Here is a 72,089-nt window from a genome sequence, read left to right on the forward strand (position 1 = left end):
GTCGTGCTACCATATATTATTAATTTTCAAACCGTGTTAAATCAAAACCTTGTAAATTAAGACCGTGGAAAAACAGAATTAGGTGTATACACAAGTAGAAGAGCTAATAGTTGAGCGAAATATTGCCTAATAACCAAACTGGCAAATCATTTAATTGAAGTGTAAATCTTAATAAATATTAAAATCAAATTCTAGCTCCTAAAAGGAGAAAACGGGCAAGAAAAATCTTAATTTTTTAAGTGACAAGCTTCCAAGTTAGCCTGTTTACTCTAAAAAGGAATACAAAATAAACTTCATTCGTTGTTTTTCGACATGTAGTTGGGGCCTGTTTTTCTATAGGAAAATTGGAAAGGAAAGGTGAGGAAAATGTGAACCTTATTATCTATTACAGACAGTTAAGACAGTTGTTGCAATATTTTCAATACATTGCCAGACTTCCATTATAATCTTTTTGTAGGCCTGCAAAAGTTGTTGCTTTTCGACAGTGGAATAGAAAGTAATACCAAAATTATCAACTAGGTGATTTTTGCATTTTAAAATGCATTTGACAGAAAACTATTTCGAATATATTCTGCTATGCAATAATACTGTTCGTTTTTAAGGTTTAACTTATTTTTTAGAAAATATACTAACATTCGATTTTTTGGAAAGAGAGCTAATTATAGAGAGGCATATATGGTGCGGAAAGGATAACTGATTTTCTTTACTGGATGACATTTTCAAAGCCTTTCGAAAGCATTCTTTCTCTCTTCGTTCTTCTTTGGGATTGAATAAAGAGTATGTGTATAACAAAAATTGATAAATTCTATATCGGGTGAGGGTGGTTCTATTAGATCAGCTTATAGATTAGAAGCGGAATTCGACAAAATTAGAAAAACCACAATTTTTTGAGTAAGTTAGCTATTATTTGTATCTTTCTAATCTTTTCCAATTGAACCCATCTTTCCCATATTGCATACCCAATGTAACACCTGACACCGCTCATAAAAGTCAGTGCCCTTTTCCCTATACTCATATACTATGCATTTGTATATAACCCCCTTCCCGCACTCCAAACTGCCACTGGACTTAACCCCCACACAAGCAACCGCCATGACCAAGCAGTCTGGCAACCCAAGCGCTTCGGTCTACCCTCAAAACAGTAAGCAGTCGGTAAACAGGTAGCGCTCTAACTGACAATAACTCGTCGTACGTATGCACGTTCCGTATATCCGTCCGATTGTCCATTCCGTCCGACCAAGCGTGCGACTGGCGTTCGGTTAGTTGGTTGGTTGGTTGGTTGTTGGCTGGCTGGTTGGTTTGTTGGCAGAGGTTGGCTGATTGACGAGCGAGGAGAAGTGCGGTGCACTGCGGACTGCAGAGGAGAGGTTTCTTACTTGGCTGGTTTCGCTCCTCGTCGTCGTTGTTGTTGTCGTTGTCGCTACCGATACTCGTCGCCGTTCATTGACGCTCACTCGCTCTCAGTTTGCGTTTCGGGCCACAACAACGTCGACGAGGCGGTCGAGACAAACGTCGTAATGCTCGGTGGATTAGTCTTCGAGAGTTGATCGTAGCTAACGCACCTGCGCGCGCAACGTTGGCCAATTTACTGCCTTCTTCAGAGTGTACGTGTAAGCGTGTGTGTGTGTGTGTATCTGTGTGTGTGTGTAAGAGTATCTTTATATATACAGAGATACAACAAAGCGAGTGCATTTGTATTTGAACTTGTTACGTTGCGTGCAACGTCGTCTCTGGACTGAAAAGCGTTTTTCAATGTGGCGCGGCGTCGTAGTCGTCTGTGTGTGGGAAGAGTTTGGGACTACTTGAGGAGCGAATTGGTAGCTGCACTGGCTTCAGCTCCTATTTCAAACAAAATGTAGAAAAACACATTTCAGCTGCCGTATCTCGTTCATTCGTTCGTTCGTTTGTGCGTTCGCTCGGTTTGTAGTTAAAGTTGTACTTGTTGTTTTTGTTGACGTCGATCGTTTGCGCTGCTTTTGGCTGGCGGCTCTGGTTTTTGTACCCTCTACCCGAAGGGTAAAAAGGGGAATTATGAGATCGTTCAGTTAGTGTAACAGCCAAAAGGAGGCGTGACAGATCGCAAAAAGTGTAGATATTTTCGATCAATAAGAAAAAGACAAGTCGTTCATTTGCCTGTCTGTATGAACGGAAATTTCTGCGAAAGTATAAAATCTAGAGTTACCAAACTTAATATGCAGGTACTTCTAAGTGCGATAAAGTACGGGTTTGTGTTTTTTGTGTGTTTTCCAATGCACCCAACCGCTAAATACGTTAATTACAACTTCTGATGTGACTTGAAATTTAGAACGATAATACTTGTAAATAAAAAAAAAAAAAGGTTACTATTGAAAACAAAATATTAATATCAAATCCGTTGGGTGTAGGGTATATAGAGGTCGGATGCGCGCGACTCTAGCATTCGACTCGTTTGTACGTGGTTTTGCTCGTCGTTTCTACGTGGTTTGTGGTAGCAACTGCTGCCGCTGCTGCCGCTGGTACTACTGCTGGTGCCGCCGCTGCAGCGAACCGTAACACCCGCGACCGCTGGCTACTGATCGTGCCGTGATTGGAGTGCCTGTATGTCTAACTATTGTATGTATGAGTGTGTGGGTTGGTTTGTTAGTGCGTGCGTGTTTTTATATTTTTCAAAATTATTACGGCTCTGCTGATAATAATAAGAAAATATGGTACAAGCTATGTACTTTGATTTACCAACCAAAATAATAATAATTTAATTATAAATTTTAGATAAACAAAATTCGTAAACATAAATGATAAACAAAATGAAAACTAAGTGTAAAAGAAGTGCCAACAAAATCTAACAAACATGCCAAGCATATCAAAGCTATAATAAAGCTTATAAATCCAGGAAAAATTTGGGAAACTTATAAAAATATATGCATATGTATATTGCCAACAAAACTCGCCAGCATTACGGATACTCGCCCAGCATTTAAAGCAACTGCCAAAACCTGCACAGCATTCAGGCCCCAGGCGCGTTTTGGCCACATCAAAAAATTGCTAGAGGTAAGGCCCTACCCCAAACATACTCTCATACACACACTTACACACACACACACACACGCCCTGCTCCAAGTCACTGGCAAACCACAAAAATTCCGCAGTAGTTTAGGGCTAGCTAATTATTTTCTTTTTCTTATATTTTGTTTCTTATTTTTGTTGTTTTTTTTGCGCTATGGCCAAAAGCAATGTTAAGAAAAATGTAACGAGTCTCTTAACCAACGAGTGTACACTCCAAGTGAGAGAATGAGAGAGAGAGAGAGAGCGACGTCAAGCGACGAGTAAGAACTTAAAGTAAATAACAAAAAAAAATTTTGCTGACTGAAAAACCTGCTCCAAGCCAGCACACACACACACAGACCAAAGTGTATATTCGTATCGATGTGGTGGTGGCGAGCAACCGCAACGTTGGAGGCTCCTCCACTGCTGGCCGCCACCGCTGCTGCTGCTGCGACGGCTGACTGCCGCTGCGGCTTCCACTACAACTGCATGTGCCACTGTCATTGCCACCGAACACAGTGTGGTGCCGCACACGGCAGACAGTCTCACCGTCCCATTGACTGACTGGCTAGCTAGCTGGATAGCTGGCTAGCTGGCAGTTCATTTGTCCAGCCGCACCGTGGGCTAAAACTCTATCAAATTGGCACACAGAAAATATTGCATTTGATTCCATTTCAATATCACTTTTAAGTCTTATGTTCGTAGTAAACAGAGAATTTTCAGAGACTCATAAGAGTCTATATGCATTTGTTTTTCTATGTACATAGATAGATTGGATCTAAGTCTCCTGGATTGTAGATCTTATCAAGAGTTGTATATTATGATCATACTTGTCTATATAAACTTCCTACATAACAAATATAGAGGTTTTTATAAGCTCAAATCTGAATCACGTGTGTTCCAACTCGTTTATAGGCTGTAAACATTATTTCTTTTATATATATACGATTTCCAGAGACTGAATCTGTAATCATCAGTGTTTATTATAGTATCTGTTATCATACTAAACTATATACAATTTCTATATATACTACAGAGCTTTTTCAGCGGCAACATCTACTTCAGTTGAGTACTAGATCGTCACATTTATCATTTTTCCGACGTACTAGCAGAGTAAAATTAGTAAAATTAGTGATTGCCTTAAACTTTTCAGATTTTAATGGTGTTTGATTACTTTTCTTTTTAATGTTACTTTTCTGTAACATCTCAGTTTCCTAAAATTATTGAGATACTATTCTCGATAAAGCACTATAGCTTCGCTGAGATGATTAAAGCTTATTATTTTAAATATTCTTAAAAAAAACTTAAAAAAAAAAAGATTGAAGACAATGAACAAATAATAAACAAACTTTGGTCGAAAATCGATGGAATCTGACCATTTAGAATTTTAAAAATCTTAATTTCTTAAAAATATAAAGCCAAACTGGAGTCGCTTTTGAATTTTTCTCCATTTTGAAGATCAGTATGGAATTTACTTGTTATACCATCAAAACCGTTTTGGTACAATATTTTTCGGCTTTGTCCCACCACACACTGGCGCTCGCTAGACTTGGAGCATAGCTTGGCTCTGTGGCTCTGTTCGCCCGCTCGCTCGCTTGTTGGTTGCGTTGCGTTGCTTTTTTTTTGGTTTAAGCTTGGAATGCTTGTGGATTGTTGTTGTTGTTGTTGCTGTTGGATTTCTTCTCTGTTGATTTTTTATCGCTTGCCAGCAGCCGTAAACCAGTTCACTTGTAGCCCAACACACAACAGCGTACCAAGCAACGGCCCCACACTCTCTCGTGCTCAATTTTAATCCGGTTTTTTTTCGGCTCTGGCCAACGCTGTGTCTTGGCCAAGTCTTGGCTTGCCGCGCGCTTTAATTGTTCAGAACGTGTGTCCAAAGAGGAAACGCAATTGCCGCAAGCTTCTGTATGGGCCGGCCGTTCGCTTCAGTTGGGTTCGTCGTCATCAGCATTCAGCATCATCGTCGTCGGCGGCGAGTGCTTCAGTTTTGGTTGGGCATCTTCCATTGCCATCTAAATCTGAGCAGCAGTGGTAGCAGCAGCGGCAGCAGCATCGTCATCATCATCTGTGTTGTTGCTTATTTTCTTCTGATTTCGTTTAAATGTTTTTTTTTTTTAGTTTTTTTTTTGCTTCAAAAAACGCCTCCCGCGCTCCCACAGTCTCGTTTTTCATTTTTATGCTTAGCTGTTGTTATTTTAGTTTTGGTTTCCCATTCGCTGTGGTTCTATGAAGCCATTGGCTCAAGCTTGGCTTGGCTTGGCTTGACCATCCAAATCCAAAATCCAAGCGATCGGGGAGCCACATTTGATTCAGTTTTGACTTTCATTGTTTGTTTATAGGCAATTATAGTCCGTCTGGCTGCATATATATGTATATATTTTGTTGGCCATTTTAGCATAAGAATAGCCACATCAAAATTTATTACGTTCCGTTTTTCTGGGTGGGTTTCATTTTATGCACCAGCCGGAGCCGCGGCATCATCATCAATTAATGCAATAAAATTAATTATTATAATACAAATTAAAAGCGTTTAAGTGTTTCTTTAAACAATAGACCAACACACTTCCAATTGTTCAAAAACAAAAAAATGACAATTGGTTACCATAAAAGACAACATTTTGAGTCGTCTGTTATGGCTGCATCCGCCGTGGCAAGTCCAGAGCTCGACGATATTGAGGCAATATACTGACACGCCCTTTTTATTTGGCACGCGTTTCTATAGCCATGCTGTGCCTTTAACGTTCAGCTAGCCATGTTTTTGTCTGAAATTCATCAGTTTTGATGGAAAAATACGTTTCTGCCTATTAAATTATTTATAAGATGCAATGATGGAGACATTTCTTGGCTCAATAGAATTCAGTTTCAACTTGTTATAAAATCATCGCGTGGGTAGATGTTAATAGAATAACAGAATAAATCCCAATTTTACAGTAAATAATATTAAGCGATCGCCATGGCTCAAAACTAAATTCAAATTCAGCCAGATTAGATCATTAGTTTAGCATTAAGTGAAGCTACCCACAGCTTCAAATATTTGTGTTTTAACTTTAGGGAAGTACGAAGTCAGTGGTATGAGCATTTACTTGCCTTATATTTATTAGTAAAAGTCTACAGTCTATTAAAGCGCAGTTAAGTTTTATCTAAACAGTAGCAGTCATATTTTCTGTTATAAAACTTATAGTGGAATTTTTTATGGATCTTTACCAGAACCTGCATGATTATTTAACATATTTCGAATAAATTCAATCGACTTGCTTTCAATTGGATTCAAATTTGATATATAGTATAGTCGAGATCTTCTCGCTTAAACAATGTCCGAGGATAAAAAAGCGAGTAATATTTTTCCATATTTTAAAGCTTTAGAATAGGGTTTTCTTTTTAGGAAAGGAAATCCATACACAATCTTGGGAAGTGCAAATTGAATAAAAAAAAATAAAATTTACCTCGGCCAAAAATTCAACCCACAATTGGCGTAAAATTAACTTCGAAATTAAAGCTAAAGAAGACAAAAAATGGGAAAATTGATATGAAAACCTAGTACAACTGTGTCCACTTTTAGTCAGAGGTAAAGGACCTACTTTGTAATGATTTCTTATAAATTCCACACATCCACCACACAAATGGGGTAATTATTTAAAAAACGAACTAATTTTCTTCAAAATAATGGAAAATACTGTTAAACCAAAATAGTTTTTATATCCCATAAAGTCGAAATTTGTAGGACAGTCTAGGCTTAAAGTATAACTTAATTAGCTGCAAATTCAGTTTCAAACAACGTAAATAAAGAATATACAATTAATTAAAAAATATATATATATATTTAATTATGAACTAGAGATATGACACTCTTGATAGTAGTGCTAATACCAATACATAAGCCAAAGACAGTAAACAGTGTCACAAAAGCTAACAATATAATTTAAAAATATTTAGTGCTCAGAACATTTTGTTTGCAAAATTTCGCTTTGGGGCTTTACCATTAATTTAAAACGGCTATAAATTATCAGAACTTAGCAATTCCAATTAAATTACATACAGCCCCAACCGACCACAAAGGCGTAACCGAGCCGAGCAGAGCCGAACGCACCTGAAGCAGCAACAGCCATAAAACTTCATTAGTGGACATTCATACCTGTCCTGTGCTGTGCAGTGCGGTGCTGTCCTTCTTGGCCATAACTAGACTGAAAAAAATGCTCTGTAAAATTAGCAAACCTTTCAGATTAATGGTGCGCACTCATTCACTCGCTTACATGCACTGTAATGTGTAAATCTCATAGATATTAATCAAGAAAATTATATACATAAATATATACAAGACGTCGCCGAGCTGGGCCGAGGTTGCGTACAATTTTGTAAGACGCTGCTGCTTTTGCTGCTGCTGATCAGCGGACGGCCGGACGGACGGACACAGGCCTGGTCTACGAAGCAAGTTTAATCTCTCGAGTGGTCGAGTGCGGCCAAGGCAGTCAGTACAAGTGATGATTATGCTAGATTTTAATAGCTACGACTATAATCTCAGATGCTGCGCAACTCACTCCTGGGTGCCCGAAAGGGTTTTGGGCTGCAGATTAACGCATGTGTGTGTGTGTGTGTGTGTAAGTATCTGTGTGTGTGTGCAGGTTACTGCAGTCGGGCGACTATAATTATAAGTTGAGTTCGAGATCGTTTTTATACTCTGTACATGAAATGTACAAGAGTATATTAGGTTTGCGGGAGCTGAAAAATGTAACAGGCAGAAGGAGGCGTGGCAGACCCCACAAAGTATATATATTCTTGATCAGCATGACGAGACGAGTCGATCTAGCCCTGTCTGTCTGTCTGTCCGTCTGTCCGTCTGTCCGTCTGTCCGTCTGTCCGTCCGTATGAACACCTGGATCTCAGAGACTATAAGAGATAGAGACACCAAATTTTGCACGAAGATGCGTTATGTGTGTATTCTATACGAGTTTGTTTTATTTTTTTGATTTTCCCCCCCACTTCCCCCCTATGGGGGTTTTCCCGATTTTCCATTCGTATAATCGCCTATATCTCGGAGACTATAAGACCTAGGAACACCAAATTTTAGTCCCAGATGCCTTATGTGAATACGCAGAAAATGTATATTTTGGAATTCCCCTCCCTCCCCCCTCTACCCCGCAAATCGTAACTCCCGTAATTCTTGGAATTTCGAACTAAAATTTTGGAAATACCCCCAGTTGGTTATTATGTGTCCGTATGCCAAATTTCATTATGATAGACCGATTTAACAAGAAGTTATAGCCATAAATATATTTGCTGATGCAGCGCTGCTGCAGCGCTGCTCAAGCGCTGCCCGCGGCTGTTGTTGATGTTGCTGTTTGGTTGACTGCGAAAATGCTTACACAGACACGAATAGATGCGCATAGGCATACATACACTCACACAGACGCAATTGCTATGTAAATGTGCAATTATACACCCTTTACGTGAGTTCGAATACCGAGAGAGGTAAAATCGATCAAATTTTTTTTTTATTTTCTTAATTTTTTTTATTTTCTATAATTATTGTAAACATATGTACAGAGTATTTCAAAGTCGGGACACCCGACTTTAGCTTTTCTACTTGTTTTTTTTCTTTCATTTCCATTCCCTGGGTTTAAAGAAAAAAAGCCTTTTTCTGTTTATTAGCTACCTTTACACAAGTCGGGGTGCACACCTTGAAGAACAGCCTGAAGGGATTAAAATGTTCATACACACACAGACACACACACACACTTGGACACACTTGCCAAGAGCGTTCCATGTTGGGTTGGACCCGAACTGCCCCTTGCCTCTGTCGTCTCTCTCTCCCTGTCCACAGTTGTTTGTTGTTTCTGTTTTTGTTGCTTTTGTAAGCAAACTGAAGTACGGTACCATGGCCAGCAGCGATCCCAGCAGTAAGCCGATATCGCAAGAATAACACAAATCTTCACATAACCGAAGGAAATATACGCTTACGTATTGTTTACGTGTGAGTTAATAACTCATTATATGGCCAATAGCTTTGGTTTTAGTTTGTTGCGAATAATCAGGGGATTACAATAATCTCTAAAGACTTTAGTACGACTTTTGTTCTTAGTAAGACTTGTTCCAGATCGAAGGGTTCAGTTCGTACAATTAGGTATAACAATAATCTCTTTAGCAGTCTTCTGTATTTACTAGATTTTGGTTTGGTAAACAATAACGAAAATACTAACTCCAAGTGGAAAATATTAACTTCAACAATTAACTACAAACTTGTTTTGTTTAATGAAATAATACAAAATACGATTTAAGTAATAACAACTTTTTAAAACACATTTATATTTTATGGTTGGGTTTAAGGAACTTTCTTTCTACCAAAAAGAATACTAAACAACAAAATATTGCATACATTTCCTCACATACACACAAAGTTTGGCCCCAATAAGCCGAATATTCTAAGAAAACTAACCGAAAAAAACAATTATAGCTATAAAAAGTACTTATATATAGTTTTTTTTTTTTACAATCAAAAGTAATGCACAAAGAAGTTTGTTTTATCTAACTATACGGTACGTTCCAAGGGAAACTGAAATGAAACCTTACAGCTAACTTCAATTACTTTTGAAAAATACACACATTAGGTTTTGTTACAGTAGTTGTTATACTCACAGAGAAAAACACGTTCATACAGTCAGACACAAAAAACAAATAAACTAATTATTACAAAAAGAGCCTGCCTAAGTTTCATTTAAATAATGCACACAAGAAGTTATTATATTCTACGATTTTTCTCTTAAGCATTCGAATGAGCAGATGAGTAAACAGGTTATTTACATGTTATTCTCAGAGGCAAAGAACTTCATACAGCCGAACAAAACACAAAAACCTAGAGATTTTAACATTTGCTGTTGTATTATAGTTATATCCCTCCACAATTTTGTTTGTTACATCCTTCTCTACAAAATATATACACCCTTTTATACCCTTCAAGTGTACATTAGTGGACATCAGCAGTTCGAGGGACAAACTTTGTCTTTCTGCTCTGTGCGCGTTTCTATACAAATATTAAATCCGTTTGCGCATGTGTGTGTGTCCGTCCGACCAACAGACAGACGGTCGGCCTCTCGCTCTGTCTGTATGTCTGTCTTTCCGTTTGTGAGTGTGACTGTTTGTATATTTTCTTACGTTATCAACTACTTTGAACCTTTTCACTGACTGTTTGTTTACACAAAGCCAAGCGCATTGGACGATGGTTCAGACGAGAAAACCAGGCAGCAAAAGTGGCAGCCAAATTGCTCCTCGATATCTTTTATTTTCTTCAGTAGTAGCTGGAATGTATTTGTGCGTGTGTGTGTGTGTGTGTGTAGTTGGCTGGCTCTGCAGCGTCGTCATCGTTGTTGTTGTAGTTACTGGGTTTTTTTTTTCGTTATATTGTATGTTAAGCCTTTGGCTTCATTTGCTGGGCAACCGTTTGCGCAAACGCAAACGTGCCATGGCAAGCTATCCATCCATCAGTATGTGTGTGTATCTGGTACGCGGGATTTTTTTTTCTCCAGTACATCGCTCTCACTCTGCGCTACGTGCTGTAGCGACTTTGCTTTTGCTGATGATGTCCATTATTTACATTAATTTTATTTGTTTTTCTTATTTGAGTTGACGTTTCAAAAGTGCCGATGTTTCAAAAGATAATGAACGCCGACCGTTCAATGTATGTACTGTACATACAATGTATAGTACACACATCGCCAATCGTCGTCAGTCATAAATGCATAAGTGAGAAACAATAAAGAAACAGAAAGAAAAAAAAAAAGCCCCAAACGGGTTAATGATATTTGAGGCTTTGGGTCGACACTTTTAGCGTCTTTGAGCAAAATTAGCCATTCAACTCAAGTTTTGATATTAGCGTGAAAAATTCAAACCTCTTTTCATGGGAATTCAAGCAAATATGGAAAGTACTCGTATCTTCAATTAGCTGCCATTTTAATCAGTTTTATGGGTCAATTTTTTTTTTCTACAGAAAGGCATGACAGTATCCAGTACCTAGGGAATATATGTATAATATTGACGTGCATTTCGAATTATACGGTGATTAAAATCATGTACACACAACTTATGTCTGTATAGTCAGAGTGATTCCAATACTAAACTAATCACCATTACCTTGCTATCTACTTGTAAAGCGATGCGTCGTAAACTCTTTCTAGATTAGGCAAAATAATATTCAGATCAGCTCGTTAGTACATGAAAAGAATGTGGGTATGAGAATCTCAATTATCTAAATATTTATTTCTGAGACCCAAATGCTTTGACGTTAGGTAATAAGATGTTAGATTATTGCCGAGATTTGTGTTATTCATAATCTAGTTTTCAATGGCGATCAAGTGTATATCACAAGTATAACATAAGCTTAGACTTCTGCAAAATTTTTAGTAACTCTATTTGTCAGTAAACTCGCCAATACTCGTAGAAATGAAACTGTCTACAATCAAAGAGTTAGGAGTTAGGAGTTTCAGCAACTAACTCCTTGAAGAGAGTTTGCGTATTGTTGAAATTGATCTATACTTATGTATTACTATTAATTTTACAGTCTGGGATCCTATGTACCTTAGATTTCTGCAAGTTTATTGCAAGACTTTTAGTAAAAAACAAACCTGAGTTTATATATAGTACATATTATTGAAAAGTAAATTCAGGAAATAAGTATTATAAAAATGTAGCTAAGACTTTAAGTAAAAAACAATACAGCTACCCAGAATACCCCTGAAACTATATACATATTATTTAAAAGTAACTTAACTTCAGGAAGTACTATAAGCACTAAAAACAATTTAGCTAATTCCCTAAAGAACGTTTGCATTTTGTTTAATTAGATCAGTCATACTTTAGTATGATAATTTATTTTGCAAAGATTCTTATTTACCTTAGACAGAGCTGGATTACAACTGCAAATATCGCGCCATGTATATACGACATACATATTTTATTTTTTTATTGTTGGCCTATTCTACGCATTACTTACTTCACAGTTCGTAAAGATAACATCTGCCCATTTATGCTTTATATGTGTGGCTACATTTCTAATGGAAATCTTTCATTTATCACAATGGAGCTTTCTATAATAACAATTTTGAACGTTAGGCCATAATAGGCGCCTCTTCTCTGCTGCTGCTGCTGATGATGATGATGACGGCGGTGATGCGGCACTTTAATTTATCAACAGACAGCACCAACAAAGCAGTTACTAGAAGAATAAAATTAAAAATAGAAACAAATACAAAAAAAAACCTACAAAGTGCAGCAACTTGTCAGGCAAAGCGAAAGAACAATTCCAGAAAATGATAAGCAAAACTGTCTGTCTGTCTGTTTGTCTATCTTTTTAAAGAGGCGGCAGACAGCGCGCAATTTTGTGGCTTTTGCGCAACTGGTTATAAATTTACAAGCAACAACAACAGCAACTACAGATATTAAGGCTTAAAGCAAAAACGCTGGCAAGGCAACAGCTACGAGCATGACAATATCAAATGCCTGCCTGGCTGTGGCTTGCCGCTGTTGTCGTCATCGTAACGATCAGCATTATTGTTATTAACGTCATGATCGCAATGATAATGAAGTAGAAGATGAAGAAGAAGCAGAAGCATTTAGAGGCGCACTCAGTCGGCAAAGTGAAGCTGAAGCTCCTGTTGCGTAAAGCCAGTAAGCAGTCAGTCGAGTCATTTACCAAAAGCGACGGCAACTTGGCTGGTTTGCTACTTTTTTTTTTGGCTTTAGCTCTACTGATGAGTGTACATATATATATATATGTATGGGTGTGTGTGTGCATCTATATCAGCTACTACCGTGCAGCGCTGCTGCCTGCCTGCCTTACTCACAACGTCAGTTTAGTCAGCCAGTCAGGTTTTTATTTTGTTTTTTCCATTTAGACACATACACACGCGACACACACAATCTTATCTAACTTGGCAGTTGGCGACGGCAGCAGCGGCAGCAGCAGCAGCAACAACAACCAACTGCCGCCGCTTCAACTTGTTTTAGTTTAGTTCCACACGGCATAGCTGATAATACAGAAGAAGAAAAAACAAATTGGTAAAAAAAACGACAGAAGAAATATATGTATATATAACTGAAAAAACTGTTTATTGCACTTGAGCTGTAATTAAGATAAACCGAACAGTCAAATAAACACACAGCTGTAGATACAAACCCACACATACAAACATTTCTGTGTACAAATACAGTTTACATTCGATATAACGAGTTCGATATAAATAAACCCAGAATGGCTGCCAGTCAACTTAAAGATCCCACTATTTAACTTTAACAAAATTTAATCATAATTTGTCCTTGTATCTAATGTTTTCCTGGGTATACCCAAAATTTTGCAATCTTTAAATGAGCGCTTAAAGTCGAGCTTTAAAACCATAAACCGAAATTTTCCAGGAAAGCATTTAGTTGAAGTCGAAATTATATAATCGAAAAATATGTTGAAATAGAAAAAGGTAATTAAAGTCGAAATATAAAATCAAAAATTTAACTGAATTCGAAGTAAAAATCTTGATATTCTATTGATAGTGAAATTTAAATCCCAGAAATCTATTTGAAACCAAAAAATTAAAGTCACAATTTCAGTTCCTGTTGTAATAATAACCCCGTATAAAGCCCGATATTAAAATCCAAAACATTTAATTGAAACCGTCAATAATTTCGGGTTATTCAATTGATAGCGAAATTTAAATCCCAAAAAATCCTATTTGAAACCAAAAAATTAAAGTCACAATTTTAGTTGCTGTCGTAATAAGAATCCAAAAATTTAAATAACCGATATTAAAATCCAAAACATTTAATTGAAACCGTCAATAATATCTCAATAATTTCGGCTAAAGCCATATTTAAAATCCAAAATTCGTTATTTTAAACTCATTAAACATTCCATATATAAACGAGTAGCTCCGATTCTGGCGCTTAAACGTCAAAGCTCAAACGAATAATTTAGTTAACACTTGGAATTAAGCAATAATATTTGATTTTTGGTTAGATTTTTGGTTTGGCAAGATCTTTGAACAGAAGAATGGTATTCAGATTTAAAATATGGTTTAAATATAGCTGCAAAATTACACACTCAATTTTTGTAATTTAAAAAATGCATTCACTTTATCGCGTTTTATAGGTAACAAACAATTCTATCTTTCGAGACTGCACTGTTCGTTTAATTAAGTGTGTGTGTCTGTTTGGATTTCCTTGCCTGGCATTTCACTAATTGTTTTTGCCTGCTCATTTACTCATTGCAGAGAGATAACGGCATGTGAGTTGCCAGTGCGGCAACTGGTAGCAAATCCCACAGCCAACATAGAGAAGCCAAGGGGCGCCTGAGTCCACAACATGCCCACGGAGAGCACACAAGGCGATGGCGGAGGAGGTGGCGCCATTCCCATGCTGCGCACCTCACGTCTGGACCAGTTCATATCTACGGTGTCTGCGGCGGCTGCGGCCGCCGGAAGCGGCGCAGGTGGCAACGATTCGTCGGGCAGCGCCTCCGAATCGCGCAACTCATCAGCTAGCAGGATCTCGGCAGCAGCAGCTGCCTACGAAACACAATTGGCGTATCAGCAGCATTTGGCAGCGGCTGGCTTGCTGCCCGGACAGGCGCCTCCCGGCCCACCCGGGCCACCACATGGACCGGCACCACCGCATGCACACCATCGAGAGATTTCCGCCTTTGTGCCGGTGCTGCCAACGCGACAGGCACTGCGTGCAGCCGCCGTCTACGGCGCTTTGGAGCCCAATGATGCATTGGCCAAGGAAGCGAAGGCACGGGCGGGCAGCAACTCGAATTATGAAATTATAGCCATGATGGCCGACAAACGCAAGGAGTTGGTTTTGAGGGAAGCCGCTGCAGCAGCGGCTATGCTAGGAAGAGGAGGACCACCGGGACCACCAGGCCCACCGCCAGGGGTGTTGTACGCACCACCGCCACCGCCATACTTGGGTGGACCGGGGCCCTCGCCCACAGCAGCGGGCACTTTCGCCTTTCCACCGGGCGCTGCAGCAGCAGCCCTCTTCCCACCTGGCCTGGCGCCGGGCATGCATGCGGGCCTGGATCGCCGATTGTTACGCGCTCCTGGACGTGCTTCGAGACCCAAAAAGCAATTCATCTGCAAATTTTGCAATCGCCAGTTCACCAAGTCCTACAATCTGCTCATACACGAGCGCACGCATACGGATGAGCGTCCCTATTCCTGTGATATTTGTGGCAAGGCATTCCGGCGACAGGATCACTTGAGGGATCACAGGTGAGTCGACTAAGTCAATGAGTGGAGTGCATGGAGTGTGGGTAATTGCTGGCATGCCCAGCATATCCAAAAGAACAGAAACAACTACAACAACAACAGCACCAAAGTTAATTAACTTTGTTGGTTTTCTTGTATATATAATGTGTACGTCGCATCGTTCAATGCCTGCCTGCCAGGCAGCCAGCCAGCTAGCCAGCTTCTTTCTTCTTCCTTTCCTGCACCACAAACGTCGCTTGCTTGGCTTAAGACTTGGGTCCAAGCGCTCTGCCTTTTGATCGTTCGGTCCATTTGTCGTTTGTTTGCTTTGCCGCGGGCCTAATTCTTCAGCGGTTATACAAAAAACAAAAAAGAAAAAACAGCCAGCGAGACAGCGGCGAAGGGAGAGGCAAAAGAAAACACAGGCAGTAAAAAATCAAGTGGGAATCTCTTAGATACAAAATTGACTTCTAGATACACTACAAAAAGCGAAGATGAAAAACTTAAAATATAGTTGGCAGAAACAGAGCTAGTTTTGGTATAAAATTTTTACTAAAAAGATAAGACAATTAGCTATATTTTTCCATGGTACGACTCTTTTCTAGACTCTGACTATATGAGGTGAAATTCTCTTTAAAGTGCCAAAATATTCAAAGAGTAAAGAGTTGGACAGTCCAAAATAATATCAGATCTCGACTAGAAAGGACCGAAAAGTACAACCAAAGAACTATATGAGGTGTAATTATATTTTAAAAGTAAAAAAGTAAACATATTCAAAGAGTAAAGAGTTGGACAGTCCGAAATAATATCAGATCTCGACTAGAAAGGACCGTAAAGTACAACAAAAGAACCAAAAATTAAAAGTTGAAAAGCTGAAAAGCATCAGAAAGATCTCATCAGACACTACAATATGAAGATCAAGTTTTGGCAATACTTTTTAAAAAGATAAAAGCAACAGTTGCATAAAAACCAAAACCAAATCGAGAAAGTGTAGTCCTTTCTTAATGCTTCACAAACTAGCCCGAAAAATGCATTAAAACTTTCTCTATAGAGTATTAAAGTGGACAGAGTCGAGGCAGCGACAACGCCGAAGAATCTCGGTGCGCCTTGAAAGCTTCGGTTTGGCCAATAACCTGTTTTTTTTTTTTTGTTTGGCCGCAGCTGCTGCCTCAGACACTGACTCTGACTTATTCTGAAGCTGGCTGGCCGGCCGTGGCTGCTGCCAAGAAGAACAAGTGGACGCCATTGCCAAGATGGCTGCCATAAAAATAATATATATCGGCGCACTTTATCTAAGCATTTTCAGCAGGCAGACGGTGGCTGAGATAATGCAGCTAACTGTCAACTGACAGCCACAATTGACTTGCTACTTACAACCAACAGCAACAACGCCCACACATTATTTAACCATTCTCTTCCTCTTCTTTGGCTACTCCATATCTTACAGATATATACACTCCAAGGAGAAGCCATTCAAATGCACCGAATGCGGCAAAGGTTTCTGTCAGTCGCGCACGCTCGCCGTACACAAAATACTGCACATGGAGGAGTCGCCGCACAAGTGTCCCGTCTGCAGTCGCTCGTTCAACCAGCGCTCCAATCTGAAGACCCATCTGCTGACACACACCGACCACAAGCCGTACGAGTGCTCGTCGTGTGGCAAAGTCTTTCGGCGCAACTGCGATCTGCGTCGTCATGCCCTGACGCATGCCGTCGGCGATGTCAGCTCTGGCGACTATGTCGACGTGGGTGAGGAGGACGAGGCACGTCATTTGAGCGGCGATGAGGAGGACTCCCTGCTCGAGGTGGACTCACCGCGTCAGTCACCGGTGCACAATTTGAGCGAACCAAACGATGAAGGTGCGGAAGGTGGTGCTGAAAACAATTTGCAACGCATGCGTCTGAAGCGCAAAGCCACAGCTCCCTATGAGCAGGACGATAGTGAGGAGGAGTTCGACGACTACGACGAGGAGGAGGAGCTGCATGAGACGGCTGGCTATGCACGTGACCGTGAACGCGAACGTGAGCGCGAGGAGCTGCATGAGGACGAAGAGCTGGCGGCAGCGGAAGAAGAAGCTGAGGCGGAGGCAGCGCTGGTTGCGCGTTTCAAGGCCAATCAGTCGGCAGCAGCTGCCACGGCCCCCAAGCCGGAGCGCCAAGGCGTCACCCACTGCCACCATGAGGGTGGCGAGACGTATACGATGCGGCCGCACGGGGAACGCGAGCAGCGGTCGCTCGAGGAGGCCACACTATCCACACCCAGTACCCCCACTACCAATGCGACACCACCTTTTGTTTTGGGCAGTCCAGGCCTGCGTTATGCACCAGCACCACCGCCACCACCACCACAGGCGGCACCACCGCATCTGCCGCACCATCATCTAGCCCCCAATATTTTGCCACCACCCAATGCAAATGGCGATCCCTACCTACCCATGTTGCATGTGCGTCGCGATCTTCATCACAAGTCGTTGCAACACAACGCCGCCGCCGTGCCTACAAATCTCACAAAACCACCGGTAGTTGCACCACCAGCTAGCACCACTGCGCCAACGATAATCACCACAGAAGTGTCAGCGAAACCGCCACCACAACCGCTGCACTCGCCGCATGAGGCGTTGCCCAGTTTCCTGGGCTCGATACCATCACGAAAGCGCATAATGCCCCCTTCCTTGGACATGGTGGATCATCCGGGCGCCCATGCGCTCAGTCAGCGTTCCTATTTGGAAAATCAAAGCATCTACGCCCTAAATATGAGTCGGCATGCGCCGAGACAGCTTTTGGGCAAGCCATTGCAACAGGCTGGCATGTCGCCTGCACCAAAGGAACATGCTGCTCCTGCACCACCGCCACCAGCACCACCTAGACGAACAGGATTTAGCATTGAGGACATAATGCGTCGTTGAAAATTGTTCTATTTAGTAAACTATGACAAGAAGTCGCCTATTTATAGAATAAGATCACAATTGGTACTTTTAGTACATTTAGTACTTATAGTACATTTAACTAGATGAAGTACTTTTAGCGCTTGGCCTACTCGCAGCCATTTTAAGTACGTTTTGTTTGCTTTAAGTGCATTAAGTACTTTTAGTAGAGTTAGTGCTTTCACTACAAAGTAGCAATGCGCGCTGCTGCTGCTATCGGTTTAAACTGTGCAGTTGCTGCTTATTTGTGGGCTTTAAGTGCATTAAGTACTTTTAGTACATTTAGTACTTAACTACAAATGCCAACCACTTCATAGGTTCTGATCTTTTCAGTAGAATCTATGCACTTTCAGCTCATTTGTTGGCATTGAGTGAATTTATTAATTGAAGTATATTTAGTACTTTCTTTGCTAGGTAGCACTTCAAGCGCTGCTGCTGCTGCTACTTTCGGTAGACAATTTTGCACTTTCAGTTCATTTGCGTGCTTAGAGTGCATTTAGCACTTTTAGTACATTGAATAGTTTTACTATAACATATCATTCCAAGCGCTTCTGATGCTTTCGGTACAATTTTTGCACTTGTAGCTCATTTGAGTGCATTTAGTACTTTTAGCACATTTAGTATTTTTACTGCAAAGTAACATTCCAAGCGCTTCTGCTACTTTCAGTACAATCTGCGTACTTAAAGTGCATTAGGTACTTTTGGTACGTTTAGTACATTTTAGTACAATGTCTAGGTAACGCAATAAATTACGGAAAAACTATGCAAATATAAGTTTTTAATTGCCAATTAGAATAGATAGTTTACCACACCACCACTGTGTACTAAACTCTGTTGTTGCATTTGTAGCCCTACTCGCTTCTAGCACGTAAGTTAGCAGCTACATATAGCCTACTATATACTACATATCACATAAATATTAGCATTTACTTCGAGAGTCTATAATTTTTGTTTAGCATTTAGTATTGTTTAGCACGCCCCAACACTAAGTGTTTGTTTCTTTAGCTGCGTAGTAAACAAAAAAAAGACAAAAACAAAAAAAAGAAAACAAGAAAACAATCAACGTCTAAGCAAAATAAATCCAACTTTAATTTATGTTTTATGTTTAAGCTCATGTTAATGTTGAAATGAAATCAATCAAGATTTTGTTGAGGGGAAAAAAGGTTGAAAGTAAAAGTAACTTAGAAACGGCCAACTCTGCCAGCATTCCAGTTCAATTTTAAACTTTAATTTGTAGCGATTTTAATTGACTCAAGCTAGATGTTAAGTACACGCCCCTAGCCTAGTTACCTTATCTATGTATAAGTATTGCAAAAACATAAACTTCCATTGTCTTCCTTGAATTTCAAATGATTTTTCGACATACCGCATAAATATTTAAATGATAATAAAGTTTGAATAAAAATTGAAAAATACATGCCTTGTTTTATATTTTTTATTACTAGCTATTTATTCATTAAACTTTCAAGTCACTTGTCAGTCAATTTGTGAGTCATGTGTCACATCAATCACAGCCACATCAAGATCCATAATACTTCAGGCACGTTTTGCCGGGGTCTCAGACTTCCATAGACAATTTGTGGTTTTGTGCAACGCCTTTAAAACATTGCAAGCTCTCTCACACAGTCGAGTGCGGTATTAAATTCAAGGCAAATCGCCGTTGCGTGCCACCGTATGGGTTGCGGCGGAATCAAGTCAAGTCTAAGTACAGCCGCCATCATGTGTAAGTTTTGCGCACTCGAACACGTAGAAAGTTCAATTAAAAGCCGCACGTAAATTGCTGTCATCAAATTGTCTTTTTTTCCAGGCATTTTTTATGCCACACACCCACAACTATCGCATAAGCTATAAAAAGCTAAACTCAACCTCAATGGAGTTGTGATGCCAACGATGATATCACTAGGGACGAGGGCACGTGATTTGCCTTCGGAAAATATGCCAAGTGGATGGATGGTTGGCAAATTCTTTAACCGGAAATGGGGCGAAATGAATTCATAAACACATCATTTACTGGAGCGTACGAGTGGTACGAGTACATATATCACGCCAACTTATGGAAAATTTCAATCTTCAGCGACTAATAGTGAGCAACGCTGACTTAGCAGTGAAATAATCTCTATATTTATGAAGGTCAGCCTTAAAGTATGTGACTAACGGTTGCAAATAAATTGCTTCAAATTGCTTGTATGCTTCAAATTTTTTGGGGAAGATTTTTCATTATGTCCTTATTAAGTTTATCAAAACGATATATTTAATACAAAAACAAGAGGAAAAGCTAAGGCCCCGTCATTAAAATGCAAACAAAATGTAAAAAACAATAAAGAATATTGTAATAAAAAACATTTTGATCGATTATATCTATCTAATATAGCGATGGCGATGGTAAACAAAAAAGAAAATTAACAATTAACATAGAGAAGAAATTTAGAGGAGTATTGAATAAAGATTTTTGTAATGCATTTAAGGTACACAATTCAACAACCACACTAAGCCAAATAGAAGCAGATGAAATTTTAAAATTTGCACATACGTTAGAATCATCGGAATAACAGATATATACATACATATTTAAAAATTAGTATAGCCTATACCCTTTGGGTACGGGCTAAAAAATTAAGTTTTCCTATGATGCGGCTTTCATTTATTAGTTTTTAAGTTATAAATTTTTCATCGCTTGGTGCAACTTCAATAAGTGGTTTCCTTTCCTACTATTTTAATTCTAGCTTTTTTCTTGAGCCCTTTAAGCCCCTTTTCCATTTGTAATAACAACACTGTTAAAGTTAACAGAATTGTGCTATGTTATTTTTTATGCCATGGTATGTTAACGAACTCTACGCTGTACAAATACAAAAGGATGTTTCCAAATTACTAAATTACTACTAACAACAATTACTAAATAACAGCTTTCAAATCTTAACTATTTTGTTCAAAACTTAAACCAGAACCGTCAATATTTCTTAACAATTTTGATTTCAACTCAATTTTGATTGCTATACAAATTTCTTCACGATCAAACATTTTATTGCATGCAGCAAAAAGTATGCTACAAAAAAGAATATGTTACATTATCTGCTTTGTTCGTAACAGAACTCTCCACTGTACAACTAATTTAATGCAGCTATAAGTATGCAACGTATTATTGTATATTCAAAAAAAATTATTGTTACAACTTAATTGCTAGCGCTGAAATTTTATTTTGGAATAAGAGCTTCATTTTTCGCTGAGTGTATCAAAAAACTGTAAAAAGACTGCCCTTATCGTGCAATTGATGACAAATCGGCTAGAATACACTTAACATTTTAAATAGTTTGTCGCACTTCAAATAAACTTCATTCAGTCTTTAAAACTAAGATGTATTTTGAAAATAAAAGCTGCAGATTAAGCGAATAAAACGTCAAAGTCGCGCCCGTGTTACTCTTTCGTCCCCTCTCTCAACCAGAGTTATAGGCTGCGCTGCAAAAATTGTTTTTGTGCATCGATTTTGATAAAAATGAAGATTATGATGTGGCACTATAAAATTTCCATTAATTCAAAATAAACATTTTTGTATTAAATGTGATTTTTGCACCGATCAGAGCCTATATTTATTTTGTAGATCTTTATTTTGTTCACATATGTAAGTCAGTCATGGTTTTATTCAAAAACGTCACCATTATTTAAATTTTGAATTGATTGATTTAAAAACTACAAAGAACTCTAGCATTCATTCTACTTTATTCTCTTTAAGTGAAGCAAAGAAGTTCTACACTTTTGTTTTTGTCAAGAGAAGCTAATCAGACTATGCAAATGGCTGGAGGTTCTCCCCCATTTCTTCGCTTTCCATTCCACTATGCAGCGCCCAGTCAAAGCAACAGGTAACAACACAGAGCAGCAGCAGCTTTAATTGCATTGTGGCCAAGGTAAGTGGCGAGAGCGTTCGCTCTGCCTTTAACTGGCTTTTCTGACATTTGGTTGCGAGAAACGAGAAAAAAGTTCGCGCACTCGCTCGCCAAAGCTCTGCTCAGCAACGACCGTTGGCTGTTGCTGTTGCTGTGGTTGTTGTTGATTTGAATGGCGCGTCATGTTGTTGTTGTGTTTCAACGGCTGAAACTCAGTGGCAAGAAGACAGCGACGACTTGTACTTTTGACTTTTGGTTGCCTCAGTGCGCTCCATGGCGCTCGCAGAGTTGACAGAGCTCGCCAGAAGGTGTACGACAACGCGACGGAGCAGACGTGTGCGCTTAAAATTGATCTCAACGGTGCTTTTTTTTATTAACCTGCCTCTGTATATGTGTGTATGTAAGTGTGATCGATCGCGACCGCGCCTTATTCGTGACGAAAAGCGTCTTTAAACAATTCAAAACGCCTGCGTAATGCAACAAATTTAAACAAAATGCCAAAAAAAGTGAAGAATCTATAAAATATATATATAATAAAAATGGCAAAATAAGTGGAAGTTTAATTGAAAAATCAGAAATTGTAATCTGACTGTGAATGTCAGTGTCTGTCTTTGTTCGTGTTTGTGAAAAAGTGAGGTTGTGTTGGTGCACCACTCATACGCTTTGGCCAAAAAGTATTACCAAACACACCAATACACAACAAAGCGAGCACAAAGAAATAAAAATAAAGCTACCGACTGACTGACCGCCGACCAAGCAAAGAACTTGGTTGCCAGTTGCTTGAGTTTTCAAAAGCGAAGAAGAGAACCGAAAAGAACAGAAAACAGATTTTCATATAATTAGTACATTATGGCCAACTGTGAGATGCCGTGGCGAGAGTTCGTTAGCGCGAATCTAAGCCATCGGGCCATGAAGATTGCCTCTTTGGTGCAGTTCAGCAAACTCACGCACGCATGCACGCACGCTTTCATGCACATGAAGAGCATCGCTGACTAATTGCCACACAAATACACACACACACATAATCACACATACCGCACATGCCAACTATAACTAACTAACAATTTTTGTGGCCAATAAACCCAGCAAACTATAACAAAATGTTGCACTTGCGCAGTCATCGCAGTAGCCGAAGCAACAATCGCAGCCAACGCTGCAAATTTACAGTGGTTTAGAATAGATTTTCATACCTCCCACGTACAACTCTGCTGAAAAGATTAAATGTTGTTATTTTTTCTTGAAATGGAATACAAACTCAATAGCTGAAGAACGCTTAAAAATCTTTAAAGAACCTCAATTTTGTTTACTAAATTACATACAAATATTCAACTTACTGTGGTTTAGAATAAAAAGTTGCTAAAATAAAGTCAAATTCAAATAAATAATAAATTCAAATTTTGTCATGAAATAGAAACTTAATAGTTGAAGAACTCTAGAGAACTTCACATTTTATATAAATATTTAACTTAGAATATATTATACTCAGTGCATCTTAAGCTTTGCTCTTCAATTTTATAATACCACTTTAATGTCATTGAAATTTTCAGAAGTTATGAGAAATGATTATAAGATGAAAAAGTTTATATAAAAATACACACCTTTTATTGAGTTTCAAGAGTAAATATTATAATTTCAAGTAACAATTTGCAAGAGCACTTTTAAACTCTTAGCTTAGCCGTGTTTTTCTACTCCACTATAATCATTACTGATCATATTTACCCACTTCGGGGTTAAATTATTTCATTAACTGCATACTTTTCGCTTCTACTGGGCTAAGCGATGTTAAATCAGTCAGTCTGTGTATGAATATAGATGAATACAACGATCTAAATACGATTCACATTACACTACGAATTGCTGAAGTAGATACAGATTTTCAGTTATTTATAAAGAATATTTATGCAAAAATTGCCGTTATTTAAATTTTCTTTTGGCACCATGACCTCTACCAACTTTTGAGAGAGAAATGTCATAGTCACGACGAATCTTAATTATTTAACAATAAAATATGTAATTACCACTTATTTACCACTGTGCGACGTGGACGTCAGCAGAATGCGTTGAGTCGCAACGTCGACGTCGTCGTCGTCGTCGGTGTGCAGTTTGTTGCACTTGCACGAATTCCGTCAGCTAGCAACGCTGTTTAGCTACTTCCCCTGTTACTTCCGTTCCATTACACGCTAATTCCTCCCTGCCGCTCCGCCCTACGAATCGACTATACATAGTATACTGAATTACTCATTGAACTGATGACGCGTTGGCTATTTGTTGTTGTCATGAAAGTAATGGCGACGTCGACGTTAAAGGAAGTTGGCATTATCAATCAGTTAAGAAACGGCAGGTAGGCCGGCAAGCATGCCACAAAAAGACGGTCAAGTGCATTTCTTGCTGTGAGCTTTATAGCTATGTACAATCAAAATCATGTACTTCTAGATAAAAGCTGCGATAAGCAATACCTTATCTTTCATATATACATAAGTATATATGTATGAACATACTCGTATATATATTTTCGACAGCCAAAACGTTTATTGTGTGAACAAAAATGCGGCCCAAAAATGTTGCTAATTCGGGAGCATATGAATTTATTTAGCATACTATTTCCATGAGCATTGTTTATAGGAAGGCGGAACAGGTCTGTAATTTGTTAGTCAAATTATGCAAATTACAATTTGTTTGCTTTCCAAATGATCAAAACAAATGAGAGATAGAATGATGACTAATTTGCTTGAAGAGTATATAAAATAGTAATTGTGCGTAATTATTGCGAGAGAGTCAGAGAAAATTAGCAATTTGAGAAAGCGTGGGAGAATAACATAAAGAAACTGGCAAAAAGATAACCGCCTTTATTAGCAACTAATAATGTTTCGTTCAATAAAGGGGATTTTACGGATTCAAGATTTCAAAAGTATGTTAAATATTTTACTAAGTAATCATAAATCGTTAGCTAGTTTGAACATTTCGATAGTTATTAAATAGTTTTTGGCATTATTGATTAAATTGGATAGAATTGAATAAATCAATATTTTCCCCTTCAAACATTTTAAGTATAGTCGTTTATAAATTGTATTTTTGGGCTCATATTTATATTAAGTGGGGCGTTTATATTCGACTTTAAAACTATAGTATGTACCTCAGCCCAGAGTCCTTGTAAAATTTGTATGTGTAAAAAAACATACATATATGGCTATACCTTGTATGAACCTGTTAAATATTCCAAAAATTCCAAGAAATACGGCAGTTATGGTAAATCAGTGATTGCATGGAAGAGGGGGGAGATTCCAAATCATTTTCATCATATTCACATAAGGTATCCTGGACTAATATTTTCCCTAGTCCCTAGGTCTTATAGTCTCTGAGATCCAGGTGTTCATACGGACAGACGGACGGACAGACAGACAGGACCAGATCGACTCGTCTTGTCATGCTGATCACTAATATGCTTGTTACATTTTTCAGCTCCTGCAAACCTAATATACTCTTGAACATTTCATGTACAGAGTATAAAAATACATTTCTTAACGTACGAAAAAAGCCCAAACGGACTCAAATATCCCTTCATAGTGAAGGTGTGCAATAAGAAACAGTTTTGAAAAATACGAGCTCCAAGTGGGGGAAAACAAGCTCCAAAGTTTGTTTGAAGAATCCGTATTTTGGTTTCTTGAATTTCTTGGGGACTGAATTTTTGGGGCTTTCTTGAGGTAAGAAAGATGGCCTGGAAGATTTGAACGTTCTCCCTAGGATAGAATCTGCCAAGGAGTGGTATGACAAACACGGATACCAACATTATATAGACTTACGTTTCCCCCTGGTCCACTCGTTTTCTAGTGGCTCCGACATAATAAAGCTGCTTAGGAAGATGGTCAATTCAGAGAGGCGAGGGTACTATACGTTCATCGATATTGTCATGGTGAAACTATTACGTTAATAGACCGCCCTTCAAGATAACGTCTTGCAAACAAAATCTTTTGTGTTCACAGAGCATGGAAATTCTCTTTGTTGCCATAAGAATTTGGCGCTTATAACGACATTAATAAACTAAATAAATCGAATTGTCTGATTAAATCAAAAAACATAAAATCAATTATACTATATAAAAACAAAATATTTACTTTATAAATGAAGATTGGAAATTTTCTTAATGAAGTCAACTTTTTGGGCGCAATGGTACTTGAATATGGCCTTAACCCGTTGTGAATTTGAAGAGATATCTTATCAAAATTTTCAAAGAAGTATGCAATAGTTTTTGGAAATAGCAAAAAAAAAGTTGGTTTTGATTTCAATGTTCATGTCACAGGACAAAGACAAATAAGAAGTTTCTTACAAAAACAATATTTTCGTGACCGAATCCCACGTAAGAAACTATACATCAGCCAGAGAAACAAACTTATACGTCGGGATTTCGCCAAAGAGTACATTAATATACTTGTAGTATACATATAAGACAATTTGCAGAAGTAATTTCAGATATTAAACACACAGGATCGCAAAAGTATAAAGATATATTTGCTCCTAAAAATATAATGCAGGCTGCTTCTCGTTACATGTGGACGATTTAAAATTTGGACCTGTGCATGTACATTTAGTTACACTGTTGTCTCATAAACCCATAAAACGGCAGGCAATGAAGTTTTAAATGCACTTTAGTCGCAACATAGCTTGCAGTTGAGTCACAAAAAGATATACGAGTATGTATGTTTTATAGATACGTCCATATATGCGTATGTATGAGTATATGTATATACATATGTAGATATACAATCAAATGCACCAATACACCCGCAAGTTAAAAACAAGCTGCTTTGCATATTCAATAAATAATGCTGGCTGTCTTCTGACCAACTGTTGACTCTTGATTGTGACTGACTGCAAGATCCAGACATAAAAGACCGACTTCTCGACACGCCCGCACCTTTGTCTTGCATTCTATGGCTTGCCATTAAGTTTAAGGCGGTAGACCCAGCAGATAAACAACAAAAGTTGAAAAATTGTAAGACGTTGGTGTGGAAAAGCCACAGAAACATAAAAAAAGAAATGCTTTCTTTCTACTACGCACACGTAACCCAACCAACCAAACAAGCAACAACAAACAACAACAAAGGTAAACTTTGTGCGTTTGCATGCGCCGTTCGACGTGCCATGTCAGAGTTTGTTGCGCACCTCACGCTGCCTCTCTCCATCTCTTGCTCTCTCTGTCACGGGTGCGCTCTTTCTCCCACCCATTTGTCTGCTGGCTTACTCTCTCTCGCTCAGGGCATGAATGAAATGCCTACACATTTACAGTTATTTTACAACTACTCACACACTAGCCGAGCGTCGCGACGTGAAGCCCATGACCAAACAGTGTCATACGTTTTTGGAAAATTCGACCAAAAAATTTAAGTTTGCTATTGTATTTTGAAATGTATGGTAATTTTAAAATAAATCAAAATTATTGTTTGTCTAATAGCTTTCAGATTTGTTAATTTATGAGTAATAGTATATCTTAAATCTTGAAATGACATTTCTTGTTCTAAAAAAAATGTATAAATGATACATTAAAGTTCATAATAAATTTTTGTAATAATAATAAAATAATAATAATAAAATGTTTTCAACTAATATACTACTAACTAATTTTGGGATATACCTCATTGTTGAAAACTTGCTTATAGCTCTCGTTCATTATAAATATTCATTCGATCTTTCGTTAGTTTTATACATTTCAACCACTGTGCGAAGTGGAGCTTCGCAGCAACTCCCCAAATGCTTTGCTGTTACTGTCATTGCTGCTGCTGTTGTTTTATTGTAGTTGTTGTGCTTGGACTTTTCTTTTGTTGCTGTTGTCATGGTATGCGTGTCGCTGTCGCTGCCGCTCAGCTAGTAATGCATAATTATAAACCCGCTCAGTTGCTGGTAACGGTTCTTTGCGTATGGACGTGTTTATTTGGTTGAAAACAAAATTATGAGACTATTACGAAGCTGACGTGTGTGTTTGTAAGTGTGTGTGTGTGTATAGGTATTTGTGTGTTTTGGTTTAGGCCAAGTGTTAAGCCATACGTGTGTTGGGTTTTGAAAGAAGCAGCCAAAAGTGAATAAGAAACTACTATATTTAGTGCGCAACATTCAAAATGAAAAGTATTGAGAGCTTTTCAAACGAAATTGCTTAACAAACGAAGTTTTAAAAATTGTTAAATTGTTTATAATAAAACGATTCTGTGATTTTTCAGCTAAAGTTTCTATTAAATAAACCAAGGCAATGTAATATTTTAAAAAATATATAAAAAATTAAAAAATCATATAAAATAAGTGAAAAAATTGTGTAATTTAACGAAAAAGTACGAAAAACAATGCACAAATGCTGCTGCAACGATATAAAACGACTAAAATAAAACAACAAAACAAACAATGTGTATATAATACTAACAACAACAACAACAACTATAGAAACATATACAACAACAGCCCCACAACAACAATATGTGGCAACATATGCACGCTGAGCGTTGCAATGTTGTTGTTGTTGTCTGCCACTCAACTGGGTCGCAATGGCGCCGCAGCCGAACAACAACAACAACAACAGCAACAGCAGCAGGACCTCGAAGCAGTTGAACTGCTGCAGGATAATGATATCGAGTTCGCGAGTCTCGATGGCGCCACACAACTGCTGCCTGCCACACGTCATGTTATGGACGCCACAAAGGCGCCGCCCGCCTCCTCACCGCCACCTCCGATGCTGACGTCATCGTACACAGAACTGCCAGGCGGTGAGATACTCAGCGAGCGCATTTGGCGGCTCAGTGAGAGTCCTTTCCTAGCACGCGAGGACATCGAAGTGGTGCGTGGGGCACGTCTAACCATAGAGCCCGGAGTTACGATTGAATTTGCGCCCACCAAGGGTCTGAAGGTGCGCGGCGTGCTGCAAGCTGTGGTAAGTAAGCTAAATTATCTATCGGTGGGGGAATTGGCACGAAAATGTTTGCTCTATGATTAAGCGCAGAAGCACCTGTCGCTATCAATAACAACAACAACAGCAACAACAATGCCAACAAGTGAATGAGTAGGTTGTGAGCAATTCAGGGAGATAAACGCTCGATGTTGCGTAGCGCTTTGTTGACTTTGAACTGATAAGATTTGGCCAGTCTATAATATAGGTGCGAGTGATAAGCACGGGACATACAAGAGGCGTACAATGCGAGCAATTTATAAAGAGCATAATGGGTGGGTTGTTATGAACGTTATTTAAGATTCATTTCTTTTCAATTTATATTTATACAAGTATAGACTTATACTATTTATGAGTCACAGCAGCCCGACAGACAAGCTGTTGATCCATTATACAGCTGTTAAGGCGTAAAGACCACGCTAGATAAGTGGGCTCGAATATTCTTGAATGGGGGATAGCAGGCCAATGAATGGAAAGAGAAAGAGTTTCGACAACTTGAAGTCCAACATTAAGCAAGTAGTTTAAACATCTATTGGTTAGCGGGAAAAATAGTTTAATAGGTATGATCAAAGAATTTGATAGTATGGCGTTCATTTCGTCGTTTCAGCCAAGGAGGTTGCCTTGCTATTGAATGCCGAATCATTTTTAGATAACCTCACAGGCGGCTTAATACTACTTCACTAATAAGTACAATTCACGACTATACGCTTAGGGTATATGGGCCAAGTCCAAAATTTCTTGGAGCTGCCTTTAATACTATTTAAATAAGTTTCCTTTCCTTGCACTCACACAACGCAAATTGCTTTCATGAAGGAGTATCTATCACTCTGCAATGGTATATTCCTTATTAGAACCCATGTTTATCAGAATGGAATATAACCGTATATTCTGTTATAAATAGTTTATTTATCTTTCTCTTTATCTGCACGCTTTTTTGTTGCTGTTAATTTCCAAAGTAGAAACCCAAGTTTATTAGTTAGTCAACGGTTCAGAGAGATATCTAGGAGTATGTTGTGTTTTATACCAATTGAAGGAATTTTGTTTGTCACCCAAGAGTCTTATAGCAACCCTCGCATCTCACTTGTTACTTGAATATTTGTTCTGCATGTTGGCACTTATGTTGGGTTAGGGCGACATCCGAGCATGCGCCGCCCTAATTGGGTCACACAAGTTCGCCATGTACACGAACATGAACTTCCTCAATATTTGTTGCACCATTACCAGAAAGAGCGGCAATAACGATAATAAAAAACAATAATAATAACCAACTTCAAAGAGCTGCATTGCTTTGCATGCGGCATGTCCGTCGTTTCGAGTGCGAGTGCCAGTGTCGGTTAATCGGGCACAGTGTAGCGGTCATGGGTTCATTAAGGGTTAATTAGATTTAAGTGAACGTCGCTGTCTACGACGCGTCGTCGCGAACGGAACGCATAATTGATCATTTGATTATACTGGAAATGGACAAATTAGCTTATTTGTGGCTTGGCTCGTGCTTCAGTTCCTCCACAATAATGCGGACTAAGCTCAGATGCCAATATTTTGGAAGCTTATGCAAAATAGATGCGATGCGTCATGTTTCACAGGTCAATGGGTTCAGCTGCGTCTGAAATATGAAATTGTTTTTGCCACTGCAATTGAGAAAATTGTCAAAAGTTGGGCAGTGGGCGTTGTTTTTTGTATGGCAGCGTCAAAATTGACAACGCATAGGTGTTAATTAATTGTACAAATTGCTCAAAAACCCCATGAAACTGAACTCGCATTGGGCAACGAAGGCCAACAGCGAGCAACAGTGAGAAAATGTCATAATTGAAAATGAAAATTGTGCTAGTTGGAACTGAAATAGTGAGCCACAAGCTGAGGTGAAACTGTAGCTTTTTATACAATTTCAAAAATGCTGAGTCAATAGCCAAATTATCAACAAATCTATTATACCAATACGAGTATGTATATACTATATATACACCCAACTTCAACTCCAATATTCAACTCCCAAGTAGACAAATCTGAAAGCAAACTTTCTCTTACAATATGTTTTACAACCACATCAAGCCTGAAGCTCTCCAGCCTCTCGCAAATATAATTTACAACACTTAGACTTGCACAAAAAAAACCTAATAAAAACACCATATCTATCCAACTATACAAAAAAAAAACTTGTAACTTTTCTATAGCCCCCAAAACAATATAGACCAACCCTATTCAGAAGATCCCATCTCCCTTATCTCATATATTTAGAAACCATAGAATCAATTATCAATTTAAATATTTAAATGTTGCTAGCTAACAGACCCTAACAATCATGACTACAAACAACCAGCATACCTTAGTAGTTTTAACTTGAAGCTAACACTAACATTTTAAGTGTCATAGATGTTCGTTATTTGCGTTATAAGTATCCAAAGGAAGTGGTATAGTTAGCTGTTTCTCAAGTACTTTAAGTATTTTGGCATTTTAGTCTTTTCAAATGTGAAAGAACAAACATTACTTTTAAAATAAACATTCGAATAAATTTGCAACTCACCGTAACCCCAAAAAGAAGTCATCTGTTTGCAAAATTTTAATTAAATCACTTGCACTAAAAAAAAAGGCAACAAAAAACACAAAGAAAACTCGCGCATTTATAATCGGCTTTCCCACTAAGAACAATGGCGAAGAAAATGAGACCGAACACTGCCACTCACTTTTATCTGAGCATTTAATTCAATTTCTGGAATAAAAGCGGTCAACACATTTCGCGATCACTTAAAAAAAATTATAAAAAAAAGAATTTAATAATAATAATTTTATATACATATGTATGTATAAAGAAAGCGCTCAAGATAAGCATCTTTCTATGACAGCATTTACGCAAAAAAAAAACACACACAAGATTCACGCACTTTACACTTTTCTGCGAATATTATAGCACAACATTATATGTATATGTAATTACATACATACATTCTATGTTCGTATAAATGTAATACATACATACACACTACTTACATGCATATGTAGGTGTCAACAAATTCGCACTTCGCGTACAGCTAAAAAAAACGTAAGGGTCGCCAACACGTAACGCCGGGCAAGCCTCCGCTGGCAACAACCGTTAGACGCCCACATGAAAAATACACGAAAAACATTGTATTTGTGCACACACGATACTTCGCACTTGACTCGCATATAATATAATATAATTAACATTGTTTGACACAATTTTTAGCAATTTTAAAAAAGTTTTTCACACGATTTTCACGCAAAGACAACTAATTTTCGCAAAACAAAGTCAAATGCGCAGCGCGCTCAGCTATAGGCTACGAAGTGATGATTAAAAGGAAGCGCAAGTAAGCGGTAATCTTCATATGTGTGTACACTTGCATGTGTGTATGTGGTTTTGTTCGCTAAGCAAAGATTACATGCTGCAATCAAGTGGCAACGCCGTAATGTTTGAATTTCTTGCCATTTGAAGATAAATTATTTGTGATGAGCTAATTAACTAAAAATGTGAATCAATAAATATAAATAAATGTAAATAAATGTTAATAAACTTGAACTTGAAGGTAAACTATTATTTGAAATAAATTAAAAAATATGAATGCAATTAAATTAATATATAAATAAATGCAAACAAAATTCAATAAATGTAAATAATATAAATAAATATAAAAAAATGTAAATAAATATACAAAAAATTTAAATAAACATAAATAAATGTAAAAAAATAAAACAAATGTACATAGATGAACAGATATAATTAAATAGAGAAAGAAAATAAATTTAATTAAAACGAGAAAAAATGAATAAATATGATTATTTGGAGCATAATAGATTTTTACAAGTATAGCTAGTATGAATGACCCAAGGATAGCTTTTTTTCTGAACACTCAAACGATGTAATTTGAAATATGGCTGATACTCTTATCCATATACATACAGATTTAAATACATAAATCTAATTTAACAGATCGATTTAATAGCCTTATCCTTGAAGTATCCTGGAAAATCATTTTCTGGAATGGCCTTCAATACCTTTTTTGATTCGACTTAAGTCTCCTGGATCATGTCAAAATGAAGAAGTCTTTTTTAAATTAAAGATTAAAATATTATCTGTCTATATGAATGAAGTCTGTTTATAGGTTTTGAAGACTTGCATTCTTCTTTATTAAACTAGGGCTTCGAAACATGAGCTAATTAAACTATGAACAGAAAAAAAAGAGTTTTTTTAGTTTCTATATACCTAAAATGCATATAGTTTACCAGTTACATCTGAGAGCCTTAGAGCAGAAATTTCAAGGGTAATCTAATTCGGTTTCTTCTTCTTTTTCCATTTTCAGGGTACGCCTACCCAACGAATTGTGCTCAAATCGCAAAGCAACACGGCCAGTTACAAATTGGAGCTACCCGATGAGCAGGAGAAGGGCATAAGACTGGTGGATGGACCGACTCCGGTGGAGGGTCGTCTCCAGCTATTCCACAAGGGCGCGTGGCGTTCTGTTTGCTCCAATTCAAGAAAGTGAGTGTGTCAATCTTATTCCAATGGAAATTTTGATAAAAACTGTTTGTGTTCACTTGCAGTTGGACGCTGACGGACTACGCGATAGCCTGCCAGCAACTGGGCTATAAGGGCGGTCGCTTTTGGAATTGGGTGGAACGTACGCCCGGCTATTACCCACGCCTTCTGTACGAGCAACCCAAATGCAGAGGTGGAGAGAAATCGCTGCAGGAGTGCGCCTGGACAACGCGACAAATGGGCGCCGGCGCGTGTGACTATCACAATGATTTGGGCATACAATGCAAGCCGGTGCACAGCGAGCCGCTCGGACATTGGCGTGGTCTGTACTTTGATAATGCGCCTTCGACCAAGTCGCTGGGCCGGGACAACACCGTCTATGCAGCGCAATCGGAGTCACGTCTGAAATATGTCGACATTATACGTGCCGGCAATGGCGAACGATTCAGCGCTAAGTCGGCGGTGGAGGTGCAAGGACTGCCGCCAGTCATGGAGCATGTGGTCATCAGTCATTCGGCGTATACAGGTTTCAACAGCACACGGCCCTGGGCGGGCTTTCAGCTGCAGAACGTGACTGTGCGCAAGAGTAATGGCATTGGTATCTTTGTCAACTCCAGCCAGGGATTGGTGCAGTTGGAGGGATGCACAGTGGTGGACAATGCGGCCGATGGCATCAAATATGTGGGTCATGATTTGCGGGGCACTGAGCGCATAGATCGCGCCTCCATCTATGACTTTTGCACGCTGCCCACCACATCAGGCCAAACGTATCCCATCTCCTTGTCCTTTACGCAAAAATATTACGCTGGCTCAGCCAAGGAGTGCGGCAAATACTTCTTCACCCGTCCCGGCTATTACCTTACGCTGCATTTCGAGCACTTTGTGCTGCAAAACAATGAGACGGCAACTGTCCAGATATTCGATGGCGCCTCAACCAATGACAGACTGCTTTTCGAGTGGCAAGCGCGCAATTTTACACGACCCCAGAGCGTTACCAGCACCAGGGAGAAGATGTTTGTACGGATACGAGCAAATTCCCGAGAGGAACTCAACGGATATTTTCGGATAACATCAGGCGACTCGGTGGCGTACGATTTGCGCATCGCTCAGTCCACCGTGGAGGACAATTTTGGACGTGGGGTGGCCATAGACAACATACGGTCGAAACTTCATGTCCATGCTAGCACCGTCTCCGGAAATGGTCATGTGGCGGGTGTGCATGTCACCAGTGGAGCAGGGGATGTCAACATCACTAGCAGCAACATCAGCTTCAACAATGGGGCTGGCGTTAACATCACTTACTACGGTGGTAATCGAAACATTTCCCGCTCAGCCATCAGCGCCAATAAGGGTTATGGTCTGGCGGTCTGGCTGAATCATACCACAGACATTAATCGCGTCGAATACTTGCCATTTAATCAAACGAGCGTGGTGGAGTACTCACAAATTGCGGGCAATCTCGAAGTTGGCGTTTTTCATGGCAACTACTGTCGTCCCATTTGGGTGAACATCACGGGAAATAGCTTCAATGGCAGTCAACAGAACGACGTCTTTATTGAATCGTGTTGGCAAAAGACAGAGAATGGCGAGCCAAATATGCAACTGCAATTGGGCCACAACCTCTTCAAGTACAGTCAAGCGAATGCCGTTTATTTGAGTCCAGCACTCAATCTGAACGGTCGCATTGAGTATAACATGTTTAAGTTCGGATCTTATGGCTGTATTTATGTAAACAACGACTTCATCTTTCCTGAATTCAATTTCCTACCCGCGCGTTTACTCATCCAGAGCAATTACTTCATGCGGAATAGCGGAGTCCATGTGGTATCACTAGCTTTATCGCCGTATAGTCGCGCTGATGTGCAGTATATACTTTTCACTCGAAACTTTGTGCGGAGCAACAATATTACGGAGGCCTTTGGTCCGCTTATTGCTGGCAGCGAAGGCAGCGATGGTGCTGGACGTCTAAATCCACGCTCCCGAGTGGCAGCACCCGTCGTTGTAGGCTCCAGTAACATTGACATCTTTCGCAATATACTGCACAACTTGGACTCAGCCTATGAGATTGGCTCGCAGCTATGCGATCAGAGTCAAATCATTAATGCCACATACAATTGGCTGGGTCACACGGAGGAAAATCGCATTTATGCGCGCCTCTTCCATCGAAATGATCGCTACAATCTGGCCAAAATAAACTACATACCCTACCTGCTGCATAGCTCTAATCCCGGCTCGACAGCTATGATTACAGTCTCGACTGTAGTGCCACGTTTCTTTCACGAAGGCAGTGACATCATAGGCGGTGAGGTGGATGGTCAGGACATGGTGCCAGCGGGTACGTACACAGTCACAAAAGATATAAACATACGGCCGGGAGGCAAGCTGATTCTCCAACCCGGAACAACATTGCGGTTTGAGCCCAGTGTGGGTATGATGGTTGCTGGCAAACTGGAAGCAAGAGGCAGACGTCCCGATGACATACTCTTCACGCTGAAAAGAGAAACCATCATAATGGAACAAAATGGCACAGATACTATTGACTTGGATAGCGAAACAGAAGCCATTGACATGGACACCGAGTCGATACTGGCGGATGGTGTGCCGCGAGTTCCAGTGCGTTTAGTTGGTGGCACTGGAGCCCACGAAGGTCGACTGCAACTCTACCTTAATGGCCGCTGGGGCACAGTCTGTGATTATGGCTGGAATGTTCTAAATGCTGCTTTAGTCTGTCATCATCTGGGCTACACGTTGAACCCACAGGATTGGCGTCTGTTGCGCTCGCAGCTGCCCAACGCGGGTGTCTCTGAGGATGTGCTTGTAGCCAATGTGCGTTGCACGCCTCACGATCGCGATATTACCAAGTGCCGGGCCGAGCACCTAACGCGCGGAGAATTTGAGAACACCTGCAGTCATGAGAACGATGTGGGCATTCGTTGCTATGAAGGTGCCTGGGCAGGTGTACGCTTCAGCATGCTGGCCGAACGTGCTGATCTGCAATACGTGACTGTGGAGAAGGCTGGTCTCTTTGACTATACCACCAATGCGTTTAAGCCAGCTGTGCAAATGGATCATGCGCGCCATAATCTGGAAAATGTTCGCATTGTTAACAACCTACAGGATGGTCTGGGCATCATCTATGCGGACATCTATGCCGGAAAGTCGGTGAACAACATCAAGAACTCTGAGTTTTCAGGCAATCGTGGCAGTGGCATCAGCTTGAAGCAACTAGACTTTCGCATTGCCGGCTCCATCATCAAAGACAATCATGGCAGTGGCATATCACATGATGCTGTAATTTCGGCATCCGATCAGAAAGAAATTGGCGGCTGGTTCAACATGGCGCGCGACTTTAACGCGTATGATACAGACTATGATCCGTATGTATTGCCACACGAAACAGCCAACATTGATTTGGGCACCTTTGAGCATAAATATATACGCACCGAGGAGCTGTTGGGTCAGTCAGTCAGTCGCAAGATTGTGGTACAATGTCCTGCTGGCTATGTCATAGGCATACAATTACTTAACCCCATTCACAATCTATCTACGGAGAGTATTAATATTCTAAATGCTCGCACGGAGAACATCCGCAGTGATCTGTGGCAAGTGAAGCGAGATCTAAATGTCTTTCCGGTGACTAGCAGCAGCTATGGCATAATAATCTACTATGAGAGTGGACCAAATGCGCTGGGAGGTGCCGTCCTTATGCTGACCACTGTTACGGCACCAGTGCAGAATATACGGAATCGCATTGTGAGTGGACCTGTCCCAACGCTAGCAATACGTTCAACGAAAATTCAGAAGAATCTGCGAGGTATTACGGCCTATTATTATAACCGCTATATAGGCGATAATGCAGAGTATTATTTGCGCAAGGCTAATGAATCCATTAAGCTCGTTAACTCGGAGCTAAGCTTCAATGATCGCGAGGCAATACTCATCAAATCACCCTTCTGGGATGTCATCTCCAGCAATTTGTCCGAAGTAACGCTCCACATCAATGGGTCACTTATCACCCAGAATGGGTTTGGCATAAGACAGTTGTCAAAGGACCTGCGCTCTTCGAACAATCTCTTTCATTATGTGCTCCAGGATACGACCGTGGAACAGAATTCGCACGGTGGTTTCCAAGTCGCTCTGCCCTATGTTTGGCAATACAATGAAAACTTTACGCACAGCATTTACTTTGGGAATAGCACCTGGCAGCGCAATCGCAACTTCCACATTGGCGTCTACGGACATTATGCCGTATTCAACATAACCTCAAATGTTTTTGTGGAGAACAATTGTCCAGGCTCTTTGATTTCTCTGGATGGCATGGAGAAGAGATTGAGGTTCGACAACAATCGCTTCGAGGGCAACAACGCCAAGTTTGTGCTGTTGCTTAAGGCCGATAGTTTGAGTGAGATTATTGGACAGGTGCCGGCCTCCATTGAATATAACACCTTTAAACGTAATAGCATCGTGACTATGGTATCGGATTATCGTCATTATATGAAAGCGTCAAGGCGTCTGCGAAAGCAGAACAAAATACCCACAGCGGTAATACGCCTGGATGGCGTTCAAAATGTAAAGCTCTATCGCAACCTGATAGCCGACAATGATATGGACTACAATTTAGTAGCTGGCGTACGATCGGCGCGTCTAAACAACTACTTCCAGGCCACAGAGAACTGGTGGGGCTCCAAAGATCCGCAGTACATCGAGTCGAAGATCTTTGGCTTCGACAAGTGGAATGACCATGCGGATGTGATCTATCAACCCTTCTTGATTGAGGATACCTACGATGCTAGTGTTAGCGTCGTTTCGCCTCTTAATGAACAGCTCGATTTGAGTTCATACCACGGTGGGCGTATCTATAGGGACTTCACATTACGCAAGCAGAGCAATCCCTATTACATATCCTCGGATATAACCATCATGCCCGGCGTGGTTTTGACAATTCAGCATGGTGTAACCATGGAGTTTGAACCCAATGTGGGCATACTGGTGCTGGGCACGCTTACTGCCATTGGCTATAAGGAGTCAGAGATTGTCATGCGACCATTTAAGAATAGCACAAAGGAATCCTTAGTGCTGGCACCACCGCCACGCAAGCGCGCCATTGAGGATATGAGTGCGGCTCTGACGGACTTCGATTCCATACGTCTGTGCACCAGTGCCAGCAACTGCACAGACGATGCAGATGGCGTCAATGGACTGAACGAAGGATTTCTGGAGTACTTCAATCACACGACACTTCAATGGGTGCCCATTTGCGATAGTCGCTTCACCGAGCGTAATGCGCAGGTTGTGTGCCGCGAACTGGGCTTTGATCCGTTAAATGTCTATTACGGTCACGACCGACGCATTGAGTTTCACACAAATTCGCTTACTCGCATCTGGTCCTGGGTGCAGCCACTGGAGTGTCGTGGCGATGAGGAGCGCATGGAGGACTGTGCGGAACGCTTGAACGGACAGCTCTACGGCCATCGTCACGAATGTCGCTGGGATGATGTCTTCGTGTTTGTGAGTTGTAATGGTGTGGCCGATGATGAGGTGTACTGGGGTGGCATACGCTTTGCTAGCTCCAAGTTTGAAGAGATTCAATACCAGCATCGCATGCACAACACACGCTCCCATGGATCCCAAATACAGCGCGACAGTCAGCTTGAATTTGTGCGCATCGAGCAGGCAGGCATTCTGCATAATCACAAAGCTGCCGCCATACAGGCTATACATAAGAACCCGTCAATTACCTCTGTGAGCATTACGAATTCGGCCAACCATGGCCTCAATTTAATAGCACCCAGTGGCAAACTGAATCTTAACAACTTAAACGTCAGCAATACGTTGGGAACGGGCATAAGCATACTCTCACTGAGCGGTGAGGGACGCGATAGCGATGAATCGAGCTTTACACCGCTCAAAAAACTCGATATACCCTATAAACTATTCTCGCTGGTGGACATTTGTGATCCTCAAAAGGTTCTAACCATTGAAGAGCGCATGCTGGTTTACTACAAGTACGACAACAATCCTGTGAATTGTGTCAAGATCTTTACATCAGCTTTTCGGGCCAAGCCCATAGGCTTTCGTTTGCTGCAGTCGAATCTGTTTAATCACTCAAAGCTGTATGGTCGCACCGATTTTATACGCCTCTATGATGGCGATATCTATAATGTCACTGCCACATATTTGGGAAAAATTGAATCGGATACGGATAATCAACGTTCGTTCTTTAAGACTAAGGGGCCAACGATGAGCTTACAGCTCGTCGCCAGCGGGGCACCTGAAACGCATGGATTTATAGCTGAGGTGGTCACCGTGCCTATTTCAACGTTGGGCCAATGTGAGTAAGCGGCACAAAACCCCAAATTTTCGGTACTAATATTGTAGTTTCTTCACTCAATAGATCGCGATGCACAGCACAATATCACGCACACGCACATTTCGGGCGCCATGAAGGGTGCGGTTACGTATGCCTCAGCGGGTGAAGTGACGCCCACCCTAACGCTTATAGGTAATCGCATCGAACGGAATTGTAAACAGCTTTACGGCAATTTTTCAACCTGTGAATCGGCGCTTAACCTGGATGTGCAGAACATGAACTCGTTGTACTTTATGGTTAGACGCTATAAACAAAATAATTATCTAGCTACTCAACTCAACTTTTCTTTCTCTTCAGAACAACCTCTTGTTGGAGAATCAGGGAGGTCTGCGTATTCGTGCCGATTCCCGTGGCACAGCAACCTCTTTGCGCGGCTATGTGCATCACAATCTCTTCATGCGAAATCGCAATCGACCCGCCCTGTTTGTGGAGGGTCGACAATCGTCGCCGTATCAAGAGGTCGAGCTCTATCGCAACTATTTCGCCCAAAACAGAGCTGGCTATGAGGATGTTATACGTTTGTGCCAAGTAGTTTCCAACTTTAGTTACAATTATGTCCACAGCAATATGGGCAGTCACATTATGGAGGTTTCTGGTTTTGAGAAAGTGCGTCTACAAATCTATCAGACAACTGCACATAATGGTTTCTATAAGTAAGTCCACTCTGATTTATCATTTGAGCTTTACTTGTACATTGCTAATGCGTTGGTCTTTTGTAGCAACTTTGCCACCAATTGGATGTCTCGAGCGACCATCGTTGCGGGAACTGCGGGCCAACAATATGTGGATAATATTTTTGAGAACTTTGAGAACGACTACGAGCTCCTGACCGTCAACAATTCCATGTAAATATCTTAATATCTGAGAACTAAGGAGTTTATACTTAGCTTCCTTTTTATTTTAGTAATTGTAGTGTAACATTGTAGTTCCCATAAACTCCTTTCATTTAGTCTGTAGTATGTTCTAATAATTTAAACATATCCCCCTATTTATTTATTTCTGGGCATGCTTTTTTCTCAATACTTGTAGTTTGAGCTTTGACTATGAAAACAGGTAAGCCTATTCAAAGCTAGACTCTATATAGATATATATTTAACATGATTTAAATCATCTATGTAGGACCTTTGAATTATGGAGCTCCAAGATCGATGCCCGTCATAATTACTGGAGCTACAACAATACGATATCAGTGCAGTCACGCATAAGAGACAAGTCGGGTAAGCTTCGATATATTGTTACTTCAAGAGCAATCTTTTAATATGATTCTTTTTGAAGATGATCCAATGCTGTTAGAGGTGCAGGCAATGCCTTTCCAAATGAACAACGAAACTATTTTGGATGGCAAATGTCCACCGGGGTGGGGGCTGGTCAAAGATACCTGTTTTATTTATGTTGGCGCACCCATGACCTTCCATGAAGCGCGTGATTTCTGTCGCTCGGAGAACTCCACCATGCCCTTTATACGCACAGACAGCACCACATTGTGGAAATATCTGCAGAGTCAGATGCGACACTTGAAGTATCCCGAGAAAGTCTGGATACAGGACTACAATCACATTGAGCGTTGTACAAGTTTCGTTTTTGGTGAAATAGAGTTGGAAGATTGTCGCAAAGAGCGTGGTTTCATATGCGAAATGGATCCGAGAGTAAGCTCCAGATTTGTTCGTCGCTTTTCGAATTTTTTGTTCATTGCCTGTTTTCCTCCTTTTAGGTGATTATCGATCCTCTGTCATGGCGAGCCGACATTTTTGCCATCAGTATTATTTCTGCCTTTGTTCTGGCCATTATTTTGCTCATTTTGGTGGCATTCTGCTGGTTTGCCAAATCCAAACATCGCCATGTCCAGCGTCTGCAGCGTCGCAATAGCATTCGCCAGAGCTTGCGGAGTCTGAACAGCATCGACCCACAGGGTTCGCTGCGACGTCGCAATTATGTATGATTTGTTTCTTACTTTTTCTTTAATCCCATCTGATTTGACCCTAATTTGATTTTAATTTTGTTGGTTTTCTTTTCTTTTATGTTTTGTTGTTCTGTTTATTATAAAAACGTAGAACATGTCCTCCAATGGCACACTCTCGAAAAGTCAAGACTACAAACAGATGATGGCTAATGGCTCCATCGATTCCATGGACAAAAGTGCTCTGAGCTTAGACGGAAGCTTTGAGGGTTACGAGCAGAAGCCCCACTACAATGAGTATGTGAATCAGAATGCTCTGCGCCCGGCCCACGAGCCACAGCACACTCCGCACAAGGTGGCGACCATATCGAAAGGCACCGGTCATCGGGCACGCGCCGCTGCTGCTACTCTGGAACCCGACGCCTTTGAGTTAAGCTACCGCAACGAGGGCTTCCGTGATAATTCCACCTATGGCGGTGGCACACGCCAGAATTCGATTAGCACTAGTGTGGCCGAGGACACACCAATTATACATCACACCGATGCCGAGGAAATCGGCTCGGATTACTATGGAAATGCCAGCACGTTGCCGCTACGCACGGGCACAGGCACTAGCAGTAGTAGTGCTGGTGGTGCTGGCATCGGCCTGGCCTTTTTAAATGAACTCAAACAGAATCTGCCGGATTATCAGCGCTCATCCCATAGCAGCTTTATGCCTCAACGCAATAGCGGAGATTCCCTGCCCTTTGAACAAAAAATTGATCAATTTAATTACTCGGCGCCCGTATCGGAGCGGTCGGAGACATCGCTTTACCGCAAAGCACCTGCCACTCCGACGCCGCAGCCGGCGGATATGCGCCGTCCGGACTCCTATTATACGGCCGTACGCAGCAGCAAGGCGCCCACATCGCATTATCGGACGCCCAGACCATTGGCACAGCCACCGGCGGTGCCATCGCCAAAGCCGAAGCCGAAGCAGCGCTCCCCACCCGTGAACACAGCGCGTCCAAAGACTGTTTATCAAACGGCATCCCAGGATGCCTCGCCCACAACGCCGCCACCACTGGCTGGGGTCGTAAATCCCTATCATCGCTCCAAATCGGAGGCGCTCCTCGAGACAGATTTCGACTCGGATGGCGGTGGGGGGCTATTGCCGCTGCAGACGAACGGTCGCAGTCACAGTCAACCACTTGAGACGGCCATGTAAATGTTTCATTGGTTGGTACGGACGGGTATTATTCTTTAATTTCCCGATATGCCACCCATCCCCGCACATCACTCAATTTCGTTTCGTAATTATTTTTAGTTTTCATTAAATACTTTTTAATCGAGATTATGTATGCGACGAACATCCCCACGTTGTTTTATGTAGAAAACTTAAAGCATTCCATCCATTAGTTATAACGAAAACAAAACAAAACGAGCGCAAAAAAACGAATTAGCATTAATTATTGTTGTATATACATAACTGTATAACTGTATGTCTGTATCGATAATGAACAAAATTAAATTAAATATAAATTAAAAATAATGTAACATCTGGCTTAAAAATTATTTTCTTAACTGCCTTTTCTATAATTTTAAAATCCCCAACGTTTTTCTACCAATGTGGCAGCGCCACACGAACAGAGTCTCTTTTTACGTCACAACATGGCGTAATTGCGGTTTGCTCTTTTCTGCTGGAGCAGGCACTTGTGTGTGTGTTTTGCGTTAATGTGTGAGAGGGGGGCGGCACGCACACACATTCACTCAGCTGTTTTCTGTGTTCCCTTTATGTCACAGTTTTTATCAGACCTCAACGCGCGCTCGATTTGTGTGGTTGTTTGTGACGAGAGTCGCCGCTTACGGCACGGGCCATTAATTTGTTTGCGTTATTAAATGTGAAACAATTGAATTTTAAAAAGTACCAACGGTGGAAAATAACAAAAAGATCGTAAATACTGCTATCGCCAAACACACACATTCACAAACCATGGGCTGATGAGAAGCATAGAATAAAGCAAACAAAACGGTCGTAAGTTGCAAAAAAGTTCTCCCTTGCCGCTAACATTATAATTTTACTATACTATTTGTTTTAAATTTGAAAAGAAACTACTTCTATTAAGCTGAGGTCTTTGCAAAAATATATGTACATATGTACAATAATATAAAAACACCAAACAGGCTTTATTTAACTTTTGTGTGTCGCACGCATGCGACTTGACATTGAAAAGTTAATTGCATTAGATGTATGTATGTATGTACATATGTATGTATGTGTGTATGTAAGTATAAAATGTTTATTGGGTTTAACTTAATGCCAAACACGCACAAACAAACACTATGACCAAAGAGCGCACAAGAAAGAATGAAAGAATGGGGGAGAGAGAGCGAGAGAGTGAGAGTGATAGATGGGAGAGCGCACGTCACAAATTGGTGTTCTTTTATTTTGGAGCATGCGAAAAGTAATAGACAGCATCTCAGCTAGAGGTGGGTATGGATTGTGTTTTTGTTCGTGGCCCAACGTGCACAGCAGGGTACCTGTTTCACATCATTTGGAAACAAATTATTTATAATATTTCAATGTTTTCAAATTATACTTTGTGGCCGCGTGGTGTTGGGGCGAAAAAAGCCGGCCCATGCCCATATCAACGAATAAATATTGTCGTCGTCGCTAGCGAATTTTTATTATACTTGTTGTTATTGTTGTTGGCGTACGTAAAACAATTACAACAGCAGCCCACACACACAAATACATATGCATATGTATAATATATGTCGTATGTACAAATATGTACATATGTGTGCGTGCTATTCTCGCTCTTATGTTTTGTCAATTCTCCAAAACGCGTCGCGTGCTCCAACAATAACAGCAACAACAACACCCCACAAACTCCTGCCGCTGAATACTCATGGTACAAAAGAGCCACAATGTGTGACTTTGCGTGGGTCTGTTAGATGACGTGCTCTTTTGAGTGACGTCACAATATGGTATAATCATATGCGCCGGAAAAATGTTCCCATTTGTGGAACGTGAGGCTTGAAAGTATGAAAATTTTTTGAGTTAGTGCCAGATTATTGCCTATTGGCAGCGGCCTTCCAGTAAATCGAATAAAAATGTAAATAATAAAGCAGCTAAGCTGTACTACCACTTGCTGGTTACAGCGACACATATTATGACATACCTGCGCAGTGAGAGTAAAGAAATGTCAGCTCATATTGTCAAACCTTGGATTTATTTACCATGCTAAATGCTTGCTTCAGTCGCTGTCTGTGCTGTTTGCGCGGCTGCCAGCTCTGCTTCCTACATACATACATTGTAGTACGGCCAGCCATTCATCGTTCGTCACTCGTTGCTGTTGTTTGTTGGACAAGGCAGCGCGTAAGGATACATTAGTTGTTGTTGCAGCAAACAGCCAGCAAACGGAGAAAAAAAGAAAAACAACAGCAACGTTTCGTAATTTTTGCACAAGTAAGCAGTACGTTTTGTTTGTTTGTTCATGCTCTAAAGAGCAAAAGAGAGAGAGAGAGAAATGTGTTAACGGTTTATTTTTTAAATTTTATTTTTTATTTTACGCTGTAATGTTGCGTGCAGCACGCGTCCTTATGTCTACTGCAAGTGCGTGCCTCAACTGTTTTATATGTGTATGTGTGTGTGCATAATATACAGTTTTTGGAATAACGAAAAAATCTCAGACTGCAAAAAAAAAAGAATGAAGGAAATGGAGTTGCAGTGCAAGTGCTAAGCTAAATATAGACTTGAAGCCAGCAAGGCTGCACAGTGTCCCCCCCACATACACCCACACCGAGCGCACATGCACACGTCAGACCAATTCTATCATCCACAATATTCACATACATGCATACATATGCATATGTGTGTGTGTGTGTGTGATATGAATGGAACAAAAGTACTTGGCGCTGCGACGTCGTTGGCGCTGCAGCAGCAGCCGCAGCAGCAGCGTTTACTTGGCTGGAATCGGTAATCATGAGTGGTGGTATTGTGGGTAGGGATCCTGTGGCACACGGATAAATGCTGCAAAGTCGTTTACGTTTGCTGCCTGCCCCTTTTTGGCACTGTATTGGTGTTGTTTATTTCTGTTTATGTGTGTGTGTGTGTGTGCGAGTGTGTGTAGGCGGCAGAGTTGCTGCTGCTGCGTCACAATCGTCGTAGTATTTTCCGCGTAAATTGAAAGCAAATTGAATCCGATTGAAAGCTCAGCATTAGTACATACATATGTACATACTTAAAACAAACCACGAAAGGAAAAAACTGTTGTTGCAATTGCACAACACGGCGTGCAATGTGCTTTAACAAATTAAAAAAACAAGAAAGGAATGCTAAAGTCGAGCAGGCTCAACTCTTAAATACCCTGTACCACCCCACAAAAAAGTAATTAAATTAATTAAATTAAATTAATTAATTAATTTAATTTAATTAATTAACTAAATTAATTTAATTAATTAACTAAATTAAATATAAAATATTTCATGCATGCATAGATACATTTACATTTACATCAGAATCGTGCCTTATGCGTGTTTGAGTACTTGTACATATGTATGTATGTGTGCATTGGGCCTGGTTATATGGCTATAACTTTCTTTCTGATCATTCTTTCATAATGAAACTTGGTATACGGATATATAATTACTAACCTAATGTGACTACCAAATTTTAGTTCAAAATTCCAAGAATTACGGGAGTTATAGAAAATCTTGAATAGGGGGGGAGTAGGGGGGTGGATCAGAAAAAATGAACAAACTCGTCCTTTCTCGGTCTCAGGAGAATCTGTATACCAAGTTTGGTTATTCTAGCTCTTATACTTTCGGAGATCCTTGCGTTCATACAGACAGACAGACGGACAGACAGACGGACAGACAGACGGACAGACGGTCAGACGGACAGACGGACAGACGGACATGGCTATATCGACTCGGCTTGTCATGCTGATCAAGAATATATATACTTTGTGGGGTCTACCAAGCCTCCTTCTGTGTGTTCCATGTGCACTCGCACAAAACTAATATACCCTTGTACCCTTTGGGTACAGGGTATAAAAAATTAAGACTAGGCAATTGCAAGAAAAAACAGCATCTACTTTCAATTCAATGTGTTCAATGTGTACATACATACATATGTAAGTATGTGTGTTGGCGTGCGTGTTGCGCGTAGTTTTTCATGTTTCCACATTGGATTTGTTGTTGCTTTTTTATATTTTGCTGCCCCAAACAATTTCTCATATCAGCGCCAGCCAGCCATCGGCCAACTCGTTTCGCACGCTTTTTTGCATTGCGCGCGGCCTATTACTACATGAGACCGACAACAACAACAACAACGACGATGGTGACGACGCTGGGGCTAAGCCGTAACCAGCACTCCGCAGCGCCCCCTAGCTGTTCACAAACTGTAGCTGCTGCTAGGGATGGACAACATTCATGTACTTAGTCAGGGCTGACAATTGGAAACATCATATGGTGGCCCTCCTCTGCGATTCTCATACCAAGTACCTTAGCGATGGTATTTCTAACTTTAATTATATATTTTGTCGTATTTTGATATTTGTTTTGTTTATTGCTTTGCTTTATTATTCTTTTACATTTGTGTTGAGTTCGAGTTCATTTATAGGAATCCAGTTTCTTCGTGTTTAAAAATATATAGATTTTATTTATTTTATTATACTAAATTTTCTATGAAGGTGGTAGCAATATCTTAGTCTCTTACCCAATAGGTAATATATGGAATGTCAGACTTTAATTACTTATTTTGTTGTCTTTTTTGGAATTTGTTTTGTCTATTGCTTTGCTTTATTATTCTTTTACATTGTTTTGAATTCGAGTTTATTTATAGGAATACAGTTCCTTTGAGTTTAAAAAAATATACATATGTATATCATGATTTCTTGTTGAGGCTTCACATCTCTAATATATTTTCCCTCCTTTTATTTCCGTATTTCATGGAGTCATGCTGCTGAAAAATGAATTTAAAATTTTCTATGAAAACATTGTTATATAGTTCTTATCTAGCGGGTGTCCGCGGGTGGAAGCCACCACCGGTAAACACACCTTCGATAGACTCCAAATTGAGTTTCAAATATAATAAATAATTTAACTGTCATCTGCGATTCTCATTGCATTATTGTTAAAATTGTATAAATGAAATGGGGATTTTCGTATTCTCTGCGATTCTCATCTAAGGGTTTAATTATTTTGTCTATTCATGCCATTTTATTCAGGGGTTGCGCAAAATATATTATTCTTTTCACATTCATTCAATAACTTTCATTAATAAATTCACAAAAAATAAAATACAATCAACTTTAAAAAAAAGGTGAGGTTTTTAAAAACTAAACACGACAAAATTTTTTATTTTGCACCACCTACTTTGGAGATTCTCATATTAAGTATCTTTCATATGTTAAATTGCATTTAAATTAATTAACTAATTTAAAGTGTTGATTTGTTTTGATGTCGGCCGTTTTTTATTGTTGCGCACTGCAAATCCATTCATGTATTTTAATTAATTATAATTCAGTTTTCCGCTCAACTAATCCCTTTATTATTTTCCTGAATTTGTCGCTGGTTGCTCATCTCTAGCGCTGCTGCTGCCCATAAATACTATATACTACGCGCTGCTGCGGCTGCTGGCTCGTTGCATTTCCACGAAGGCACGAGTTTGCGCACAACTACAACGATGTCATTTTTACAAACACACACACACATGCATCCATACACACGTGCATACATATGTATGTATGTCTGTATATGTACTCCAGTGCACGTCGTTCGCATGCTCCCACACACTAGCGCAGCAGAAACTGCAAGTGAGAGCAGCGGCGGCGCAGATTTTTGCTACGAGTGTGTCGTGCCTTGCCACAATGTGGCCATAATTTTTCAGTTTGAGCGCTGCGCTAGCCGGTGACGGGTGATAGTAATATTGTAGTAATAAATCGGCGAGTTGTAAAATACATATGTACATACATACATACAACATACATTCATATGTATGTGAGTGAGTGTGCGTGTGTGTGTGTGTGTGTATGTGCAAATAAAAATTGTCTTACGCACAAATTAAATGCAAACGTCAATCAATGTGGCAGAGAAATAATGCAATAAAAGAAAAGGAGAAGACACGCACAGAAAACCAAAAGCCGGACAACATTCTGTGAAAAATTGATGGAAACTCTTGCGATTTTGGACTGTGCAACATTGCCGCACACGCTGTCTGGGGTCGGGTTGTCTCCGTCGTCATCGTAATCGTCGTCGTTGTCGTTGTCCTGTTGAAGCACACACGCAGAGCTTTAGCTTCCGTTATATGAAAATCAATAATTCCGTGCTGTATAAGTTACGGCGAAAGGTGCGCTCGTGTTCGTTCTTGTTCGTTTCTGACCACGAAGCCAACACAAAAGCCAACACACACACATCCATACATACATGCATGCAGAATGTGAAAATCCGAAATCGTCGTTGTTTGGGTGGCGGCAGAACGGGCGCAGATTACAACAAATGCCGCGTGCAAGCAAGCCCGAAACGTGATTGAAATTATTGCACAAAAGGGAAACGGCGCTTACACGCGCACATCGGCGTAGTGAGAGAGCGGGAGAGAGAGAGTGAGAGCTATATTTTGGGAGCACTGAGAATCAGGAAGCAGAAGCATAGCAAAAAATAACAAACAAAAATACATGCAGTTGGCGAATAAATAGAAACAGCGTGTAAAACGTAACAGCACAAAAAGTATCAGAGTAGTAATAGTAGTAGAAGCAGCATGCAAGCAGCAAACCAGCCAAAACATACATAAAAGAGGCACGCAACGTATGTTGCTAACGTCGACGTCGCCAGCAACGTTAACGCTAACGCCGACGCCGACGTCGCAGTTGTCGTCGTAGTAAGTTTGAAACGTGGGTGCAACGTGTGTGTTGTAGAAGAAGGGAGGGGGCACGCGGTTGACCAGAGAAGGTAGGAGGCGCGCGTGTGTGCCAATTGGAATGGTGTGCGTGCGCGAGTTTCTGTATGTGGAATACATAATAAATAAAACAAAGCATACAGCAAAAAATCATGATAAAGTTTGTCAGGCAGAAAAATCGCGAGGCATCGAAAAATTTTCTGCGTAAAAAGGTGAGAGAAGAAGGCTTAAGTAGGTGCGCTCATGAATGAGATATCATTATCTACATATGTATGTAGTATATTATTGTTGCTATAGTTTTGTTGATATTTTAAACAGCATCTATCCCATTCGGGCCAATAACTAATATCCCCCATATCTTTGAATTTTGTAGCGTGAATCGAATGACTCTGGCACCGAATCTGATGGTGAACTCCTGGACGTGGAAAAACAACGTCACTTAGACGTGGATATGGAAACTAGTAAGTGAGGAATTTAATTCAAATATGCTAAGGTTATTGAGGTTTTCTATTAGAAGCCGGTATGGAACTGATTGACATTGCATTTCCATTTGAAAGAGCGCTAATTTAGTCTCATTCGATTTTGCCTTCCTATTAGATCTCTTGCAAACAACTTATAGAACCGATTTTTAATTCCAATTGTGTGTTCAGGATTTATAAATAACAGATTAGACACAGAGGGAATGAACATTATTGTACTATTTCAAATTTAATTCTCATTTTTAAATTCCGCTTTAAGAATTCCTGTCAATTCTTAACATGTTAATTCGTGTTTTCATTCATTCTTTGAAACAGTATATCCTCAGTTCCAATTGAGGTCTTTGGTAATAATTGCGTTTTAAGAATTCCGGTCAACTCTTAACATGTTTATTCGATGATTCCAATTGGCATTCTTTGAAACAACTTGCAGAGTTAATCCTCAATTTCAATTGGGTGGTATCGGATATAAAAGTACACGATTAAAAGCCGAGAAATTGAAAGTTGTACTTGTAGTACTGTTCCAAATTGAATTTTCTCTTAAATTTTTTGTGAGCCATTTTATATATATTTTAAAGCACAATAGTGCATATAATTATCATTAACTTACTTTATTTACTATTTATTTGATTGGAATTTTGTATTTAGGGGACCAGACTTCCAATTTGTTCGAATTTCTTTTTGTATTTCCTTTTAGTTCTAATTAGCAAATCATTGTAAAATAGTATAAAGTATATTTTCGTCTCTTGTTCAATTTTTCTGTAAATAATTAAATTTTCCCTGAAATTAATTGAATTTCTATAATTTCAATTCGACTGAGCATCAATATACGATATTTTGATTGGATCTCTGAAGTAAGAAACTTGTGGAACCGATTTTGAAACTAAGTTATACTTTCTATACATATGTATATAGACAGAATAATGTTGTATTATTTACAATTAGGTAGAACTGTTTTTTGGAACCGATTTTGAATATAGTTATGTTAATTACAATTAGGTAGAACTGTTTATAAATAGACCTTTGGTGAACAATTTTGTAGAATTTGTAATAGCTACCGATTGCAGGATGCATGTAAACTAAAAGATATCTGGAAAGCCTCCCCTTGGAGGTAATAATTCTCCTCTACATACTATCCAAAGAAATTGTTTTTTATTAATAATTTTACACTTTTTTCCAAAAAAGGCTTGAGTTCCTGCACGGATGCGAACTCACCTACAACCGATACTGCATGCTCATCCGAGTCTTCTGTCAATGCTACTGCTGCAGTTACCGCTGCAATGATGTGTCACCATCAGACGTCAACATCCTGCGCCCATCTCATGTACGACCAGCATAGCTCGGAGGAGGAACTCGAAGTGATCAATGGTCCCTCGGCAGTGGCCGCAGCCGAGGCAGCTGCCACGGCATCGTCCACATCACGTTTATCCAACAGGGGCTGCACATCGTCTCTGGGCGCTGAGGAGTTATACGATGAGCGTGCGACCACCTCGAATTCGAAACGCTCGAGCTCAACGCTAATGGTGGAAAATCGCAAGCGTTCGTTGGCCCATAGCTCTGATGATGAGGTGAGTATTATGCCCAAAATAATGCAATCGAATTTCTCTATAAACAGTGTTCAGAAATGTAAAGACATTCGCTTAAAAGTGGAAGTGTTTCAAGGAATATCCAAAAACAACTAGTTTTGTTTAAGTATAGCTTGAAAAGAATTTATAAAATAATTGTTAAGGTGAGATAGGATCCCTGCCGTATTTATTTAGGTATTGATTTTAATTATTGGAAGGGTTTTTTAAAAAATAGATTGCTTCTAATATATTGGAAACAGAGTTATCGACAAGATAATGCTAAAAAGACGTTTGTTCTGGGAATGAGAAGAGAGTCGTATTATATATATATATATAATACATTTTCTTGCTATAGCATATGAATTATAATTTGCTAAATAGCTTTTGAAATTAAATTTCGAAATAGAGATATAAATGTTCTTATTCCGTTGTCTTATTCCAATTAAAATAAATTAATGTATTTGTCAGGTTTGGTTCATTTAAACTCTTCTACAATATGGTGGCTTCTAAAAAGAATGTTGTAATTACTTTCAAAATTTTTGTAAGATATAAATCATTCGGAGTTCTCCTTTAATATTGTGGCTTTTAAAAACAATGTAAATAAAACTAATAAAAAACATCTCTACTAGAGTTTTGTTTTCCGATTTTATAGAAAATCTCTTGAGGGACTTTTAGTTTGCTGAACTCATGTCCAGTACGATAGATCGTAGTCAGCTTAGTTAAGATCGGACAGATCCTGAGTTATTCCAACTATATCTGTTTCTGCAATTCGTTTTAGCGTTTCTTTCTCATTTCTGTTGTTGAGAGTTTTGTTAACTAAAGCTCTATTATAGAGAACTTCGACTGTGTAATGTTTTCACAAATTGTTAACCACTTCTTTGTTGTTGTTGTAGCTACGCAACTCACAGGAGCCCATATCGACGCCCGTGAATTTTCGCACATCGCCGCCATTGGAGGCATTTAAGCCAAATCGTAGCCATATGATGTTCCGCTCCACAACGCCACTGATATTATCGGAGGCCAGATGTGGCATCGAAAATATTAAATTATGTGATAATAGTGTAAACGAGGAGAATGGCGATACCGGCGGCAGCGGCAGTGGCAGTGGCACTGTCAATGTTAGTGGCACAGGCGCCACAGGCATTGCGATGCCCATTGGTGGCGGAGGCGGCAGCAGCAACACCAACAACAGCAAGTGCGCCAAACTGGGTGTGGGAAATGAGAACGAGCCCAGTGTGATTAAGGCGTGCAGCAGCTCGCTGAAAATGAGCAACAGCAGTCATCACATCTACCAGCCGCAGCCCAAATACAGTTTCCATTATAATAGTTCACGCAGTAGTCCGGCCTCCACCACTGGATTGGATAATATGGAGGTACGATCGGTTAGTCCGCCCGCGAAATTATTCCATTGTGCAGTGTCGCCGCGTCGGCGTCCGAGCAATAATGCCACTGGTGGTGGCATCGTCTCGGCTCCAACCGGTGCAACAACAACAACATCATCAACAACGACAAATAATGCTGCCTCTGCCAATGTGAATGTTGCCGCCGCCGCCGCCGCTGCCACACAGAGACTGCAGCGACCGCATCGGCCGTGTTTAGATTTTGATAAGATGCAGCAGGTGAGTCTCTAATGTAGAGCGCGCTAACGGCTAACGGCAAAAGTAAAAGGCGAATCAAAGACTTTTTATACAACAACAACAACAACAACTGCAAGCTGTAAACACCAACAACAACAACAACAAGAACAGTATGAGTACCTTAAAAGCGGCGCTGCTCAAGCAATGAAGAAGCTTTCAAAACTTCCAATTGCTAAAAAATAAACAAACTGTTGAACAAACCAACAAAGTATGACACGCAAACCCTACAATAAACTAAACACTAACAACAACAAAATATCATCAAATCAAATTATTGTATAAACAACAAACAACCACACACACAAAATCTCCAATTTTATCAATCTAAAAAAGAAAAAAAGAGAGAAGAACGCGAATACTTAATACCAAATGCAAAATCAGCAAACAAACATCTATTAACCCATAGAAAGCAGCTATTTTTTCACAATTTTAAAAACTATGAGGAGCAGGAAAATACGAGATGTCTAACAGCTATAGTTCTGAGCAGCGATTCTGTAAAGCCACAACAAGATTTAAGCCGTAGTCTATATATGTATATATATATAGCATATGTATGTGTATATGTACGAACTTGTAAATATTGAGAATTTGAATGAACAAAAACGATGAAAAAACAATTGAAAACAAAAAGGCAATTTGTCACAGTGAAAATTTTATGTATTGTATTTGAATTTTTTAAATGTTTGTAGCAAGGCAATACAAAACTAAGGAAAAAAGAAACGAAAAAAAGCGAAAATATTGAAATAGCATAAAAAAAAGGAACAGAAAAACGCAAACGGTGATGAAGCAGAAGACTCAGCATTGAAAGAAAAAACTTTTACAGTAAAAGAAAAACAAGAAGAAAGCAATGGGAGGAAGACAGCAGCGGCAGGCAGCCAGCAACAAAACAAAATTATATTTCTATTAACTATAATTGGATGGCAATTAAGTATGTAAAACGGTTTGTGGGAGCAGCAGCGGGCGTAAATCAATAGCGTAGCAAACACTTGGGACGAAAAGCATTAAACAGAATTAAAATGTGAAGCAACAATAGCAACAACAAACACACACACACACACGCAAAAAAGCAACAAACAAACAAAACTAAAACAAAGATATGTAATAACTTTTGTATGGAAACAGCAAACACAAAACTGTAGTTTTAAAAAACAAAAAAACAGTTGCAAAGCAGTTAAACAATTGAAACTAGCAAGCTAAACAATTGTTGGAAACTTGATTTGAAATCTGTTCTATAAGGTTTTAAAACCAAAAAGCTGCCATCAACTACAAACAAAAAGAAAACCAAACAAAATAAATAACAAAAATTTGCAATTCAACTCTCATTTAGAAGGCAATAAAAACAAACGCAACAATTAATAACCAATTAATTAAAAACAAATTGGCAACTTTTGCAAGCGCGTAATATTAAATATCCTCCTAACAACCACCCTCCCCCAAACAAAATACCCATTAAACTTAAATTAAAAACAAAAGAGAAGACATATTTAAAATTGTGTGCAGCAACCATAGAGCAAGCATCAGTTTTTTTAAAACATTAATTATATATACAAAAATACACAGAGGGAACGAAAAAAGAAGAAAGCAATACGCAAGTATTTACAGTAAAACTAATTTTTAAACATATTTAAAAGCGAAGCAACCAAAATTTAAGTTCACTCCGAAGCAAGCAACATTTACAGATCCGAATCTTTTGCAAATGTAAAACCCTAGCCATTTAATTATTCAAGAGATTTCTATAAGAGATGTGTTCGCATCAACGAACCTTTTACAAATGTAAAATGCCTGCCATTTAATTTCTCAAAAGTATTTCAAACAAAGCAAGCAGCATTTAAAAACATTTTCCTAAAGTAAAAACTTAGCCAGTCAATTCCGCATACGTATAGTGCTACTAGAGACTCAAGGAATTTAAAGAAAGTAAGCTTTTGCAATTGAAAACCTCAGTCATTTGTAATAACAATTCCGCAAAAGAGCCTCGAGGAGAAAAGATGATGAAATCGCTTTTTACCTTTCTAATAAAATTTGAAACACAAATTGTTTGATGAAATTTGTGTTCTTTGGAATGGATTTTTCTTCTTTATTTTAATAAACTATGCGGAATTGAAAATTCAGCTCAGCGGAATTACGCAAAAATGTATCAATTTCAGTAAATTGTTTGGAATTAAAAAGGAATATCCTGTAGTTTCAAAACAAATTATTTATATATTTCAATCACACATGGAATTATTTTTTGGAAATTCCGCAGAACATGGAATTGGTTGCCGAATTCTGCGTAATAATAAATTATGTAGAATTGGTTTCGCAAATACAATTCGAGTTGAAGAAAGAATTTCAACATTTCCATCAATATTGAGTTGTGTGCCGAATTCCGCAAAGATATATGCGATTTCCACATTTTTTATTTAAATAGACTATGCGGAATTGAAACGGCAGCTCGAGTTGAAGAGAAAAATTCTATAATTTGTATCAAGGTGGGATTGTGTGTGAAGAAAGAATTTCAACATTTCCATGAATATCGAGTTGTATGCCGAAGATGTATGTGATTTTCAAATTTTTTATTTAAATAGATTATGCAGAATTAAAACGGCAATACTCAGTTCGAGTTGAAGAGAAAAATTCTGTAATTTCAATTTCTATGATTGGGATGGGATTGTGTGTGAAATCTTCTATGTGATGATTGCTATCAAAGTTTCAAAACCGAATATAGAAGTTCTATATTTCCATTAATATGTGTGTTTTGAATTCCAATTAAATAACTGCTAAAAATATTTCTAAATGTTCCAAAAGCTTGCAAAATGTTCTGTTGGAAAAGATCATAAATAACCACAAAAGTGAGCCTAGATTTATGGATGTTTAAATTCCTCGCTACGAAAAACGCTATCAGCTAATTCATTTATTGAAATGAAATTTTCCACCATGTGGCTACTGGTTTTAGTTTTGCAAAATGTTTAAAAATTACAAAGGTTGCGTTTAATTTCAACAACAAGTTTTCATTAAATAAACATAAAACATTGCTTCAAATAACAAGAACATACAACAGAATTGTTTCACAAATGTATTCATAACAACAACAACAACAACACAACCTACCAAAACAGCATAACCCACACCACCAAAACACCATCAACAAACAAACAAACAAAGAAAATAAAGAAATCATAAAAAATATAAAAAAATAATAAATTTAAATAACAGACAGAAATCAGGCAAGTTACTAAAGCTGATCGATCGTGAAGGAGGAAAGGAAGTTGAAGGTACTAGGAATGCGGTTTTCTTAATTTTAATTAATTAACAAACAAACAAAACAAAAACAAATTATTTTATATACATATATAATATAAATGGAGAAAGAACGATATCATTGACTGAGCGTACATTAACGAGAAAGTGGATTCGAACCCATACTAGATTTTAGTTTTTAAGTTTAAAGACGCAAACGCAAGCAAAGCAGAACATTGAAAAGGATACAAAAAAAAGCACTCACACATAAACACACACACAGACACACACAAACAAAGACGAGGGGAGAGTAAGATCTTGCTTAGCTATATTATTATACTATATGTTTGAAACACATTTTGAAACAAGGAACAAACAGAAACAAACAGAGAAACGATGAAACGAGTAAAGAAGTTGTAAACAAGATACAAAGATTTCATTGCGGAGGAGAAGAACACTTGTGTTGTACATAGTTACATTATAATAACAATATATATTTAATATATATATATATATATATTATATATACTTACTCATTAAAATGAAAGAAGAGGTAAACAAAAGATTACTAATTAAGTCGATGAAAACGGTACAAGTGCAAAACAGAGAACAGAACAGACAGAGAAGAAATTATAATTGAAAAACAATGAAAAAAAGTGAAACATTTGAAAAAATAAAAAAGAATGAAAGCAACTAAAAATAATAAAGAAATGCTCTGCAATAGTAAGCAAAAGAAAAAGGGATTTTCATTTCGGAAAGTTAACTAATTAATGGATTTCCTCAGGTAAGTGCTGCAGGGGAAACTTATTTTCATCTCTAATCTATTTTCAAATTTTATTTATGAAGGATTGCGATGTGCAATTTTTCCGAATAGCTTCATATTTCCTCTCTTGTAAAAGAAATGCTCTGCAATAGTAAGCAAAAGAAAAAGAGATTTTCATTTCGGAAACAAGAAATAGCTGAATAAATTTCCTAATAATGGAATTATAAAATGGATTCTCCCAGGTAAGTGCCCTTCAGTTGTCGAATAAATCTTTGCCTTTTACTAAAGATTAATGGATGTATATATAGAGATTATATAGCAGCACAATGGGCCTTCTTAGGCCTAAGTGGGAGGGTGAGCAACATCACCCCGGCCATTGAAACCTAACTATTCAGCACTTTGCGACAACTTTTCGTCTCTAATCTATTTTCAAATTTTATTTAGGAAGGATTGCGATGTCCAATTTAGGTCAGATATATTCAGTATAGCTTCATATTTCCTCTCTTGTAAAAGCTCTCTTCCACGACCAGTCGATTTCCCAGTCTTCCGCAGAATGTTTTTATTTTGTCACACAGAAGATTTTGTAATATCAAGAAAAGGCAATCGCTGGCTTCATTGTAAAAAGTACAGGTCTGAAGTTGGTGATAAGAGGTTCCATTATCGGTTTATAAAATGGGTCGATTTCTTTCCTTTCGGCTAACGATACACGGTTAGAAAGTCGATCCATTATGTAAATTTTATCCCCAACTCAAAACAGCTTAAGAATATGAACTACATTTTCGTTACCATGTGAAATTACTTAGTCGATTTATCTATTTTAACAATTGTGCACATTTTGTTCGCGAGTACGCGTTGCTCAATTTGCTCATTTTTACCCACGAGTGTGAGCAAGCCATTTAAAAATTTTCCTCAACTAAACTTGGTTTGTTTTCATCACGTTTTTAAAGTTCTTCTTTATTTTTTTAGTTTTGAGTTATACGAGTAAAATACGCTTTGTTTTAAGAGCTGATTAAAATATCTAATTGCTATTTAAATTACATAATACTAATGGAAACCTTGGCACAGTGCTACAATCCTAAAATCTCTTGCTCCGATTCGCAAATCAATTCAGACTTTGTGGTAGAGTTGTTATCGTCGTCAACCTTTACTTTTATTTTGCTGCGTTTCTTCTTTCTGGCTGTCTCGTCCTGTGACTGTGGCAGGCGCTCGTGCACCCGAATATGTCGCTTCAGATCACCCGATACACGAAACTTCTTTTCGCAAATCGGGCAGGCATACGGTTTCTCGCCTGTATGCACTTTGATGTGGGTGAGCAGATAGGAGCTGGCACGAAAGGATTTGTGGCAATGCTCGCAGCTATAATTGCGTTCGCTGGTGTGTATGCGTCGATGCACCACTAGGGAGTATCTGCGGGAGAAGGATTTGCCACAGTATTCGCACATGTGGGCTTTGATCTCACTGTGCCGCGATATGATGTGGTACTTGAGGTCGCCCCATTGACGAAATTTCGCCTCACACTGTTCACAGTTAAAGGGCTTCTCGCCAGAATCTGAAAGGATAAAGTTACGGCTCTTCTTTACAATTCTAATTCATTAAATATCTCAAAAGATTAATTAGCTCTCAAATTACGAAATTCTTCCCAGTTTCCCAATTTTTGTATTCGTTTAATATATTTTGAATCGATATTTGTCGTTTTAAGATTAGAGCTTGTACCGTTCTGATATTTTCCAAAACTTAATAAAACGATTGGATATCATTGCAAACATAAGAGTTCTTAAACTGTTATGCCAAAAATCATATTTTTAAAACGAATTTCGTAATGCTTCTATTCAGAAAAACTATTTGCAAGTTTTTTAAGATTAGAAATCATCACATTCTGACCTCTATAACTAAATTAAATATCTGGATATGTATTTATGAGAATTTAAAAACTATTTTATCTTCAAATATAGTTCTTATCCTGTTTTCGAGTTTAATCAAAATATGTGGAATTGAAATGCGTAATACGATCAGCTCCTTTCAATGATTGCATAGATTTTTCGTCAATATACTAGGAGTGTACTAGGTTTGTCCCTGATTTGGCATTTGTTTTTAGAATTAATCATATAGTTCTTATCCAGCTATATTTGAAAATAAAATAGTTTTTAAATTCTTATAAAAGAGAATATACGAAATGTTTTCCAGCTTCCCAATCTCCTGTTTTCGAGTTTAATCAAAATATGTGGAATTGAAATACGATTGCATAGATTTTTCGTCGATATACTAAGGGTATACTAGGTTTGTTCTTGATTTGGCTTTTGTTTTTAGAATGAATAAGAACAGAGTTTCGAAAATGTCTCCTGTTATTCCCATTATTTCCCTAGAACTATTTCGAAAGCTTCGCGTATTTCTCAAGGAAAATTCTCGGATAACGTGTTTTGGCAATTCCATTCAAACATCAGTAGGAAACATTTTCGGCTACTTACGTGTCCGTTCGTGTGCCTTCAGCGCGCTTAGCGTGTAGAAGGAGCGTCCACAGAGTTCGCACTGATGGGCGCGCTCTTGGGTGTGGGTGTGGTTGTGATATTTGAGGGCATTATACGAATTGAAATCCCTCGCACATTTTTCGCAACGAAACAGTTTCTTAGCTGCTTTGCTTGGGTTGCTCGCAACGAACTCCTCCACATCCGTATTCTGACGCTCGACTTCATTGGTATCATCGGAATCATAAAAGGAATTGGCGGGTGAGGGTGGTGCCATGCTATCGCTGGCTGCGCTTAGGCTCAGGGACGAGGGCGGTGGCGCGCTTTCCACATCCTCCAATTTAAAAGATTCACTTAGCATTAGCGGCGAACGCTGCAGTTGCTCAATGGACTCTGCCGCGGTAGGAGTGGGCGAACGTGGTGGATCCACCAACAAAGTCTGTTCATTACTTGGCCCATTGAAGTCCTTCTTCATGTTCAAGTGGGCCTCCAGTTTGGCCTCCGATTCCGTACGCTTGGCCGTGTTGAGAAAATTGAGCGTCAGTTGCTCCGCATCGCTGGCATTCGATTTAATTAGAGGCGACGTCTCATGTCTGGGAGCTGGCGGCGGCGGCTCACCCGGCAGCAACAATTGACTTAGCGGTCCGGAAAATGCAATATCACTGAAGTTATTGTTGAACCAAGGTGCGGCACGCATGCCGGAGGAAGTCAGCTCTAGATCCAATTCATCGCAGGTATCCTCAATGGAGACTTTATCCACCACATTCCGTATGCCCTCCAGCATGTCCTCCGTGTCACTAAACTCCACATCGTCTACAACGGGCACATCGTTCACCGCACTCTTCAGAGCACGCTCCGCCACAGTGGGCACATAGGGCGTGGCAACGGGCGCCATTTTCTCATCCACATGCGGTCTGGGTAGCTTGTGTAAGGCTATGGCATCGGCATGAATGACCATATTAACGCCCACATCGTCCACAACACTCACACCGACGCCGACACCAACACCCACATCGTCGTCGTCCACGTGCGCGATATTGTGGAAGTTCTCGAAATTGAGCTGCACATCGTGAAAGACCTGATCCAGCTTGGCTTGTTCCTGTTGGAGCTGTGGAGGAGGAGTAGTTTGGCTTGGTTTTAAGACAGCCGAAGGCTCTGATGATCACTCTAATGCTCACCTTATCCTGTGCCGTCAGACCACACATGTCAAGCGGTTCCTTCTGCTGTTGTGGCACATCGAAGCGTTGCTCCAGCGTGTTGGGCTCATAATGCTGCTTAAGATGTGCAAAGAAGTCCAATTGTGTTTGCACCGCATAGCCACAAATCTCACAGCTGTACAGCACGGCATTACCCTGCGCCACCTGGGCATGTTTATGGGGCTCCAAGTCGTAGCCAGCGCTAGCATTGGACGCGCCCGTCTCAATGCTCGACATCGTGCCTTTAAGTTTGCGTGAGATGCGCTTCTTGTGTGGCAGCACTTTGCGAGCATTGGTGGTGGACACACTGTGTGCGTAGAGGAGCTCATCATCCTGTAGTCCTGTGGCCGCATCAATGGGAACTGTGGGCTCGATTTCAATGGCAAGGGCTGGAAATGCTGGCTGAGATTCTGTCGCCTGTGGAACAGACACATTGTTGTCTTCGGATGCTGTAGCCGCTGTGGCGGCCGACAGGAAGGTGCTGTTAAGCGTGAGAAACTCCACATCTGCCTCTTTGCCAGCGCTATAGCTGCGGTTACGATCGGGCGTCCGTATTCGATCCACCAGATAATTGTGAAAGTTCAGCTCATCCTTCTCGCTATAGTCATTGCTGCTGTTGGCATTGTTGCCATTTGTGGTGAGATTGGTGGGTCCTTCGCTTTTGGGAAACACACCACTGTGATCCATCAGATTGAGATCCATTATAAAGTTGTTTGGGTCGCGCAATCCCAGCTCCGAGGCAAGCAGTGTCTAAAGAATACAAAGATTAGAACTGCTTGTTTTGAATCTCAGGTGACTTACGTGATCGATGAACTGTTGTGTGTCCACTTCCTTGCGCTCCATTTTGTTTGCCTCACACACAGAGTCATTAAATTGATAAAGTTACGAGTGAAAAATATAAAACTGCTGTCAAATTTGTTTGAGCTACCAAGAACAGCTGATTGTTGGCGAGACCTGCCATCCCATTTGTTTACGTCTATTAATGGCTTGGTCAGTGTTGGAAAGCAGTGTTTGGGAAGAGCTGCCAGACAACCGCGCGTAATTTAAACAGCTGCTGATAACGCCAGTGCTGCCCGGCACATGGAAAACTGTTGGGAGAATGCTGCCAAGTGAAAACTAAAAACAATTTATAAATAGTTTTATTTAAAAAAATTATAATTGTATTTTAGAAAAATGCTTAGTTGGTAAGCCGCGACGATTAACAGATTCATTTTTGTTAAGTTCTGATTTTAATGATTGATATTGAAATTTCGTGGCCTTTCCGATGTCTATATCCCCAACAACGTCGCATTATCATTCTCACTTAGGCTTTATCGGTTTACCCGCAGATTTTCTAAACTTTCTGTTCTGATTTGAAAAAGTTCCAATCTGGCTTGTTTTATCTTTTCTAAATACTTTGTTTAAATTGATTTTTCTTTTTCTCTATTCTCAGTATTACAGAGAGGAGTTTTTCAATGTTTAATAGGCAGTTTTTTATTTTCGTGAATTCTATACTTAAATCGTATTCTTTGCCTTCCCTTTTTTTTCGTCAAGACGAATGATTCGACTACAATTATTGTAAATTTATTTTTCAATTTTTGTTAATCTGCTTACTTTTGGACTTTTACTTCTTTCAATAACAATACTTAAGCCTTTAAAATTTTCTTCCATGTTTAACAAATTCTAGTGTCTATATAGTTTACAATATTCAGGCCTTCAGTTGGTCCAAACGTACTATTTAAAAAAGAAAAAGCAATTACAAATGCTTAAAACTTTTCAGCTATATGTGGATCTCGCCTTTTTTTTTTAGAGCATTTCTCATAACAATTTTATGATAGCAAGAAAATTATAGTATTAAACATATTCTCTGTTTTTTACTTATTGGTTAAAAGACTATTTCTCACTTCTATATATGACGAATAATTGTAGTCATAAATGTGGCCTTGTGGGGTCGAACCCTGCCCATCATCTTTCTGTTCCCATTGCCTGCTCCATAAAAACGAGACAACAAACCAAATTGGGGGAAATTAGAATTGAAGTGTTCTAGGCAGCGGTAGGAACATAAAAATTATTGACAAATTAACACTTCATATATTTGGTCGTCACCGCCTAATCCGCCAGTCGGCAGCTCCAGATGGGCGCACACAGGAAGCTAATCCTGCGCTGAGATATATCAACATATTTATGGTAAACGGATCAGAGGGGACCAAATTGTTGTTGCCGCTTGGAGTCTGTGTCAGTGAGTCGAGTCAGGGGAGTCGGTGGTTGCCATATGTTGCCGTGGCTGCTGTGGTGCTGTGGTTGTATTTATAGGGCCAGCAACCACATAGAAATACAAATTATTGTGACGCGAGTGCGGCTTCCGACGCATAAAATTTTATGTACTTTTTGACACTTTGGCTGATGGCAGCGGCTGGATAGCATTTAGTAAAGTCTTTAATGTTTAATAAACAATTATTATACAATTTAAATGTGTGGGCTGGGAAGCCGTTTGTGTGCGAGCAAGTCTTTTGATCTGCCGACTGCATTTTTTTTGTTGCCGCTTTAAAAATAAATAAACCCACACGATCCACTAGTATATCGGAATTTGTTTATGTTTGTGTGCAGAGCTGAGTGTAAAACAGACCAATTACGCATTCAATTCATACGAATCATAACAATAACAATAACAATAACACATCCAACAAATCCATCAGTGCCTGCCGATGAGAACACCTTAAAGATGATTTACACTCCTTGACATGCAATTCCGGCAAAGCGCAGCCAATTCACAATTTTTTTCTTCCATTTTTTCTTTAGTTTTTTTTTTTGTATATCGAACAAGTGTTGAAGCGTCTATATAGCTGCTTTGATGTGCACTCAGTTGTTGCTTGTGGGTTGTGTGTTGAGAGCGTTCGATTTCAAACGAAATCAAATCCCCAGACAGACCTAAATGGCAATGGAAGAGCATCTAAGAAACCACATAAAAATTAAAGTCTTTTTAGTTAAGACTTCTTTGCAAGAAAAACTGCACAGAGAACTTTGATGAAATACTCCCCAATAAATGAATTGGACAACTTTTCAGCATTCGACATATATTTACAATCATGTGCTTCAAGTTTTAAAAATAAAGTATCCCATTTATACAAACTGTGAGATTATAAAATGTTTATTGATTTTTATGCCTTCTCTAACATAATTCCTTAAGCCCTCCCAAGCACATCTGTTTTCGAATTCTGTTTATTGTTATTTGTTGTTTTTCTCATTTTAAAACACAATGAGTTTCTTTTTCCATCTTTGAGTTTTTCTGATATTCTGTGGCGCATAAATATTATCTTTTCATTACAGAAATGCAAATACATTTTTGCCCAAATTTAGTAACGCCCTCATAGCCAAATGGATGATCACTACCTGTCCCTGATCTTGCCCCTTTTTGTGTTTATTTTTTCTGCCCACATGCAGTTGCGGTTGCGGAAAAGGTATCTTTTTGTTGTGAAAATTGTGTTTGTGTTTTGCCATTTAATATAAATAAATATGCCTGCCTCTCTTTTCTTTTAACATTTTCAATATTTTCCACAAATATGCAAAGTCAATATTTTGCTAAGCATTTCTCTTTGGTCTGTCAATACAAATGGTGGTTTGGTTATATAAATAGAAAATGCCCGAACGATTTTTCGCATTACTATATATTTCTAGTGTGAACCACAAATTTGGGCGTTGCTGCCACAAATTATTTTCTGAGCTCGTTAGAAAGTTTGCGCAACGAAATGGCCGCTATACCCTACAATCACAATGTGGGAGGTGCATTCATTTTAAAGCTAAGAACGCTGCTCCGAGCAGTTGTTTTTATTCATAATTGCAACAAGGTAGACATCACAGAAATTTTGAAAACACAGCTCGCTTTAAAAGTGAGTAGTAGAAGATGTCTAGAAGTTTTAGACGATCAGGCGATCAATTTACAATCCATTCGTGTTAGTCCAAGCATCCTAGCAAATCAGCTTGATTTCCAAAATATGTTTCATAATAGCTTTAAAAGCATTGTCTGCGATTTTAAATTCGTTACTATTTGAAAACCATTTAGTATGCAAATGTTTGTTTAATGGAAAATTTCAGCAACCACCTATTTTGTTTTATTCTTTGCTATATTCTTTAATACATTTAAAATTTAACAACATCCTTATAATATAATGCAAATTAAATGTTGTCCCTTTAGTGTTTGGTCAGACAATAAATTGACATTTGATTTCGTCATGGGCCTTAAAATCCCCCATGGCCCACATTTTGGGAACACTCAGTTTTTATCTTGTAGTTCATAGTTTCGAAAGTATCCAGGGGTTTCCAAAATTTAATGCGTTATTTCTAATCACATCGTATTATTTTGTACATACTTGTACTATGCGTTGTAAGTATATATCGCACAGAAGTAAATTGCTGCCTGAGAGAAATAAGCCGTCTAGACCACTGATAAGTAGAAGTCCGTCCCTTATCCAGCCTCAAAAGAAGACTTGAACTTACATGTTGAAGACCTTGAAACCCAGCCTATAATATTCATACTTGTTTAGAAATCTTTGTACTGTATGTGAAATTTGTATATTACGCGGGAATTTATTTTTAAAAATTCAAAAAACAAAAATCCATATTTTTCGGCGTATATTGAATGTTTGAAAGAGGAAACAACTTTTCAAATTTTTTTGAAAATATGATTTTAAGCTAGCTTCGAGGTAGTTCATCCTCTTATCCCAGTTTTTCAAGTCCTTGGCTTACAAATGGTTTGCTCGATATTCGCATTAAATCCCAGATACATTGTTCGCATAACAACGGTCCTTCAAGCGTACATACATATTTTTATTTATTTATTCAATAAATCAACAAAAAGTGCTGTCTATGCATATTCAAAAACTATGATTTATATTTTAATATAATATCAAATAAAATAAAGAAATTTAATAATAAAAAGAAGAAAAAACTATACAATAACATCTATTAATGCCTCCGATTTTAATTTAATTTTACTTAAATTAACTTGGCATACAGACACATAATCACTAACGAGATGTAGCTACCTAATTTTAGTTTGAAATTCCAAGAATTAAACACGAATAGCAGAATAAAAAAATAAACTTGACCTGCGTAGGACTTAGGGGAACCTCGATACCAAGTTTGGTTATTCTAGCTCTTGTACTTCCTGAGATCCTTGCGCTCATACAGACAGACGGACGGACAGACAGACGGACATGGCTATATAGACTCGACTTGGAAATCAGAAACAATTCTTTTCAACAATTGCTAAAGAGTCCGCTTTAAAATATAGCATTCTTATATGATTTATTACTTATATGACATTTGTTGGAATCTTTAATAATAGCTCAGATAAACTATAAAACAGACTATAATCTTAAACTTTATAGAGTTTTCCAAAGTCGGGTGCACTTTTTCTAAATCACACACCATGTTTTGTGTGTGTATTGTATTTGTATTTGTAATGTCATTATTATTGTAAGCGTGCTTTTTTGTGGATACAACAAGAGCAATAGCAACTATGTACATACTATATACAATATATGCGATAAAGTATGAGCTGTTGTTGTTGTTGTTGTTTTTGTCTGGGCCGTGCCTGTAAAAAAGCGTAAGGACTCCCAATGACAGGAAACATGCAAGTGCCTTCTTTTGTTCTTCGTCACGTACTGCGGTGTACTCGCAACAAAGTAAGCAGCCAGACCCCCCTTCCTCCCTCCCTCCCAACACAACACTCCGCTGACAATCCATAGTTTCCCATATAGCCCATATACTCGTATACCGCAGATTTCTATACCTACCGCCGAGTTGTGCCTCAAGTTTTGTCAAAGAGGATGCGGAAACAGCCACAAGAACAGCAACAACAACAACACCAGCAACAATAGAAACAACAACAACAACAACAGCAACTTACAGCAGCTTTATCGAGTACCGTTCGATCGTTCCCAGGGATGAGAGTCGAAGGGAAAACATCGATGTTATTGTACATCGATGTCTCTTTATAAAAAATCGATGTATGGTTTTAAAAAATTAACTTTCCATAGAAAAAACACGAATATTAGGGAGAAAATCAACAGAGATGCTTGAAATAAAAAATGTTTATACATCAAGAGAGACTGTCATAATATTTTACTTAATGTTATTTAACAATAAATTACTCGTAATATTGACTTTTGATGAACTTGTGTGGCTTACTTAAGAAAACAGATTATACTTGTATACAGGGTTAAAAATAACGACGCGTTGCATAATAATTATGATATTATATTCGAAGAAATGAAGATCAAATGCTTAACAATCTAAAATTAAATATTACAAAATACACATTTTAATGAAAATATCAAATAATTTATAATACAAATATATGTATGTACCTCCTTCGGTAAACCACACACATAAATGCGACCGCCCAAGAAAACATGAATAATGTTCGATGTTTAGACAAAAAACGATGCATCGTTAGCAAAAAACCATCGGAAAACATCGATGTTTTTTTCCATCCCTAATCGTTCCTCTTCGTTTTCTTTTTTCCACCGCCATCGCATATATTTGTTGCCTTGGTTTGGAGTGCTTTGCGCGTTTGTTGCTTGCGGGCCAAATTACAAAACAAAAGCTGTAAAATGTAACAAAAGTGCAAAAACAAACAGTCCAGTACCTCCCCCATTCCCCCCCTTTCGTACTCCCCACAATGGGGTTCGTTCTTCTCTATGGCGCGTGTTGTTGGACTGCTGTTGGTGCTGCTGCTGCATAAATATTGTCAACAGCAGCAATAGTCGATGCTAACACGCCCCTTATCGTACCCCCGTCCCTTATTGTGCCCCCGCAACCCCCCCAGAGCCTCCAGTACGAGTATTACTGCAACGCTTTGTGGCACACGTTTTTCATAATTTTGTGCACATCTCAGCGAAAAATCTGTTGACGCAATTGTCACGTGCTGTGTTGTGTTATTTTTTTCCTTCTCGCTCGTCCGTCTGTGTCCTGCGTCCTGTGCCAAGGATGTGCGGGTTGAGCACGCGCTGTATAGTTTTTTTCTTAATTTTTTTTTTGTCCCGTGCCACTTTCTTTGGGGGGGGGGGCTGTTAAAAAGTGGCAGCAGTATCTGTCTGATTGGAATCTAGATTTCAAAACCATATGACAAAAGCACATAATGGTTCCATTTTTTTTTATATATTATAATGAAACCTGATTAGTGTAGAGATTAAAATAAGTGCAGCTCAAGTACATAAGTGTAGAGCAAGTGCTCATTAAAAAATAGATTGTTTTCTTAAGACTATTAATGTTTTGGAATTTCAAAATCAAATCGTTTCAGGTGGAGCAGATTATATTAGACTGAACTTTTTCCATGCAAGTGTCCTTTTAATTTGTTTCAACTATACAGGAAATATTTAATTTTATTTATTTTTTTAATTTATTTAATTTTATTTAATTATAGTTAACAAAGAACTGCTAACTGTGCAAGAAAATAAACAATGTAAATATAAAAATAATAATAAAAAGAAGAAATTAAAAAACTTATAAATATACAAAAGATTTCAATATTTTAAATAGTAGACCTTAAAAATAAAATTCAAACAAGTGGAACAAAGCAGAGTAAGATAGGATTAGAGATTATCAGAATCAAGTGGCAAGTATATTAATGATTAAATAGTCTTAGTTAGTCAAGTCTTATTGAAGGCTATAGTTTTTCGCTGGATGTACAACTGGTTCCGTATACTATAGTAGTCGTAATATCCTTTACTTGTTATACTATTCTATCTCTCAGTTTCAAACTAATTTTCATGTGTAAATTGTAGAATGTTGGAAATATTAATTTTCTATATGTTTTTTTTTATGTATATCAAAAATTTCCAAAATGATATTCAATTTAATGTAATTGAATATTCTTCTAGGTTTACAATTACATTTTTGTATACATATTTGGAAATTTAACTAGTAAATGTTTGATTTTTTTTTTGTTATATTCTCAGGAGTTTTTGGAATAGTTTAAGCTATGTGTGTGTTTTATTCTCTGGAGTGTTTGAAATATTTGAAGCTAAGTTATATTCTATGGAGTTTTTGGAATATCTTAAGTTATATTCTTAAGAGTGTAGGGATTGTACATTTATATAAACTGGAATTTCTGATATCGCTTGTAGTTTACAGCCCCCGATTCAATGTTCAATATATAGTAATATTTTGGACTTAGTAATATTTAACCTAAGAGCTATATTCCCAGGAGTGTTGGGTGTAGTAATATTTTTGGCTTTGTAATATTTTGAGCTAAGAGCTATATTCTCTGGAGTGATGGGCAAGGCTGGAACGTAATTTCTGCTCCAAAAAGAAAATACGCTTGTATACTTTTATGGGAATATTTAAGCCCAAGCTATGTTCTTTGGAGTGTTTAAAAAAGTTTGCTCAAAGTCGTCGTGGTTTCTCGGCACTCAATTGCTTCACCTTTTGGTTTATTTTACCTTAACGGTTCAACGTACAACCCCACTCGGAGGTATGAGGTCGCCCCGCGGCCCTACCCCCGCCGACTTTGATACGAGCGATAGTTTTCACATGTTTTGTTCGAACATTAATTCCGTTTAAATGATTTCCACTTTATGATTGCATTTTTGTTGTTTATTTTTTGTGTTGCGGGCACACATTTCAGCTTCGCAAGTAATCAAGTGGAAATGAATTTGACCAACACAAGAGGCTTTTTCTCGACTGATTTTATTTTTTGTGTATTGGCGGGACCCCATTACGAGTACGAGTAGTATAATGATTGCTTGGATTCGTTTGGAAACAACCCGAATGTATGCCACTGAGCCGTGAAAACATGCGACTACATACACTGATAAAAAAGTTGCATAGTACGGATGAATATTTTCATATTAAATTTAATGTTCACCAATTTCCTATTCAAATCATCAAAACATCGTAAATTTTACTCAAAACATATTCAATTAGTGATTTTAATATGAATAATATTTAAAACAAAGTGTAAAACTTCGTTATTTAAGTGTGTCATATTCAATTTAATGTTGAACCATATTAAATATTAATATGCCAACACTTCAAAAACCAAATAGTTAAACTTACTATATTCCATAGTAAATTATAATATTTTTTTCAACATTAATTTGAAGTTGTTTGTAGTCGACTTAAATATACTAAAAATATATTTAATTTCAATTGACTAGAATTCTCAAGTCGGTTTTCAGCGGTTCACATATGGTCGTTAGGTAATCAGCTACTTCTTACTTTTAATTGATCCAAACTATATCCGTACTAAAATGAATAAAAAAACATCAAAAGAATTATTTCATAATAACAAAAGAACTTTAAAATTACTATCTGCTAAAAATTGTGGTTCTATAGAAAACAAAAAATATATATACTTGTAAAAATAAAATATGCATCATGGAAATGTGAATATTGAAAAGGGTAGGCAAAAAAGTGGAAAAAATATTTTCTAATTATAAAAAAGAAACCTTTGGCGTGAATCAAACCCACGTCTCCACATCATCACATGTGATTTGATAGCGTCACACTTTAAATTTAATATTTTAATATAAAATTTTTAAATTTAACTTCATATTTACTAAAACAAACGATGGTGCAAAATCGATGGTAAAAATAGTTAAATCTACGTGTAAATATTGAAATTTCCGTGCTTTTTTTTTTTTCAGTGTACATACTAGTACGTTTAATATATACAACTATGTGTACGCGTATGTTGAAATTTTGAAATGAAAGCGTCGATTCGAATGCGACTTTAATGGGCTTGATGATATCCATGACCAGCAACACAACGGGCTCGCTCAGCTAAAGAGTCCTTCGTGCCTGTCGCAGCCAAGGACAAGCTATGGCCACAATTTTGCGTAGAAGATTGCGCCTCAATGTCAATTGGGCGTACAAAATGCTTGAGCGCTATATATACGGTTAACCAGCAATGTCCAAAATATGTCATTTACGTTGGCCACACCAAGGACACGTTGCATACTTGACTGCCGCTCAAGGACACACAGCGTAGAGCGAACGCACAGCACAGCACAGCTGAGTTCCTGTGCCTGTTTTGCCTGCTTGCTGTCAACAGCGCTGCCCTCAGGGGGTGCAACATCTTTGACATGATCATCAGCCTGATCGGCATCAGTCGCTATCTACATATATACATATACATATATGTATGTATAGTTGGATGGATGGATAGATGCCCTGTTGCGTGCCCTCGTGCTGTGGATCTGTCGTCCTTAGACTTCTCCCTCCTGCTGCACCACTGCTGGTGCAAATCGCTGGCATTTAACACAAACCGAGTTCGTCTCTCTCTCTCTCTCTCTCTCTTTCACTGTCCTTCTGTCTTTCTGTCTGTCTGTTGTTGCCCACAGGCTGGCAAACAAAACACCTTCAGCTGCAAAATTCTTCAACTTCCTTACAAATGTCGTTCCTTCTGATTTGTGATTTCTGCTCAGTTCCACCTGAGGGCATAGTTTCCTTGCCTGCCACTTTGATCCTGCGCACACTTTCTCTAATTACACACATACAGGGTGACAAAAGGCAACTCCACACGCTATACGAATAGCTCTAAAGTGTTCAATGAAACAAAGGACTTTATAACAAAGATTCCTATACATTTGTAAATCATATTCGTTTACTGTTTGTCGATCTAGACTTCTGACAGACATGCAACTGGTTTGCATAAAAATTTAATTTACTTTACAAGTAGGCTTGGAAACAAGTAATTCCCTCAAAAGAATTTGTTTAAAACTTTATTTTAGCAGCGTATTTTTATACGGTTTTATTAAAATGGCATTAAATTCATTATACATTTGACGATTTCTGTGCAGATTGTTGGCCTGTCTGACCAAACTTTTAGTGATATAGATAGAAGTAAAAGGTTTCTAAAGAAACTTCTGCGTATATGGGCTTTACATCTTACATCACGTTATTGAATATTTATAAGCATTTTTATACGGTTTTTTTAAAATGGCATCAAATTCGTGATTTTTTCGACGATTTCTGTGCAGATTGTTGGCCTGTCTGACCAAACTTTTAGTGATATAGATAGAAGTAAAAGTTTCCAAAGAAACTTCTGCGTATATGGGCTTTACATCTCGTTATTGAATATTTATAAGCATTTGTATACGGTTTTTTTAAAATGACATCAAATTCGTGATTTTTTCGACGATTTCTGTGCAGATTGTTGGCCTGTCTGACCAAACTT

General features: G+C 38.9%; 4 protein-coding genes across 7 annotated transcripts; 3 read left to right on the plus strand and 1 right to left on the minus strand.

The window, feature by feature from the left end:
• Positions 1–1,539: 1,539 nt before the first annotated feature.
• On the plus strand, positions 1,540–19,587 carry LOC115631393 (protein bowel). Its single transcript, XM_030528115.1, has 5 exons — positions 1,540–1,604; positions 2,749–3,027; positions 14,271–14,724; positions 14,791–15,272; positions 16,696–19,587. The coding sequence occupies exons 3-5, from the start codon at positions 14,362–14,364 to the stop codon at positions 18,152–18,154; spliced, it is 2,304 nt and encodes a 767-aa protein (XP_030383975.1). The 5' UTR covers positions 1,540–1,604; positions 2,749–3,027; positions 14,271–14,361; the 3' UTR covers positions 18,155–19,587.
• Positions 19,588–28,540: 8,953 nt separating this feature from the next.
• On the plus strand, positions 28,541–43,253 carry LOC115631301 (protein bark beetle). Its single transcript, XM_030528015.1, has 11 exons — positions 28,541–28,960; positions 33,289–33,467; positions 33,530–39,795; positions 39,859–40,070; positions 40,132–40,487; positions 40,554–40,679; positions 40,864–40,887; positions 40,954–41,051; positions 41,110–41,480; positions 41,546–41,767; positions 41,886–43,253. Exons 1-11 carry the CDS (start codon positions 28,541–28,543, stop codon positions 42,936–42,938), a joined length of 9,327 nt encoding a protein of 3,108 aa, XP_030383875.1. The 3' UTR covers positions 42,939–43,253.
• Positions 43,254–43,554: 301 nt separating this feature from the next.
• On the plus strand, positions 43,555–56,431 carry LOC115631154. Of its 4 annotated transcripts, none has more exons than XM_030527829.1 (4): positions 43,555–43,745; positions 49,987–50,074; positions 51,275–51,657; positions 52,548–56,431. In XM_030527829.1, the coding sequence occupies exons 2-4, from the start codon at positions 50,065–50,067 to the stop codon at positions 53,283–53,285; spliced, it is 1,131 nt and encodes a 376-aa protein (XP_030383689.1). In that variant the 5' UTR covers positions 43,555–43,745; positions 49,987–50,064; the 3' UTR covers positions 53,286–56,431. The 4 variants fall into 4 exon arrangements, with proteins under 4 accessions (XP_030383689.1, XP_030383690.1, XP_030383691.1 ...); XM_030527830.1 differs by lacking the exon at positions 43,555–43,745 and adding an exon at positions 45,053–45,182; XM_030527831.1 differs by lacking the exon at positions 43,555–43,745 and adding an exon at positions 45,085–45,189.
• Positions 56,432–58,193: 1,762 nt separating this feature from the next.
• LOC115631446 lies at positions 58,194–61,853 on the minus strand. The gene is made up of 4 exons (XM_030528190.1): positions 61,730–61,853; positions 60,911–61,678; positions 59,736–60,840; positions 58,194–58,819 (listed from the first exon to the last, which is right to left on the minus strand). The coding sequence occupies exons 1-4, from the start codon at positions 61,769–61,771 to the stop codon at positions 58,338–58,340; spliced, it is 2,397 nt and encodes a 798-aa protein (XP_030384050.1). The 5' UTR covers positions 61,772–61,853; the 3' UTR covers positions 58,194–58,337.
• Positions 61,854–72,089: the final 10,236 nt, after the last annotated feature.

Source organism: Scaptodrosophila lebanonensis, unplaced genomic scaffold (genome assembly GCF_003285725.1).
Source record: "Scaptodrosophila lebanonensis strain 11010-0011.00,11010-0021.00 unplaced genomic scaffold, SlebRS2 tig00001412-arrow-pilon, whole genome shotgun sequence".
NCBI classification, from domain to species: Eukaryota; Metazoa; Arthropoda; class Insecta; order Diptera; family Drosophilidae; genus Scaptodrosophila; species Scaptodrosophila lebanonensis.

What these genes read in the sequence shown, in the direction of transcription:
- LOC115631301 (XM_030528015.1), top strand. Translation starts at nt 28,541, where the DNA reads ATGTTGTTGTTGTTGTCTGCCACTCAACTGGGTCGCAATGGCGCCGCA. An exon ending in CTGACCGTCAACAATTCCAT is followed by an intron (nt 40,680 to 40,863) that starts GTAAATATCTTA and finishes CAATACTTGTAG; the next exon opens with TTTGAGCTTTGACTATGAAA. An exon ending in CGCTGCGACGTCGCAATTAT is followed by an intron (nt 41,768 to 41,885) that starts GTATGATTTGTT and finishes ATAAAAACGTAG; the next exon opens with AACATGTCCTCCAATGGCAC.
- LOC115631393 (XM_030528115.1), top strand. Translation starts at nt 14,362, where the DNA reads ATGCCCACGGAGAGCACACAAGGCGATGGCGGAGGAGGTGGCGCCATT. An exon ending in CGGTGCTGCCAACGCGACAG is followed by an intron (nt 14,725 to 14,790) that starts GCACTGCGTGCA and finishes AAGGAAGCGAAG; the next exon opens with GCACGGGCGGGCAGCAACTC. An exon ending in GATCACTTGAGGGATCACAG is followed by an intron (nt 15,273 to 16,695) that starts GTGAGTCGACTA and finishes CATATCTTACAG; the next exon opens with ATATATACACTCCAAGGAGA.
- LOC115631446 (XM_030528190.1), bottom strand. Translation starts at nt 61,771, where the DNA reads ATGGAGCGCAAGGAAGTGGACACACAACAGTTCATCGATCAC. An exon ending in CACAACAGTTCATCGATCAC is followed by an intron (nt 61,679 to 61,729) that starts GTAAGTCACCTG and finishes TGTATTCTTTAG; the next exon opens with ACACTGCTTGCCTCGGAGCT. An exon ending in GTCTGACGGCACAGGATAAG is followed by an intron (nt 60,841 to 60,910) that starts GTGAGCATTAGA and finishes CCTCCTCCACAG; the next exon opens with CTCCAACAGGAACAAGCCAA.
- LOC115631154 (XM_030527828.1), top strand. Translation starts at nt 49,766, where the DNA reads ATGATAAAGTTTGTCAGGCAGAAAAATCGCGAGGCATCGAAAAATTTT. An exon ending in AAAATTTTCTGCGTAAAAAG is followed by an intron (nt 49,826 to 49,986) that starts GTGAGAGAAGAA and finishes TGAATTTTGTAG; the next exon opens with CGTGAATCGAATGACTCTGG. An exon ending in CCCATAGCTCTGATGATGAG is followed by an intron (nt 51,658 to 52,547) that starts GTGAGTATTATG and finishes TTGTTGTTGTAG; the next exon opens with CTACGCAACTCACAGGAGCC.